Raw genomic sequence first — 72,089 nt, 5'->3', positions numbered from 1 at the left:
CTAAACTTATCATACCAAGCTTTTGGAGCTTGCTTGAGACCATATAAAGCCTTGTTTAGGCGAAGTGTTTTCCCTTTAGGTATATTCATTCCTGGTGGTGGGTCCATGTATACTTCTTCAGCTAAAGTTTCATTTAGAAAAACATTTTTAACATCCATTTGAAAGATATGTCATCCCTTTATTGATGCAAGATCTATTAGGATTCTAACAGTGGTCATTCTAACTACTGGGGCAAAAGTCTCTTCATAGTCTATTCCATATTCTTGAGAATAGCCTTTTGCCACCAACCGGGCCTTGAATCTTTCAAGAGTGCTATCACTCTTGGTTTTCACCTTGTACACCCAGCGACAACCAATAGGTTTCTTGTTGTTTGGAGGATGGTCTTGAATGGTCCAAGTATTTGCTTTTTCTAAGGCTTCTAATTCGACTTTCATAGCCTTGACCCATTCTGGTTGATCCTTGGCTATATCATAACTGGGAGGTTCTTCATAGGAATGAATTAGAGCAATAAAGGCTTGATGTTTTGGTGAAAAAGACTGATATGACACAAACTTTGCAGGAACCCTCGAGATCCTAGTGGATTTTCTAGATGAAGAGGCAGATTCATGTTCCCTTGTGTATTTATCCAGGGCACACTGTCTTTCTAAATTTCCTCGTCTAGAGTATTGAATACAATCTTGACTATTTCTATGAGGATCAGAATCAATCACATCCATCTGATCATCTAGATCAATTTCTCTTTCACTATCCTTTGGAACTAGATTCAACAAGAAGGAATACTCATCTATTTCAGTAGAATTTTTGTTTTCAAAAAAACTTTCATTTTCTAGAAAGGATACATTCCTTGAAACGTATAACTTGTTGTTTTTAGGGTCAAAACATCTGTATCCTTTTTTATTATTTGCATATCCTAAAAAAGTACAGGGTATAGCACGGGGAGAGAATTTATCATTCTTATCTGTAAAAACAAAGCACTTGCACCCAAACACCCTCAGTCTAGAATAATCAGGTTTTTGTTTATAAAGCTTTTCAGTAGGAGAAATATTCTTTATTGAGGATGAGGGCATCCTATTAATAAGATACACAACAGTTAAAATAGCTTCGGCCCAAAAAACTTTAGGAACTTGATGTGTGATAAGTAGTGTTCTAGTTGTTTCTATAATGTGTCTGTGTTTTCTCTCAGCTAACCCATTTTGTTGAGGGGTATAGGGACAAGATTTTTGGTGTGAAATTCCATGTGAGTTCAAATATTCTTTAAATTCAGTTGATAAAAATTCTCTCCCTGAATCAATACGAAATATTGAAATATCATTCTTAAATTGATTTTTGACCATATTATGAAATATTTGAAAAAAAGAGAACAAATTTGTGTTTGAGAACCCAAACATCAGAGTCAATTAATTCAAGTGGTCGAGTGGAGACAAAAGTTCTTTCTTGAAATGCTAGTTGTTTCATTTTTCCAAGAATACATTTTTCACAAGTGAAAGTTTCAAAATTATAAATTTTTCCATGTTTGGAAAGTACTGAAGCTTGGATATACAAGGGTGACCAAATCTTTGGTGTAAAAGATCCAAGCCTACTTTTTGAACATTGCAGCATAATGTTTTCTTGGGTAATTCCAAAAAATCCATGTAATATAAGCCTCCTTCTCTATGGCCTTCCCCAATCAGCTTCCCTGACTGGTGATCCTGTACTTGACAATCATGAGAAGAGAAGGAAACATTACACCCATGATCAGTTAATTGAGAAACAGATAAGAGATTTAGATTAAGTTTGGGGATATATCTAATCTTTGGAACACAAAATCCTTTTGAGTTTTGAGAGTTATTTTCGAAATTTCCTATTCCTTTTATCTCAAGGGATGTTCCATCCGCAGTAAAAACACTCAATCCACTTAAGTCATAACAATGCGACAGTAATTTTAAATTTGGTGTCATGTGAAAAGAAGAACCAGAGTCAAGAAGCCATAGGGGTTTACCTGGATCGGAGGTGCCAACAGAAGAGATCGCAACTCCAGCTGAGGGAGAAGTTCCTTTAAGAAGAGGTTGTAGAGCCTCCACCAGCTGAGACAGGGACATGTTTTCAATGGATGTCTCATTTGATTCTTTTGATTCAACAACAACTACCTTCTTCTCATAAGATTTTTTTCAACTTTGGATAGTAAGTTTTAACATGTCCGGGTTCATGACAGTAATAACAAATAACTTTTCTCCTTTCAAAATCGCCTCCTTGCCTTTCATTGTTTATTCTCCCAATATGTGGAGGTTTGTATGTGCGAATGTGATTACCTGGTTTAGATACAGCTAAAACTGTATCATCATCACTTTTGTCGACTCGTTTCTTGAGTCTATTTTCTTCCATACTTAGCTCTTCAATGGTATCTTCAATAGAGGGAACATTTCCCCGATGTAGAAGAGCGGACTTGGTTGATTTAAATTCGGGTCTCAACCCATTTATAAATTGAAAAAAATGCTCCGCATTTACTTGATTTTGGCGAAGCTCAATGTCTTGTGGACAATGCCACTTTGGTTCAAGAAGAGCCAACTCTTCTCATAGTTCGGATAAGCTATTGTAGTATTCTCTAATACTTCTCTCTCCTTGAACCATATTCCGAACATTTTCTTGTAAGTTACATATATGAGCAATATCTTTAAGAGAATACATTCTCTTAAGATATTCCCACGCATCATTAGCATGTTCAAATTTTGCGAGACTTGAACACTTCTTTATGTCTACACTAGAAATTAGTCAAGACATGATCTTGGCGTGACCCATTCTCCATTCTTTCCATTCCTTTTCATATGTGGAGATGGCCTTAGTTTTTTCCACCTCCAAAAGTGGTACTTCTCTTCCACCTTCTTCTTTAGTGAGCGTTAGTTTAGGTTCCTTATCGGTTCCATCAACTAAGCCCCATAGACCCTTTCCCAAATAAGATGCTTCATGATTGAAGCCCATGTTACATAGTTTGAATCGTTGAGTTTTATGGACTTAATGGTGACATTATCATTGTCATCCATTTTACAAGATTGGGAATGAGAGGAGAAGAAGAAAAGCAAGTGGGAAGAGGAATATTTTAACCACAAAGATCGAAAACAAGTAGCCTTCCACGCCCTTCAAGGCTACACACGAGCACTCCTTCAAAGAGACTTCACTTTCTTGAAGAGTAGTTGCATGGCACGCTTCCCAATACACGTCCACCGACCTTGCTTTGATACCATGTAAGAAAGTAAAAAATATGCTACAACAAATGTCTCTCAACAAGTTCTCACAAATACATCATAAGAACCACAAAGGTTCACAAAGAGAACTTAAGAATACACACAACCCGAAACGGGTATAAAAATGAAAAATAAACAATTTTATTGATTTGAGATAAAAACCCAAAACAAGAGTAAGTATTTACAAGGGGAATAGCCCCATATTTATAGAGAGGTAGAGAGAAGCCTTAAGAGAGCTGTTGGACTCTCCAACGGCTCTAATAGAGCTGTTGGGGAGTCCAACAGCTCTTTTTGGATTTACCTTTTTGACTTGGTCAAAAAGGTACCTTTTTGACTAGTCAAAAAGGTAAAGGCCAAATCAGTCCAATGATGGACTGGTTTGGCTAATTCTAATTGTATTTTAACTAGAATTAATTAAACGAAAAATCCTAACTAGAAAGGAGATAAAACATTACATGTCTATGAGATTACATATGAGATATTATATGAGATTACGTATTTTAACAATATATCCATATATGATCATGTGCCTGGATTTTAACTATGAAAAATGCAAATTATAGGGTTAGATGTGTTTAATTGTTTAATCTTATATGGCCTGACCTTTTGGTCAGTCCCCAAATGTGATTTGACTTGTGCACTTGTTCCCATTTCATGCAGTTCATGTAATAAGGTTGCACTTTTTGTTGTCCATTTCCATTTACTTTGGCATGTTAAATTGGAATTTGGGGATTACTGGTTGAGGATAATCCTAGTGAACTGCATAAGAAAAATCATAAGCATGTCCACATACTTAAAGAGTATTTGACTTTGACCACAGCAACGGGCAAGTCCATAAATATTCACACCATGGTTGCCAGTCGAGGAAGTGGGAGTGGGAAGCGATACAGGAAGCGGAAGTGGGAAGCGAGGCACTTTCAAAATTTTAGGAAGCGGGAAGCGTGGGACGACTTAAAAGCGAATCAGGAATCGTCTCGGAAGCGACCTAGGAAGCGAGAAAAGGAAAAATAAAATAAAAATAAAAATGAAAAATACAAAAAAAATGAACCATAAATGGGGGAAGCGAGCCAAGTGACAAAAACTAGCAAATAAAAGTAAGCACAATATATATGCTACGCACGTCTCTGTTCCAACTCTGACTCATCCCGCCAGTGATTAAATGTTCACTTTCCTAGTATTAGCAGCCTCAGTTACCAGAATAGCAGAGTGGCTCTGTTTTTATAGCACCAATTGACCTAAGATACAAGTTCAAGCATTATAAGAAAATGAAGTGGGGTCATGTTATTTGTGAATGCTCGATATGCAGAATACATCAAACCTTGTGGCAATTCCCTAGTCATTGAAGAGTATGCCTTAAGCTAGGATCCCCAGTCTACAACTAAAGAATACATGAATGGTTCACCTTAACAAGTATGGATCACCACTTACTCCAGTTATAAGGGCTGTTTCAACTAATAGAGAAGGATTTTGATTAGGTTTTTAACTTGAATCAAGTAATCAATGCTTAGAAATGATCATATATCAGCTCAACCTGCTCTTGACTTTATGCATCTACTTCCTAGTAGTCTGCTACCAGCTAAACTCTCATCCATATGAATGCAATACCAATCTTGCTCCTCCTCACTACAAAGAGATATAAGAGTACAGTCAAAGAATAATTTTCACAAATACTAGAAGAAAGAGAGGGAAGTGTGGGGGAAGTGATGGGGAAGCACAGGGAAGTGTGCTTCCCATAAAAGGGAAACACACTTCCCATAGAAGAGAAACACGCTTCCCAAAAAAATGGCGCTTCCCAGCGCGTTTCGGAAGCATGATGTTTCACGCTTCCGAAATGCACTTCAGGAAAGCGCGCTTCCCCACTTGCCTAGGCGTTTCCGGTAACTCTGATTCATGCTTTGAAGATGAATTATTAATGTTGACAGGTTTTAATTATCAATGCATAAGACCATGTCTCCATATGGTGTCTCGAGATGAGGGTACAACAGATTCTTGTTTGGAAGAGTTAAAGAGATCCTCAAGAGGAGAAGTGTATTTCAACCATTATCCCTCCATGATTATTACTAATCCTTCTGTGGATTCAAGTTCACATATGAACCTAGGATTGAGAGTGCCACTGCTTTGCTTATTGGACCTTTCTAACAACCTTGTTCTTGAATTTCCAATTGCTGACAGACATACCAGAGAGAGAGAGAGAGAGAGAGAGAGAGAGAGAGAGAGAGAGATTACACCCAATAATGTTTTTCCATTCTGGTTATTGGTTTGGCATGTTGGGAAAACTTATACCAGATATCGCCCTCTTGTGCCCACCAAGAATAAAAGATTAAGAATACAAGTGTGTTAAATTAAATAATCTTCTGAGTATAAATTTATAAAAGTTGAGAATGAGGCTTTGAAGGCTAATAGTTCATTTTTGTAAATATTTCCAAGTTCTAACCTCTCATCTTTTCTTGAGAAAAGAAACAGAAATTTCATTTGGATTCATTTATTTTCTTGTACATATTGACTACATCATTAGGTCCTCAGGAACGACTTCCGAGACCATGAAAATATGTTTGATTAATTTCTATCTTAACTGTCCTCTGACCATAATCTGGGATCCGGAACATTTATCTCGGACTGTTTATTTAGACATTTTTTCCTACTTCTTGCTTTAGTTAGAAAACGGTTTCCTTGAATGATTTTTATAAACCTAATTTGAATTTATATTATTGATGCCATGATTTTAGGTTATGGAACCTTGACATCTGGATGGAAATATTTTATAGTTGTAGTCTGTCATAGTCAAATTTGATTGAGTCAAACACGTAGTTGCATGTATTAGTGGTTGTCACGAAGAATATTTTAGTAATTTTATGAAAATGTTTAAGCCATATGTGATAGTCATTAGATCGTAATGTCCTACTAATAAATGAACTGTACTTTGCCACAAAACTATTAGGCCCGTTTTACTATATAGTACGGAATGTTGGGCTGTCAAGAGACATCATATTCAAAAAATGAGTGTAGCTGAGATGCGTATGCTGAGATGGATGTGTGGAAATACAATAAAATATAAGATTCGGAACGAGGAGATACGTAAGAAGGTAGGCGTTGCACCCATTGAAAATAAGATGAGAGAGAATCGTTTACGGTGGTTTGGACATATTCGACGAAGGCCTAATGATGCTCCAGTTAGAAGGATGGAGAAATGGAAAAATATATTAGTTAAAAGAGGTCGGGGTAGGCCTAGGAAGACATGGATGGAGGTGATAGGAAAGGATATGAATGCTTTGAACCTCACCGAGGACATGGCATTGGATAGAAATGAATGGAGAAGGATTCATGTGGAAGACCCAGAATGATTTTCTTTGTTGGTTCATATCGCCGACCCCAATTGTTTTGGGATGAAGGCGTAGTTGTTGTTGTTGTTGTTGTGTTGCCACAAAACTACTAAAATTCCATTGCCTATTAGGATTTGAACTTTAAGGAAAAAACATTTGAACTTGTTAATCGCCGAACTTTATTCCCCTAAACAAATGTCACACTGCCATGTTGCTGCAGTTATTAGTTTCATTTTGCGGATGCTAGTAAATTTTTACAAGGTGATTTTTATGAATCTGATTTTTGAAAATACCTTCAGTAGCATTATCCAATGGAAAAAATTATCATGGAATTCTGAAATTTATGAGTTAGATTTAAAGTTGGTGAGCTTGGTGACACTGACGCACACATGCAAGCACAGATCCACATGCTTTAATCAAGTATTAGTGGCTGGTTCAAGTTATTATGTCTTAGGATATGTTTGGAAAACACAAAAATCACGGTATTTTGAATTTGAAGATAAGTTATAATTGAACATAAGTATAGATGCACTTGCTTCAGTCAAGTATTAGTGGCTAATTCAAGTTATTATGTCTTAGGATATGTTTGGAAAACACAAAAATCATGGGTTTTTTGAATTTGAAAAGTTATAATTGAACATAAGTAGGGAGTTTTTTTTAATAGGAATGTGTATAAAACAGGAACATAAAATTTTCAAGCAGGAATTTACTCTCTCTCTCTCTCTCGTGATGCCGTGTTCAGCTGAGATGTTTTTATTGTTTTATCATGCATGTACATTCATTCACTACCTCCTTGGTATGTGTATCTTGTGGCACTATGGTAGTTCAGATCAGGGTTACCGGAAGCGCCTAGCTAAAAGGGGAAGCGCGCTTCGGAAGCGCGGAACGTCGCGCTTCCGAAGCGTGGGGGGAAGCGTCCCCCTTTTTTGGGAAGCGCGTTTCCCTTTAATGGGGGACGCGTTTCCCTTTAATGGGGGACGCGCTTCCCTTTAATGGGAAGCGCGCTTCCCATCACGCTTCCCCCTCGCTTCCCCCACGCTTCCCCCTCGCTTCCCCTGTTTTTTTTTAAATTTTTTGTATTTTTATTTTTTATTTTTATTTTTTTCGCTTCCCCCTCGCTTCCGAGACGCTTCCTAGGTCGCTTCCGAGACGCTTCCTAGGTCGCTTCCGAGACACTTCCCGAATCGCTCCTAAGTGGTCCCACGCTTCCCCGCTTCCTAAAATTTTGAAAGTGCCTCGCTTCCCGCTCCTGCTTCCCGTATCGCTTCCCGCTCCCGCTTCCTCAACTGGCAACCATGGTTCAGATATATTTGATGGATGTATTGCTAGCATTAATTCATAAGAGGCTAAGGAAACTATGTGTTCCTTGCTTTTCACACATTTCAGATACTAAGAAATGTATACCTTTTTGGTTTTCAATGTTCCAGAATGGGAAGACAGCTTTGGACCTGAGTTTGAGTTTTGGAAAAGATTTCAAGTCATACGAGCTTGCCAAGCTTTTGAAGCTAGTACCAGCTGGTATGGATTTTTGACAGTAGCACATCTGTCTATGGTGGAAACATAGATTTGAAACCTATGACAGCAATAGTTTGGAGATAATACTCGACCACTTAAATGTGAAACAACAGTAGATAGAGAGTGCCCAATTTTGTTTTCTGCAGTCTACACCTGTTTGTAGATATGGCTGTTGATGTTGAAAGCCTTTGGGGATATTAGAGCGTCACTTTGGTTTGTCTAAAGAAGAGCACTAGATTATATGAATGTCATTTTTATTGTAAACTATGTTACGAATCATTGGTTCATTCTTAGGCCCTTTTATTTCAGTTGCTGATAACATATTCTTTGTATTCCACCTCCAATATATTTTACTAGGCTATATGTGATTCTTTGATTCTTTGAAGAAATACGGTTATTACTTTCCTTCACGCAGAACACCGCAGAATACCACCACGCACTCATAAGAGTTACAACAGGCTACAAGGGAACAAGTAGGCCATGATTGCTAGACAGTTTCCAGATAGAACATACAATGCAGTCAAGAACCATTAGAATATCATTATGGCTGTTTAGTCGGTTATTATGGTTCGTTTACAAGTGTGAATATGTTTGTGTGCATGTTTCTCGGTGTTCTCTTCTCTTCCATAGGAAAATAGAAAATAATTTTGGCATGATGACTTCTTATCTAAACTTATTGCAAGAGCTCAGGAATCTTATGATTAATAAACAGTATGTGTTCCCTTTTCAATTCTATTTTCCCTTTTCATGTTTGCAGTGCAAAAATAAAATCCTCATCTGCTAAAAGATCCCTGTTTCAGTTTAGGATGGCTCCTTTAAAGCACTTTTGAAGTTGATATTTTGCTTTCATCGTGGCATGCACATTCTTAATGGCTATGTCACAAGGACACAGAAAAAAGGACACTAGACATGCCATTTTTGTGGAATTTTCCATAAAGAATAATCTATAAGAGGACATGACGAGAGTGAATTGGAGTATCCCTGTAGCTTACTAAAGTGCCTTCTTCATTTTCTTTGTGGGTATTTATAACTGCCCAGTTGGTAACTCCCAGTGACCCCTTTGATAAGTATGTGCTTTAACATGTCTCCATTCTTGTTTCATCCATGGGCCACATCCTTTAATGCGAAACAGATGAAGCCATGCAAAACCAACTAAAATTTGAAAAAATAGGACTGCTACAATAGGAGCAAGGACAGCTGCAGGGACAAACTTTACCACCTGTAGAAAGGGACCTTGTTTTTTCTTTCGAGTTATTCATCCCACTGAACAAGCCCTCCTAAAATTTCTATAAGAGAACCATTAGAGCAAGATATCAACATCAGGAAAACCACTTCACTTATCATCTTGAATCAATTAACACACAGTTACAACTCTCCTAACCAACCCCCAAAAATTGAAAACAAGAAAGAAAAATAATAAATCAATGTCATTCATCACCATTAAAACAAGTCCTCCTAAATTCTCTACCCAAAGAGTAAGAGAACCACTAGTACAAAGATACCAACATCAGGAAAACCACTTTCTTTATCATCCTAAATCAATTAACACAGTTACAACTCTCCCAACTAACCCCCAAAAAATTGAAAAGAAGAAGAGCAAAGAATGGATTTGAGAGAATTCATAAAAGATATGGATTTGGAGATAAGAATGAGCAAAGTGAAAGGATTATGGATTTTGCAGTTGCTTTTGATCTTGCAGTAGCAAATACATTTTTTTCAAAAGAAAGACAAGAACTTGATAACTTTTAAGAGAACAACACACTCGACACAAATTGATTATTTTCTTCTAAGATGAAGAGAGCTAAAATGTGTAGAATTGCAAAGTAATTCCTAGAGAATACTACTCAACATAGACTATTAGTTTTGGATTTATATATAAAGAGCAAGATAATTAAAATAGATATAAAGAGAAATCCAAGAATTAGGTGGTAGGATCTCAAAGTTGATGATGTAAAAATGAAAGAATTATTATTTGAACAAGAATGGTGGAATTGGATGGTGAATGTTGACCACCTTTGGCAACAGATGACAGGTAGAATCAAGTTGGTTGCCAAGCAAGTACTTTATAAGACTAATAGCAAATGTTATATGCATAAAGAAACTTGGTGGTGGAATGAAGAGGTTTAAAAATCAATTACGGAATTGAAAAAGACAAAAAGTATGATGAATTGAGAAAAATATAAATTAACAAAGAAAGCAGCAAAGAAAATCATAAGACGAAGTATGTTGCTTATAACATGTATACTAAGATACAAAAGAGGGTGAAAGAGATATATATATAAACTAGTTAAAAGTCGAGAGAGAAAAACAAAAGATTTAAGCCAAGTGAAGTATATTAAGGATGACGATGAAAAAGTTCTAGTTAAGGATGATCAATTAAAGAAAATAGGAAAAATATTCTTGTCATCTGTTAAATAAAGAATGAAATAATAAGGTAGAACAATACAAATAAAATTGATGAAGTGAAAATGACTATAAAGAAGATGAAGAATAATAAAGCACTCGAGCCGAATGATATACCTATTGAATTTTAGATGTCAATGGATAATAACGAAATAACATGGTTAACTAAATTGTTTAATAATATTTTATCTACAGAATAAATGCCAGAAGAGTGGAGACGGAGTATCTTGATTCTTATATATAAGAATAAAAGTGACATTCAAAATTGTTCTAACTAATGGATATTAAACTTATGAACTACACCATGAAACTGTGGGAGGGGATAATAGAACAACGTTTGAGAAGAAAGAAGAAAATCAAGTGTATCACAGAATCAATTTGGCTTTATGCCAGGTAAGTCAATGATAAAAGCTATTCTTTTATTAGGACAACTTATAGAAAGATTTAGAGAGAATGATATAAATTTGTATATGGTTTTCATCGATTTGGAGAAAGCTTACGATAGAGTGCCAAGGAATTTAATTTGGTCGGTACTAAGGAAGAAACAAATCCCTTGTAGATATATTAAAATAATTCAAGATATGTATGCAGTGGCAGTTACAATGGTTAGAACTATATGTGGAGAGACAAGGTTGTTTTCAATTAGGGTTGAGTTACATCAAGGGTCTACTTTAAGCCCATACTTTTTTGCTTTAGTTATGGGTGAAATAACGTTTTGCATCAAGGTAGAAGCACCCTTAATGTATGCTCTTTGTAGATGTATAGTACTGGTTAGTCAAGATAGAGTCAATATACATAATCAACTAAAAGTTTGGAGGAGCATGCTGGATAGAAATAATTTACAAATTAGTAGAATAAAAACTGAATGCATGAAGTGCAAGTTTAATACAAAAGCTAGTGCTAGCAATGTCATTTGAATACAATTATACAAGAGATATCTACTCAACAATGTCACAAGTTTTGATATTTAGAGGCTATATTACAACAAAATAAGGGATTTGAAGAAGATATCACTAATATGATCAATGCTGGTTGGGTTAAGTGGAGACAAGTTAGTGGTGTGCTATGTGATAAAAGAGTACCTTTACGACCGAAAGGATGTTTCTACGTGACTATTATAAGACCGGTACTACTATATGGAGTTGAATGTTGGACAACTAAATAAATGACAAGAATAAAGTACATGTTGCAGAGATGCGTATAACATTGATGTTCGGGGTCATAAGGATAAAATTAAAAAATGAATCTATTAGAATGCACCTAAGAGTCGAATCAATAGAGGATAAAATAAGTGAATGTTGTTTAAGATGGTTTTGACATGGCATATGTGAGAAAAAAAGATTGACATGGTACAAGTAGGAATTGAAAAGAAGATCAATGAAAACTTGGAAGGAGGTAGTTCCAGGTGACATAAAAGATTGTAAAGTGATTGAAGTTTTAGCTTTAGATAAACAGGAATGAAGAAACATGAATCTCACCCCATGTAGTTGGGATAAGGCTTGACGATGATGATGAAAGAGAAGAAACAATAAATCAATGCCCTCCTAAATTTTCTAGGCTAGGAGTAAGAGAACCACTAGAACAAAATACCAACAGCAGGAAAACCACCCTCTTTATCACCCTGAATCAATTAACACACAGTTACAACTCTCCCAACCAACCCCACAAAAAATTGAAAACTAGAAAGAGAAAAAAACAATAAATCAATGCCATTCATCACCATTAGAATAAGCCCTCCTAAATTTTCTACAGAAGGAGTAAGAGAACCACTAGAACAACGATACCAACATCAGGAAAACCGATTCATTTATCATCTTGAATCAATTAACACAGTTACACCTCTCCCCCGCAAAAATTGAAAAGCAGGAGAAAAAAGAAAACAATAAATCAATGTCATTCATCACCGTCATCTTCTGTGACAGCAGCAACACGCCTGAACACAGACTTGAACGTTCTCCCACCGTTCCTGGAGACCTTCTTCCCCTCCTCGGTGGCTTCACTCAGCAACCCAACAACAGGGTCACTCTGAATCTCAACCCCCCCGACCTTCTCGAAAAGTGGGTGCTCCTCCAAACACTTTCTCATCCAATCCCCCAACTCCTCGACGTCGGTGATGGTGTAAATTATGCCGCCCACCTGCATCACGTAGGCGTACTCGTCGAGCAGGAAGGGGCTGATGACCCTTCTGCGGTGGTTCTTCTCCTTGAAATGGGGGTCGGGGAAGAGGAAGAACATCTTGGCGAGCTGCCCCTTGGCAAAGTAGTTGGGGATGTACTTCATGGAGTTGGTTCGGACGACGGAGATGTTGCCGTACTCGCCGGGGTGGGCCGATCGGAGGGCGGAGATGCGCTCCTTGACGTACTCGGTGACCTTGTCGCGAAGCTCCATGCCGAGCATGAGGGTGTCCGGGAAGAGGGGGGAGAGGCGGACGAGGAGGCCTCCGAAGCCGCAGCCAACGTCGGCGAAGCGGATAAGGTGGTGGTGGTGTTGGTGAGGGAGAGGTGGCGGAGAGGGGAAGTGGTGAGGGTAGTCGAGGTGGGAAGGCGTTAGGGGGACGGGGAAGTGGGAGTCGCTCAGGGGGTTGCTGTGGGCTCTCGCCCTGTAGAAACGCTTCCTCGGGTGGCGATGTGGGTTCTGGTTGACGGTGGCGGTGGCGGCAGCGGCGGCGGCAGCGGCGGCGTCATCGGCGGTGGTGGTGGGTAAATTTGGGGTGTCGCTCGGCATAGTTGGAGAGAGAGAGAGCGGCTAGGGTTTTTGCGGAATGGATATCTCTGAAGATTCGAGTCTCACCAGGGTCCGTTCAAGATGCTTCAAGCGTCCAGCTATGAAATTGGACCCTTTAGTACTGTTATCAATGTATTGGCCTATGTTTAGATCCAGATAGTGACATCATGAAACCCAAAAATGTAGTAATCGATGGCAGTGGACGGGGGGAAAGCGGGGCCCCGTCCCACCTCGCGCCGTTTGGACCGGGGATGAAGGGTATGAAACGGGGGTGGAGGTGGGGATGTACGTACACTTTTCCCTGCCCTGCCCCGATCCCCGACCCGACCCGCCCCTGTCACTTTTACCGGCAATAGCCCCGTCCCACCCCGCCTCATCCCCGTTTGAACCGGGGATGGAGGACATGGAGCGGGGATGAAGGCGGGGGTGGAGGTTAAAATCCATCTCCATCCGGGATGGAGGCGGCAATGGAGGTTCTAATCTTGAGGCGGAGCGGGGGTGGAGACCTTGTCCCCCGCCCCACCCCACTGCCATCCCTAATAGATGGGACCTGACTTACAGACACTAATTTTTTTGGGTATGGATATGAGTCTGTATGGATACCACTAGGGTTTTTGTCAGTTGGGCAAAAAAACCCATGTAACAAAGTATTACCAATATTTTGAATATTATTGCAATATTTTTAGACACTAATATAATCTTGAAAATATCATGATATTAACTAGGTATGGCAAGGGACCGGGGTGTGGGCAGGGGGAGGGCAAGATCTCCACCCCGCCTCGTTTCAAAATTTTGCCATCCATCCTCACCTTCATCCCTATGCCGGTTTTGATTTTAACATTTAGCCTTTGTTTCTTGATCTTTTCACAGTTGCCTTCTGCCTTCCACCGTTAGAGGAAGGAGAAACGAAAAATGGGTGCTGGTGCATCTCGTTAGAGGGAGAAGAGATTTGAGAAAGCGTTTTATGTTTGGGTTAAGAATATATATAGGATTTTATAATATGTATAAAGGTATAATAGTAATTTCCTTAATAAGCATGGAGGCAAGAGTAAGTCCATTCTAGGCTCTATCTCCATACGAGTTTTGATTTGAATCTCCATCCCCGTTTCATGTCCTCCATCCTCAGTTCAAAGGATGGACCAGGCGGGGTGGGCCCCCATTTTCCACCAGTCCACTGCCATCCTCAATATTAATACTTGACATTTACCCAGTGAAAGTAGCTTCTTGCATTTTTTACACTTTTTTGTTTTTCTTTCTTGCCCCTACCAGAGACGAAAAGTTTTAATTCACATGAACATATTTTAATTGCATCTCAGTCTAGTTTAAACGCAAACAAAAACCAGATTGGGGGTAGAGGAATTTTTTCTATCAATTTTTTTTTTTATTAGGGCAATCATCTATCCACAAAACATCTCATCTGCCACAAGAAGAGCATCCTCCATCTTCCTTCCACCCACCACCATTTTCAGGTCTCTCTTTATCTCTTGGGTGTGGTCGACCACCTCTCTCTCTATCATTGGGGACTGATCGACCCTCCCCCTATCATTTTTCTCACATTTTTTCATTATGTGTTTTTCATGCTACACAAACAAGCTAAATTTTTTTATTTAGAAAAATTATAATATAAAAAAAAATATCTTTTTCTATGAGATTTTTTTTTTGCTTTCAAACTTGCCCTAAGGGCGCATTCTGCATGTATGCATAAGGGGAAATTTTTTAAAGAATTTTGTTTTCATGTGTAAAGAGAGTTTTTTTATTTTTTATTTTGGGGAAGTCCAACTGGGGTTAGTCCGACCCCTACCATATAACTCTTAAGCCCCATGTGGTTGAGGAATTTGAACCTAGGCCTTCAGCTTGGCACAGGACCCCGCTTACCACATCAGATACCACTTCGGTGGGCAAGGAGGAAGTAATTGTAGAGTTTTACACCAAGAACCCTAAAACAAGGAGGCATGGTTATGTGATCGGTCGGGTCACACAAAGTACAAAAAAAAAAAAAAACGCCTTGCACAATGGAGAAAACCGCTGCACAAAAAATCACTACGCAAACTACGAATTTTTGTGCTTTTGTATGGCCCAAGTACTTTGTAAAGTACTTTGGTGATCACTGAATCTGCTCTATGGAACAAGGCATGGTCAATGTTGCACCTCTTGGCAACCCCAAAAACCGGTGGTTTCTCCCGGAACACCCTCCCCCCCCCCCCCCCCCCCACAAAAAAAAAAAAAAAAAATCTTAAGTGTTGATTCATATCCATCAGTGCCCACCACCTATAGGGTTGTGCACGAGTCGAACCATACTTGAGCCTGGATTGTTCAAGATCAACTTGGTAATTCTTTGAGCTGAGCTCAAGTATTCGAGCTCGAATCAATCTTGGGCCTTTCATTAACTTGGTATTGCAGAGCTCAGTGTTCTATCACCTCTGTCCTACTAAATTAATACAATTACAAGAATACTAAGTTTTATGTTAAAAGATTATAGAGAAACTTTTTTGTTTGTTTGTTTTTAATAGAAAGTTAGGGTTAGGCAGACCCCACCAGGTTACAAAATGATTACAATGTGATAACCTTAAAAAAAAAGTAGGAAACCAAGTCCTTTCAGATCCTATCACTACCAATCACAGTTAGGAGTGTCAACGGGTCGGGTTTACTCAGACCGGACCCGACCGCTACCAAACCCTATAAGGTCAGGATATGGTGATAAATAAAAAGACCCAATTAAGACCCGGGTTTCATACCCAAAGGTCCGATTAATACACGGACCTGGGTGTAGTTTGTGAAATTTTATACCAGACCTGGGCCCAACCCGAGTTCCAAATAAGATCCACAAATTTTCAATGTAAAAATGATGAAAAATATTGTTTTACCGGGTATGGCCCGGGTCTAGTTCATGTAGTTCTTATCGGGTCCAGGTATGATTTTTCTTCTGGAGGGTTTGATTAGACTTGAGTCCAGACCCAATACCATACCCAAAAATTGGGGCCAGTTCTATTTCCACCCAAGTCCGAACCAAATCCGATCCATTGACAGTTTGACACCCCTAATAACAGTTGGCTCAGGTTCCGAGAGTATGACCAATTCATTCACATTTTCATGTTTCAACTGAACGCTTAATTCGACTCCCTAAGGACAAGGGGTAAGCCCACAGAGTTTTATGCTGCCAGGACAGTGATCGTAAGTATGGCAGGCAGACCCAGCGTGGCTAGGTCTCTGATCTTTGGGACAGTTTCTCCGTGTAAATATAAAAAATTGAATGCTTAATTCCTATTTTTTATGAATCCTTGAAGAGGAAGGAAAAATACCAACTTTACGGAACACCGCCTTATTTTTTAAAATTGGCTTACATTTATTTAGACAATAGAAAAATATGATTATATATGGCTTTAAAATTATTTAAGAAGCAGTAATACCTTATAAATACGATGCTTTAAAATGGCTGGTGTCAAATGTATTTGCTTCAATGTATCTGCACTCCATTTATCTAAATCTGCATCTTTGCAGGGATGGATGATACATAAAGACTTAAACAAATTATATGTTGGTATTAAGGAATTGAATATTATACTCATCAAGTATGGAATGGACAAGATCAAACAGTCATTAGTCTTAATGTATTTTGCCATGACAAATTAGCAAGTTGTCCTTGTTGCGCTAAAATCAAACACGTGAATGTGAAAGCAATAAGAGATCTGGGAAATCCTGCCAATTTCTTTCAGAACGGCTCTGCCACCATGCGGGTCCAATGGCCCATTTGGAGCAAGGTCCCGTGGTAGAAAAGCCTTAAGCCGACCCACCGAGCTAGAACTTAGCTAGGTGTGTGGAGCCCTTGTGGACTTGTGATATGAGCTTTTTCTACATATGATTTAAATTTTGATCTGATCGTAGACTACAGTTTTCACACTGCATCGATATGAAATGATCTGCCAAGTTTCTTTCTCTTTCTTCCTTGTCGAATGACATGGTCATGCACTAATGTATGCTGTTAATGCAAGTTGTGCTCACTGCCTGTATTCTGTAGGGATATGCTTAATCTCAAGTTGATTAACCGCAAAAAAAAAAAAAATCTCTAGGGTTACTGGTAGAGATGTGTTAGAATCATCTTCATGGTTTTTTTGGGGGGATAGTTCAAACCTAAAACCACCCCATCGCCGACCGAACATTGGCTGACCTCCTATTGGTAAAAGCCTTGAAGTCCCCCTGCCCACCGGGGGAGTACACCCATCTTCAACCTTGCAGCAAGGGATCCCACTTGTGGGTTTCGAACTTGTGATGTCCAGTCAACTTGTTGGACATTCACAAGTCACCCCTACCAGTTGAGTAGAGCCCTCCTGGGCTAATCATCTTTCTGTTAAAAGTATTCAAATGTATGAAAAACAAAGTATATAGCTCACACTATCTTAGCTGAAGGATCTCGGGTTCAAATCTATTCCTAGATGCCTGTCTAGGAAAAAAGAAAAGAAAAAACTAAACTGTTCAACAAACTGATCAAAATCATACTATAATAAAGCTGAATAAACACATCATTCTTTTTCTTTTTTTTTATAATAAAGGAAACCACCCATGCAGGGTGGTTGGTGAGTCCCATTGCAAATCATTCCTCATGAATGTGAAATCTCTAGGTACCCCCCAGTTTCTCTTAGGAAGGTTCCCCCCCCCCCCCCCCCCTTAGGAAGGTCCCCCATACCACTGCGCCAGCTTTACAGCAAGGACTTCGGTTGCATGTATCATATTTCTATTATATACATACAATTAAACAGTTGCATAAGTTGCAATATACTCAGGTGAAAATTGCAACAAAAGGTATAAAAGCCTAAATTTTATGTAGATACATGATCATTTACTTAATGGCCGATCCCCCTGCGAGGTAAACCCCGGGTGGGTCACCGACACTCAAACCCTTACTGCACCCACCAATTAAAGTCACCCGCACCTGATAAAAATCAAACCTGAGACAAAGGGATCAGCACCTTCTCCCTAGGCACAATGCCTACATAAGAGCAGGCTTGAGAAAGGATAATAAAGGGTTTAAGGTTGGGCCAAGATCGCCAAATATATCTTATTTTTTATTCTTTTAGAAATTATCTCACAATGATTATGAAATGAAGAACAAACACGTTTGGAGAGTACAGTAAAATGTGGTGGGGGTGTTGGTATATAAAATTTTATTTCATGAAAAAGAGTGGATGACATTTAGCCGACTGTTTAGTAGGGCCAATTGCCTTAGTGCCTATGTTAAAGGACACATATATAGGTGCCATTATTCAAGGGTTTTGATGTTGTCTTGACTTGCACAACCATGATGATTTATCTTCAATATCTGCATCATCTCCCATATCCATAAAGTTCAAGTTGGAATGTGGGTGGCTTAAACAAATCATAAGATGTGATGAACCCGATAGTCAAGGGACCTCAAAGGTTCTACCAACCAGCTAGAGGCCAGCCAATGTGTGATCGGTGGTGGGTGGGGAATTCTCTTGAACTATCAAAAAGAAAAAAAGTCATAAATTCAAGGTTGATTGCTTTCAAGCCAATGTCTTGGAGCTAAGCTATGTAAGACCTACCGATTAATTGGGTCCATGGTAGTCACCACAAGGGCTTTGTGCACCTGGCTAGGCGGGTCTGCTAAGAGCCAGAATCAAGTGACATGGCACACTTTGAAGTGTGCCACTGCACCGATTGGACACCGATTTCCTCGTTTAATAAACAAAAAAGAAAATTGTTCATGGTAGTCAATATCTATGGATTCATCCAAGCAGGTCTTGCATTGCATTGATCTGCTTACAGATTTTGACTAGCATGAGAAGAGTGGGGAGCAGGTGCCTACCAAAGTTAGGAGCTTACCACGAGCAAACGGGGGTTTTTGATGTGTTTTTTGCAAAATTTGACCACGTAGATGCATTGGGCATGGTTGATTTGCTAGAAAATGATATTTGGATAATGTTTTTCAATGAAAAACATGACTTTTCAGTTTAAATATTTATAAAAATTGTATACCATCGATTTTTTGAACCTTATAAAAACCTACACATGTTGAAATTGGACGATCCAAGAGTCCAATCCTATAAAATAAAGTATGGTCAGATTTGAGAAAAACATGAAAAAAAAACCCTTCAAAAGCCGGCTAAAACTAGGCAGCTACCCCACTCCCCCCATGCTCAGCATGACAAATATTGGCAACATTGACCAAATATCACGATCTTATCTGTACGTTCAAAGAATGACAAAAATCTCGATAAAAAGTTTGTGGTTTTTCAATTATCATTGTTTTTCAAGGAAATTAAAATTTTATCACAGGATTTACACTTTTTTAAACTTTTTATGCTTTTCACATTGTTTCTTTATATTTTACATATTTATCTAATTATTTAATTGTAAATATGCCTAGATTTTTCCCTTAAAAGTTTTTTTTAATTATCAGCAGATTTCCCTTTGTCAAGGAAACCCCCAAATCAAGATTTTTAATGTTAGTTCCAATTATGATTTTAATAATGTTAATGTAAGGCCCACTTCTTGGACTTTGCCCTAATAACTTTCTTATGTACAATTGTTCACTAGCGTGTGTAGGGCCCTAAGCTGGCACTATATATTAGGACTATTTGATTACTTGATGGTGCATGCTTCCCAGCTTAGATACCATGTGAGTTTGATTAGAGTACATTTGGATCATGGACATCTCCCTTTCCACTCCATGACTTCTTCATTCTTCATGGTCTCTTCCATGTGCAAAAGACCCTTTTCTTGAGAGTCAAATATATGCTTTTTTAGCAGAAAATAATTTCCTCATTTTATTCATACATGAAAAACCAATGTCCTAGATAATGGTATTTCTCCTTATCCAAATAGGATATTAAAAAAATAGACACACACACACACACACACACACACACACACACACACACATATATATATATATATATATATATATATATATATATATATATATATATATATATATATATGGGTGCGTGCTAAATGGGGTTTTTTGCTCTTTCGGTATTTTTTGATCCCATAAACGTGTTGGGCTAATCGATTTACTAGAAATCCATGCATGGATCATGTGTTTTTGATGAAAAAAATGATATTTGGAGCCTCAAAAATTTATAAAGATTTTGGACCCTTGATTTTTCGAACGTTATAAAAACCCACCCATGTGTCGAAATCAAACACTTCAAGAGCTGATCCCTATAAAATCAAGTACATAGATCACATTGATATTGTCAGAATTTAAAAATAAAATGAACAAATATAAAAAACTCATTTAGCATATTTTATTTAGTACCTACCATCAATATATATATATATATATATATATATATATATATATATATATATATATATATATATATATATATATATATATGTGTGTGTGTGTGTGTGTGTGTGTGTGCACTACAAAAAAACAGTTGATTAGCGACGAAATTTAGCGACGGCGTTATATCGTCGCTACTTAGCGACGGATTAACGAGAGAAATGAATCCGTCGCTATAATTGGAGAATTTTACGAAACTAGCGACAAATTATATTCCCTCGCAAAATTCGTCGCTACGTAGCGACGGATTGTGCGAGAGAATATTTTGTCGCAATAAATACGGCAGTTCGCGATGGAATTGCGACGGCTAAAATTCTGTCGCAAAATAGCGACGGCCTAGGCGACAGAATATTTTTTGTCGCCTTTTTCGTTTTTTGAATTACGATGGCGTAGCGACAGTTTTAATCTGTCGCTAAGCCGTCGCGAAATGTCGCATTACCCCTAATCCCAACCCTCTTTTTCCTTTCTTCTTTCGCTGCTCCCGCCCGTCGCCCTCTCCCTCCTGCCGCCCTCTCCCTCCTGTCGCCCTCTTCCTTCGGCCGCCCTATCCATCCCGTCGACCTCTCTGCCGGCCCCCACCGTTCGCCGGAAGTCGATCTCTGTCAACCTTCCGCCGCCGCCGCCCGGAGCAATCACAGCTATTTTCGGGCTCCACCGTTAAATGGATTGGGGGTCGACCCCCTGCGTTTTCCGGCAGGGGGTCGACTCCGCCAGGCAGTCGACCCCCTGCCGTGTCCGACCGGGGGTCAACCCCGGCAGGGGGTCAACCCCTTGTCATGTCCGACAGGGGGTCGACCTCGGTAGGGTTGAAATTATACTCGGGTTGTTGCTAGTTGGTGCTCGTGATTCTAAGTTCGTTATTGAGAAACAAGAATGTCTTTTTAGATGATGATTGTAAAAGGACGTGCTTATCTTGGATTATTTGAGTCTCCTTGGTGATCTTCTTCTATCGTTGGGTTCTCTTACGGCTTTAAACGTGATCATCGTGCTTAGTTTGAGTATATCAGTCTGCTGCTGTTAAATTAGGTTTTACATGTGATTGATCACAAATTATGTTAATACTTTGCACTTTCGTGTTCATCTATTGTATGTTGAGCACATGATTATTACGAGAGTGATGTTGATGCCTCCTGTCGAAGTGCCTGCACATTTCCCTGACAGTACTGGAGTTTACTTTTATGACCTTCAATTCTATTATTACTGTAACGCCCCAAATATTTAACTTGAAAATTTTGGAATAATTTTTTTTTTTTCTAAAACCACAACGGAAATGTTTTATTAATCCATCAGTCAAATAATTTGGGCAAGTTACAGGTGATAATACAGACTCAATAATATTAGGCGAATTAAAACCTTGCCTTGAAATTTTTACAAGTCATAAATGACAAATTTAATGAATTTATTGAAGACAGAGTTCCTCAGGACATCCAAAGAAGATATGGTCTCATGGCCCATCCACAACGACGACTGCAATTGCCCATCTTTATTGGTTTCCTGAAAAATATTAATTCAGAAGGGGTCAGACTCCCCTGTCTGCGTAAGAAGCATTATATTTATATGTGGTGCTCAGTGTCCTGTGTACAAGTATGTGCAACAACTACAGATATAACCAGCATAGAAATTTATATCATTCTAAGAAAATGATTATACTTTCTAATTCATGATATAGTGCAAAAGATGACTGAACTAAAGATACAATTATTCACATTAGCATAATCTGTAGATTCTACAAGTTTTACGAAAGACATATCAACAATTCACGATTCCTCAAGAATGAGTATTTCATTTAACTTAATATATTTAATGTTTATCTTACTCTTACCCTGTGGGTACGCACAGGCATAGACCTCGTAGCGGACCGAGACCATACGGGTGTTTTTTTTTTTTAATAACCCGTATGACTAGCCGTACGGATATCCAAAGGGGACGGTCAGTGACCGAGAGAGAACTCCCCAGTGGCTAGAACAAAAATTAGGATGCACCCTGTACTTCTGCAAAAGACTTGGATCTACCACCTAGGACGCACTGGTAGTCCTGGCCCCCTAACTTCGTGGACTGGGGACCCAGTGAGACGCCTAGCTCTCACGAAAACAAGAATGTCCACGAAGCTTGTACCACCTACCCTCTCCGAGGTAGATCATGGGTCCAGTAACATACACCATCTTTCAGGTGTACCCAGAGCCCGAAGAATCCGGTAACATATACCGTCTTTCAGGTATACCCAGAGTCTCAAAGGTTTTATATTTCATTTTACAATTTTCTTTATAACCAAGTGCGAGCTATCACACTACGAGGGGTCCGGTAACATATACCTTCTTTTAGGTATACCCAGAGCCTCATATTTGATTTCTCAATTATTTTCCCGTGCGAGTCGTTGCACCACAGAGGATTCTAAAAAATCCCGAACCCGCATTGGGGTTCACACACATCATATGTTCTTATATTTTTTTTTTGTCAGGGTGCCATGAACACCATCAAGATAGTATCTCTCGGAATAAGGCTTGACTCGGAGCCCACAGTCATCATCTAAGTTAGGAGCAAGGGTGTATGCACTTGCCTCCCGCGTACCAAGCCACCCACGCGGCTTAATATATATATATTTTTTACAGGCTCCTGCATGATTTGGTAAAACCTTAGACACGCTCCAGCACCATGAACCATTGACTAGAGGTGGTCTTATAGTTACCACCATGATGTAGGAGACCCGAAACATGTAACCTCTTTAACGCCACTGGTTCAGAAGGAGTTGGACCACTTGGTATGGTTATCACCCTCACTGGTACAAGGCTACAACTACCGGTTTGAGAAGAGTTAGACGTTGTAGCTGCACCATACCTAACCATATTCCGGATGCCTACTGCCCACATGGTCCATTCAGTATTGCGGCCATGGTATGAGCCGAACCAGACTGGAGTCAAAACGACCCCAGCCCAAAACCTGGTATGGGCACTACTAACTATGGCACACCCATACCTATTGAAAATTTAGCATCGGTATTCAGCCCAACACGTCACAAAAGATTGGTGTTCCAGTCCTACTTTGGCATGGCCAATTTCATCACCAATGCTGAAATACTACTAATTTAGCCTACTATCCCCACACGATGGTAGGAGCCACCATCCGATTTAACCCCACAGTGGGTTGGGTTCACTCCAACAAGGAACAAGCGAACCAGCCCGATCTCCCTACACCTATGTACAGAACCGATTTTAACAACAATAGTATAGGTAGATAACTATATATATATATATATATATATATATATATATATATATATATATATATATATATATATATATATTTTAATATCATCAGTCACACCCCTTCGAGGTGGATAGTTGTATGGCTGATGCCAATCCAACTTAACTATATATGTTGGTTGTCATACACAGCATAAAAGAAATCTTCACTTCTCATGTTAAATGGTGGTAACGTAATCACCACAATGCATGTTACAACAAGGAGCTAATATACATGCTTTTACAATTACATCTATGCACATAATTTTCTTTGATTGAAAACAAGAACCTTTATGACAGTCCAACGTTCAGCCATAGGTGAAGAAAAAGAAGCATTTAATTAATGCTATGTCATACACATATAAACCTCTTTAATGCTTTCCTAAATTGCAGATTTCATTAAACAAGAACTACCGTAATCGACCTGTGCATTAGCATGATACAACAGGGATGAAACAAGTTGTTTGTGCTATATTTCTAATATATAAATTTCTGAACTTACAAACCTGAAGATCTATATATTTCTATCCTGGTACTCTTGTATATATATATATATATATCTATTATATGTATAGCAGTTTTACACCAGCATCAATAAGGTTACACGATGGCATGTGACGGCTCCCTTCAGCGTGTTATTGTTTTAATTTTTTTTTTATATATGAAATTTTATAATGTTCAGCATGCATAAGGTTGTGCGTAGGTAAGATTCTACCTAACGTTTTTTTTTTTTCCAGAATTGTCTTGGTCTGTATTCATTACAAAATATGCAAACCAGCTTGCATATACTGCTGAATGCTTAACTCCATCATAGTGATTGGCATACAGGTGCACGCCCATACATATAGCGTAACCAAATCAACGCCCACTCACAGTGCTGACTCGGGTATAAGCGTGTAGCAGTAAGACCCAGCTTACTCAATGCCCATCATGGCCAAAACCATTGGCAGGACCACTGCGTTCCATCATATAGACGGATAGGTGGCTCAACCCCAAACACAAGTGGCCTCAATAATCTTATGGTCTGCATAAGTCGATGGTGTTGTCGCAAACAACCTTGGTGGTGCTGCAACAAGGGGGTGCTGCAACAAGGTTGTGCTACAGGACATCGAACACTTGCACAAATAAAATATAATACTCCTTACCTCGTTCGAAGCTTTGACCGACAACGATGGTGGTTTTTTTTTTCCCCACGTTGGAGCACACTTGGTCACGAAGAAGAAAACTTTCACCTTCCAACAATGGTGGTCGTACACAAGAGAGAGAGAGAGAGAGAGAGAGAGAGAGAGAGAGAGAGAGAGAGAGAGAGAGAGAGAGAGAGAGAGAGAGATGGGTAGTCTCGTGTGGCTCCCCATCATAATTAATGTTCTCATTTAATTCCCCCCCTTCTTAGGGGAGTTTCAAATATTCAATTCTCAACCCTCATCCCACGTTTTTGGTGGGTGTATACATTTCCTAAATTGCCCCCACTTACCTTCAACACAAGTTTCTCTAACTACTTTTGTTGTTTGCTTTATTGGTACCCTCCCCCATTTGGTGGGATTTTCCTTATTTCTTGAAAAAAGTGGAGTTAAAACCAACTCCCACACGTTTTTGGTGGGAGGTGGTTATGAGATAGCAGTTTTTTTTTTTTTCCTACATTATCCCCTTTTTGTGCAAAAAGGAAGAATCCATGCACAAGGGGTTTTGAACCGGGGTCATCAACCTACGGGGTAACGAGCCCCACCACTTGTGCTACACTATTTTTCGTTGTAAATTCGTGCAACCAAATTATATTTAACCTCGTTATGGCGGAATCACTTAAGTTAATAAAATGTTTTCTTTAGTAAAAATGTTTTAGCACTCAAGGGATTTGAACTTGAGACCTCTACCCTGTGAGTCCATTGTCCTGACCACTGCGCCAACTCTTCTTTAGTTTCTCCTTCTTGCAACTAAATTCTTTTATATATAAACTGGTTTTCGACGAATCTCAAAATACGAGTTGGATAAAAATTATATTTTAGATCTTCTGAACTTTCTAACTACGTTTCTGGATCTTGATTGTGGTTCGACCCCATTTGGATCCCTTAAGATCCAATTGGATTATAATTGGGTTTCGGATCCATTCAGGATATGAATCCATTCGTCGTATTCGAATCCAGATATTGGATCCAGTTTGGATTCAAGATCCATTTGGATCGAATCTATATCATTTTATCGTATTTATTTCAAAGGATTTTATCCTTTATTTAGTTTGATAATTATTGAAATTTTGCGGGTTTTACAATTACAGATTGTAAAACCTTTTTCTGTTTCTTTGCTGCAATACTGTGACTCTCGTTTTTCTTTGTCAGCAATGATATTTGTCATGAGAACACTGGGCATTTTGAGATGGCATCATCTGCTTATACTACTCTTCATCTGAATTTAGTTCACCAGGTCCATCACTGGGTTGCATGTTACCGTTTCGATCCTCCTTGACAAATATCCTTTAATTATACAGGGGAGGGGAGTGTTGATAGGTCTCATATTTCTTCTTTTGCTTGACATGCATGCTTGCAATTATTTTGTGCTGAAGGGTATTTAAGCCTTTTGTCACAAGTGGATTATATGTTTATATTTATTGATCATTTCTTCATTTAGTTGCATGCAATGAAGTGTATTGCTTTCCTTCTATGGCCACTCGTATGTTTTGCCCGCTTTGCCATTTTACCAGTGTCAAAGGGTGCGGTTGACATGAAACCTTGAAATTAATAAAGTAACAGAGTTGGCTACAACTACCCATTCCCAATAAGCAAGGGGACATGATTGCTTGTTTGTTTATTGAACCTTGCCTTTGTCAGTAGATAGGCAATTTGCAAGATTTGAACGTGCTGTCCTTTGTGTCTTTTTGAATTTGGGATTTTCTATGTATCTTCTATACTTTTTGTCTATTTGTTGCTGCTTTGCTTGCTTTTATCCCCTCCTTTTTATTTATTTATTTTGGTTTTTCATAATTTTGTTGATTTTATTGTTAAAACATCATTTTTTTTTTTGCAGATTTCTCAACGGAACTCGCTTGTGCCCCGCCACCCGTGGTAAGTAAGTGACAAAAACAATGCAAATCGGGTAAATACTCGTGGTGAGTAAGTGATGCAAGCGCATCACATGTTATTTAATTTATTGAATGTAACACTTTATTGTTCACACACTCACTTAGTTGTTGATATCTAGGACTGCTTTGTTGGAGTTCGGAGATCATGCTGAGCATGATTTTAATGTATGAATATGAAGTGTTCTTATTTTTGGAGTACGGATGGTAGTAGTTAGTGAGATATTGAAGTGTGTTTGCTGCAGATACATGTTTGAGATTTGTTTGATATGAATTATTTCTATGTATTGCAATGTTTGATGTGATTGTATCCATGCTTACATGTAGTTACTTTCAATTTGATTATGTCTTCCATGTGAAATTGTATACTGAAAGCATGCTTCAAAAGAATGTATCGTGTCATGAATAGTTTGCACATGAAAATATTAAGTTATCAATGCATGCATCATAATTCTTGTGATTGTATGACATCATATATTGCATGATAAATTTGATATTTTCTTCATCATAGCATTCTGATGGTTCTCTTTTAACTGGTTAGGATATTATTCGTAACATCATACGACAAAATGACTGCAAACCGTGAATGGATGTACCGTAGGATAGTGGACAATGAGTTATCGCATGAATATATGGATGGTGTTGACAGTTTTATTGAATTCGCAATGGCAAGTGTCAGTACAGTAGATCCCACAGGTCGGATTAGGTGTCCCTGCAAGATTTGTAAGAATAATCGATTTGTAGAACCTCATGGCATTAGACATCACCTATACAGGAAGGGTTTTGTGAGTGATTATCAGAACTGGATGTTTCATGGAGAAGAATTTAGAAACGATTTTGATGCACGGGTGAATGTGGTGCACGATAATCTATATACGAATTTGATATTTGATGCCGCAGGAACAAAACTGGGTTCTGCTATGAGTTCTAGTGATGTAAGAACTGCCGTAGATGAAGAATCACCAAACGATGCAGCTAGTAGATTTTATGATTTACTTAGAGATGCTGATGAGCCAGTTTGGAACGGTTGTGAGAGTCACACTATCTTGTCTGCAGTTCTTCAACTAATGAATTTGAAATCCGAGTATAATTTGAGTCAATCATGTTTTGACCATTTGTGCATGATTGTGAAGAGTATGTTGCCCAAAGATGATAAATTGCCACAAAATTTCTATCATGCGAAAGTTATGGTCAACGCTCTAGGTATGGGTTACAAAAAGATTGATGCTTGTCCAAATCACTGCATGTTGTATTTCAATGAGCAGGAAAACAACATATCATGCCCGTCATGTGGGCATCCTCGGTTTAAGCCAAAGACAAGAGGCAATGGTAGCACGAGATCAAAGGAAGTTTCATACAAGCCGCTCTGCTACTTTCCTATCACTCTTAGATTGCAGCGATTGTATATGTCTTCAAGAACAGCTAAACACATGAGATGACATGCAAATAAAGTTCGACACGATAAAAACAAGATCACACATCTTGTTGACGCTGAAGCTTGGAAGCACTTTGATCGTACTCATCAGAACTTCGCAATGGAAGTGTGAAATGTTAGACTCGGTCTATGTACAGATGAATTTAATCCATTTGGGGGTAGATCAACTCCATACTCATGCTGGCCAGTATTTGTAACTCCATACAACCTTCCACCAAGCTTGTGTATGAAACATCCAAATCTTTTCTTGTCTCTATTGATCCCTGGTCTGACCTCACCTGGCCAAAATCTTGATGTATATCTAAGGCCATTGATTGATGAACTAAAAGTACTGTGGGATGACGGTGTTACCACGTATGATGCCCACAAAAAACAAAATTTCAACATGAAGGCCGCTGTTCTATGGACAATCAGTGACTTCCCTGCATATGGTATGTTATCTGGTTGGAGCACACATGGGAGGTTGTCTTGTCCGTACAGCATGGAGAATTTCAAAGCTTTTAGATTGAGGCATGGAAGGAAGCCTTGCTGGTTTGAGTGCCATCGTCGATTTCTACCCAACGATCATCCATTCCGACGTCAAAAAAATGCATTTAAAGCAGGCACAACTGAAACAGAAGGTCCATCCTCAAGATTGTCCGGCATAGAGATTCTAAGAAGATTGCGATACTTTTCAAATGTATTAACAGATGCCCGCAGTCCTACACCCTTCCGTGGATTTGGGAAGGATCACAATTGGACGAAAAAATCTATTTTTTGGGAACTACCGTATTGGCCGACCCTATTGATACGACATAATTTGGATGTGATGCATGTAGAGAAAAATGTGTTCAATACAGTAATAAATATTAAAGGAAAAACGAAGGATAATCCGAAGGCCCGTATGGATTTAAAATTAATATGTAAAAGACCAGAATTGGAACTCAAAGAGTATAATGGCAAAGTACTGAAACCAAAGGCGAAGTACGTGCTCGGACCTGATCAAATAAAACATGTATGTCAATGGTTGAGACAACTGAGATTTCCATATGGATATGTCTCTAACATTGCTCGGGCTGTGAAGATTGACGATGGACAGTTATATGGGTTGAAGAGCCATGATTGTCATATCTTTATGCAACGATTGATACCCCTAGCATTCTATGATATATTAGACAAACCTATATGGGGGGTATTGTCTGAGTTGAACGGATTTTTCAGAACATTGTGCGCATCGGAGGTCATTGTATCAGATGTAAAGAATCTCGAGGACTCTGTCATCACCACTGTTTGTCTGCTAGAAAAGATATTTCCGCCAGCATTTTTCGATGTTATGGAACATTTGATCATACATCTGCCATATGAACTAAGGGTTGGTGGCCCTGTGCAATATCGATGGATGTACCCATTTGAAAGGTATATGTTTTTTTATATTTGTCTCTTTAATGACAAATATTTAAAATTTGAAATGTATATTCTTGTCAGATGCATGTTGGACCTAAAAAAAAAGGTTCGTAATAAAACAAGAGTAGAAGGCTCTATTTGTGAGGCGTACACTTTAGAAGAGATTTCAAATTTCTCATCTATGTACTTCGAACCTCATATTCCAACACGTTACACATGCCCGCCCCGTAACGATGATGGAGAACAAGTAACTGTAGCTGACAAGCTGTCGATATTTCAACCACTTGGGCATGCATTTGGTAGTTGCCCATCAAGGCTATTGACAGATCGAGAGCAAGATGCAGCACACATCTATATTCTTTTTAATTGCTCAGCGATCGACCCATACATCGAGTAAGTATATGTATATGCAACTCAATTATAAATCCTTTTATGTTCTATATGTGGATACATGGCTCGGTAATATAAGTATTTGTGGTTTGCAGACGATTTGATCTGGAGTTGCAAAGTGAAGTTTCACATCTCACTGATGCAAAAGTACAAAAAGAACGTGAAACTAAGTTTGTGGAGTGGTTGAAACAGTTGGTAAAGAAGCTAACATAAATTTTGTACTTATAAACAACACTAAGTTACTTAATTGATCGTGATCACAATCATTGTTTATGTCTGTGCGTAGGTTCGCCATGGTGATGTTAAAGATCAAGGAATATGTGATTTAGAAAATGGTCCGACCAAAGTTGTGCAATGCTACAACGGGTATATCGTAAATGGTTATCAATTCCATACAAAAGACTACGGTATAAACAAATCAACGATAAATAGTGGCGTGTGTGTTAAGGGTAGCAACTACGGTGAAAATGAACATGATTACTACGGTGTTATAGAGGAAATAATGGAGTTGACTTACTTAGGCATGAATAACAGAGTTACGATATTCAAGTGTCATTGGTTTGATCCAACTGCAACAAGACTCAACAAAGCTTCAGGCATTTTGGAGGTGAATCATAAATCCAGGTTTGGAACATATGAACCATTCATATTAGCCTCGCAAGCTCAACAAGTTTATTATACTTCATATCTGAGTATAAAAAAATCAGATAGAAATGAATGGTGGGCAGTTTGCAAGGTGAAATCCAAACTATACCCCGAGTATGATCAGTTACAAGAAGATGAGTTAGCTGAAGACAGCGATTACTATCAATCAGATGATGTCTATGACTTTGCTTATGGTCACGATGTTGCGCATGATATGCATGTCATATCTCCATTGGCCGATGAAACATTCATAGAGGAATGTGATCCAAATGATGTACCAAGTGGATGGGCAAACAATGAAGAAGAAGAAGAAGAAGAAGAAGAAGAAGAAGAAGAAAGTCAAACTAGTGACGAGGAAGAATTCTCAAGCTAGTGAGCAAAATCTTATACTACAAACCTCTATTTAAACGCATTGCAGTACTTGATGTGAGTTGTATTGCAATACTTGGTGTGAATGATTAAAAATTTTATTTGAATGTATTATAATACTTGATACAAATGATTCGAATGCATTGTAATACTTGATGTGAATGATTTCAATTATTTGAATGTATTATAATTTATGCAACGAATGATTTGAATTATTGCAATACTTGATGTGAATGATTTGAATTATTTGAATGCATTGTAATACTTGATGCAAATGATTTGAATGCATTGCAATGCTTGATGTGAATGACTTGAATGCATTATAATACTTGATGTGAATTATTTGAATGTATTGTATGACATATGTTATTTGTTAGAATATGGTTTATGGAGGTTATAGTGGTCGCTCATCCAGTAGTAGTCAGGCTCAGCCTTCATCTTCACGGGCTCCTGTGATAGGTATATCATATAACTAATTGGATGTTTGATTAGTTCAAATACGCATTCTGAGAATTTCTAATGTATTTTTTTACATATGATATTGCGTCTGTACACGACCCACCTACACCAGTTGATCACACAAGTCAACAGCCAACACAGGAAACATGGTCTTCTCAGGCTGGCACAAGAAGACTCATTCGAATAGTGTATATCGATAATCGACCGTAAGTATTTTGTTTTCAATTATTGCATATCTTTTAAATATTTTATATTGATATTTACTGTGTAACAATTCATGTGCAGCACGAGGTTTGAGCCACAAGAAGTAGTACGGGAGATTAGGAATTCACTTCTTCAACATCTACCAGGACCAGTTGCTCAATGAAAAGAGTACCCAAAGGAGGTGTTAGACAGATTGTGGTCTTCATTCATGGTATACAGTTGTTCCTCATAGTTAATGTGTTTCATATTTAATTTATTTAAGCAATGTCTACTAACTTTCTGAAAATATTTGTAGGCTTCGAATCGCTTTGCAACTACGGTGGAAGAAAATAATGCAAGGAAGGTGTGGCAGAAGGTGGCTGCCAATCGATTTGCAGACATGCTGCACACTATGAAGACTGCAGCAAAAAAAACATCTGGCGTAGTAGATGATCCATTGCTGTGGAAGAGCCATGGTCCTATTACTATCAGGAGAGATTACTGGGATGAAATGTGCGATAAGTGGGCGGGAGATGCATTTAGAAATCGCTCTACGAAGGCTGCACAAAATCGATCGAAGATGCCCGAAGCCCATCTACACACAGGTGGATCTAGGACATTTGGGAGCCACCTGAAGAAAATGATAACTCATTAATATATAATATTAATTTTATAAGTAATGTTGCAAACTTGTGTACTAAATCTTTTGTTATTTAACTTCGCAGGAAGCAAAAAAAGGAGGTAATGTACCATATAAGGATGTGTTTGTTGAAACACATAAACGGAAGACCACATGAGTCTTCGTATCAGAGAAGGCGAGAACGACAACATTATGTATTAATTCTATTAATAACCATTGCAATATCTATGCAAGTTATCATAATGTTATCATTAATTATTAATGAATACTTTAAACATTATTTTGTACGAGGCATATGAGCAACAGATGGTAGAGCGATATGACGATGACGCTACTCAGCATCCATCATTTGATCCTACAGCATGGATGACTGCAGCAGGTGAACCCAAAAAAGATCGCGTGTTCGGGTTTGGTAGTAGTATGAACACTTCACCAGTTATTGGTTCTTCCAGTTACGGCTCACCGACTTCTTGCGCCGACATAAGCTCCAAGCAGCCGACTATTCTTTCCGGTGATGATGTACGCCAGATCGTTAATGAATCACTGAATAACTACTTCCAATACACCATCGCCCCCTTTCTCCGAAATGAGATCAAGGTCGCTGTTCTGGAAAGGGGATCTTCGATTCCAGGTCCCTCTCAGGTATAATCACATATTTAGTTTTTTGTCTGCCTTAAAACACATATGAGCATAATCGAATCACATATAAAACTTTTTGCCTGCCTAAGAACACATATGAGCATGTTATAATCACATATTCAGTTTTTTGATTGCCTTAGAGCACATATGAGCATGCTATAATAACATATAGAGTTTTTTTATTGCCTTAGAGCACATATGAGCATGCTAAAATCACATATAAAGTTTTTTTGCCTGCTTAAGAACACATATGAGCATGATAGAATCACATATAAAGTTTTTTTGACTGCCTTAGAACACATATGAGCATAATCGAATCACATATATAACTTGTTGCCTGCCTAAGAACACATATGAGCATGTTATAATCACATAGTCAGATTTTTTATTGCCTTAGAGCACATATGAGCATGCTATAATAACATATAGAGTTTTTTTATTGCCTTAGAGCACATATGAGCATGCTATAATCACATATAAAGTTTTTTTACCTGCCTAAGAACACATATGAGCATGATAGAATCACATATAAAGTTTTTTTGACTGCATTAAAACACATATGAGCATGATAGAATCACATATATATAACTTTTTGCCTGCCTTAGAGCACATATGAGCATGATAGAATCACATGTAGAGTTTTTTGCCTGCCTTAGAGCATATATGAGCATGCTATAATAACATATAGAGTTTTTTTATTGCCTTAGACCACATATGAGCATGCTATAATCACATATAAATTTTTTTGCCTGCCTTAGAGCACACATGAACATATTATAATCACATATTCAGTTTTTTGACTGCCTAAGAACATATATGAGCATGATAGAATCACATATAAAGTTTTTTTGACTGCATTAGAACACATATGAGCATGCTATAATCACATATTCAGTTTTTTGACTGCCTAAGAACACATATGAGCATGTTATAATCACATATTCAGTTTTTTGACTACCTTAACACACATATGAGCATGATAGAATCACATATAGAGTTTTTTTATTGCCTTAGAGCACATATGAGCATGCTATAATAACATATAGAGTTTTTTTATTGCCTTAGACCACATATGAGCATGCTATAATCACATATAAAGTTTTTTTGCCTGCCTTAGAGCACATATGAGCATGCTATAATCACATATTCAGTTTTTTGACTGCCTAAGAACACATATGAGCATGTTATAATCACATATTCAGTTTTTTGACTGCCTTAGCGCACATATGAGCATGATAGAATCACATATAGAGTTTTTTTATTGCCTTAGAGCACATATGAGCATGCTATAATAACATATAGAGTTTTTTTATTACCTTAGAGCACATATGAACATGCTATAATCACATATAAAGTTTTTTTGTCTGCCTTAGAGCACATATGAGCATGCTATAATCACATATTCAGTTTTTTGACTGCCTAAGAACACATATGAGCATGTTATAATCACATATTCAGTTTTTTGACTACCTTAAAACACATATGAGCATGCACAAATCACATATAGAGTTTTTTTACTGCCTTAGAACATATATCATTTATGATAGAATCACATATAAATTTTTTTGCTTTGCCTGCCTTAGAGCACATATGAGCATGCTATAATCACATATTCAATTTTTTGACTGCCTTAGCACACATACGAGCATGATCGAATCACATATATAGTTTTTTGCCTGCCTTAAAGCACATCTGAGCATGGTAGAATCACATATAGTGTTTTTCTAGCTGCCTTAGAACACATATGAACATGCTATAATCACATATTCAATTTTTTGACTGCCTTAGCACACATATGAGCATGATAGAATCACATATATATATATATAACTTTTTGTCTGCCTTAGAGCACATATGAGCATGATAGAATCACATTTAGAGTTTTTTTATTGCGAGCACATGATAGAATCACATATAGTGTGTAATTTATTTCATTATATTTTGTTTATCAATACTGACTGTTCTTTTCTTGTGTAGGCTGCTAGCGATAATCAACGTAGTGGAGCTGAAGGGACAGATAAAGACAATGAACAAGAAGACACACAAAATCTTGGCGATGATTAGAGAACTGTGTTGAAGAAGTTCTATTTTTTTATGTTTCCTAATTGTAATTGTTGAATTATAAATAATTAAACTTGTTAATTTTAAGGTGGAATGATTAATTGTTGTAGATTCTTGTTATAAGAATTTTTTTGTGTGGTTTGTTTTTTATTTACAGGAAATATAAATTGTACAAAAAATATAAATTGTACAGTTCTCGGTATTTAATTTTCAAATAATTTTTTTTATTTTTTTTTCGTGTTTGCGACAGATTAGCGACGGAACCATCCATCGCTATTCATATAAATCTAGCCACGGCATAGCGACGGAAGTAAATCCGTCGCCAAGCCGTGGTCGCTGTTTAGTACCGGCGGATTGGCGACGGAATATAGCGCTCGTTAGCTGGCGACAGAATAATTCTGTCGCCAGTTAGCGTCGAAATATTCGCGACGTAAACATACCGTCGCCTCGTTGTCGCTAATCTGTCGCTAACATGTGTAGCGACGGATTAGCGACGGAATGTGGTTGTCACTAATCTACTGCTTTGTTGTAGTGGTGTGTGTGTGTGGAAGGAAGATCGTCCAACCAAAGAAAGGCCCAAAATTTGAGCATCTCATCGATTGGACCTCATATACTTTTGTTCTTTATAGTTTCTTTAGTAAGAAATATGCTTTACACAAACTTAGGACATATAGGCATATTTTTCGAAATGTGAAAAATCGATGGCTCATAATGCAATTAAATTTTTTAGATACAAAGTATTGTGGGCTGTTGATTTTTAGCACTTTCAAAAAATATCTAAATATTGAAAATTTATAATCTAAAACATGCCACTCATTATGAATGATAAAAATCTAATATGTAAAGTCCAATTGATAAAAAACTTGATCGTTAGAGAAGGAACGCCATCAATTATAATCGGTTGCAAATTTTGGACCTTCATTTGGTTGGTTGGATGGTCCCTGTTTTTCCTATATATATACAGTTAGATCGATAAAAAACACAATCATTAGAGAATTAGAGAAGGAACATCATTAATTATCATTGATTCTAGATTTTAGACCTTTGGTTGAGCAGAGTCCTCCTTCCTTTTATATATATATATATATATATATATATATATATATATATATATATATATATATATATATATATATATATATATATATATATATATATATATATATATATATATATATAAAAGCGTGCACACAAACACAGTTTAGGCCTTGCGGTAAGGGACACCCCCAAAAAAATACAGAAAAGGACAAATATGTACACTTGAAATATATGTGCCAACTAGTATGATAGTCACACGTTATTCTTATGATTTTCTTGGCAAGAGAAAATATCAATGTAATTGATTTTTTTTAGAGAATAATTGCAATAAATTTGATATATTTATACTTGAAATTTCAAGAAAAAATAATGAAAACATGAAAAATCTACAAAAGCTATATAATGTTTATGATAATCACGTGCTAAAATAGCCAATTATCTAAAGTAAACAATATTTTCATTTTCTTGCAATTTCTGATATTTCCTTAACATGCCAAAATGCTTTCATTGTTCTTTCAAATGCAAAGAAACTTTGAATGCCACATTAGTATGCCAGAAAGGAAAAAATAAAAAAGAAAATACAAGTAAAATGCTTAACTTATTAAAGTCTATTGGGGGTGATTGTTTCCTTTTCCTCAGCCACATTTTCGGTCACCCAAAAAAGTAAGATTTCCATTCCATGGAATGTCCTTTCCTTGCCATCAACCAAACACTAGGTTTCTTTAAGAATTTAGTATTTGGTTAAGGTAAATTATTAGGGCCTCACTCGATTGGCTTGGATCTGAGGTCCTCTAATAATTTAAAGCTGGGGTTGAAATCTAGTGTTTGTTTGTTTGTTTGAGAGAGAGAGAGAGAGAGAGAGAGAGAGAGAGAGAGAGAGAGAGAGAGAGAGTTCATTTTTCCAATGTCATTCTCCTGAGGGGGTTTGGCATAGTGGGATGGGGCCTAGATCATCACTAAACAGATGGTCTGAGTTCAAATCTCATGAGCATCAACTCCTTGCACGTTAAGCCTAAGCAAGGTGGATTCCCTGGGGGCGATGGGTGTGCTACGGTTTTAGGCTGCTCTGGGGAAGCGACCATAAGTTTGGCAGGCATAATTAAGTCCAGCGCGGCTACGTCTTTTACTCTGATGGTGGTTTCTCCGTCCTTCACGAAAAGAGAATCATGTCTGTCTTTCTTGAGTAGGAAAAACTTTGCAATGAATTGGAAAAATTGTTCATAATGAAAACATCGTAAGCCTCAGTGAATTTAACTTTAAAAACAAACAAACAAAAACACTAAGAAAAATTCAAAAGCATGTTAACATTACGATAAGCTCTTTAAATTTTAGAAAAATGTGATACTTTAAAAATATCGTGATTTTATGATTAAAAACGGTAAGGTTCCTTTGCAGAATAGGCTGAGTCTAGTTTGACCTAGCTAAGGCTTACCCGAATAGAGGCTGGGTCAAGCAAGAGAGAGAGATTCATCGTTTGAATTCTCCGTTTGACTCGAGGGTAAAATTGGAAAAGCACGTTTCATAAGGTTTTACTTTGTTCGTTCTATCCAAGCAACCCAAAAATCTGACTAAAGATCACGTGGGTCTGAATCTTTGACCATCTGACCCGGTAGCCAGTAATCAGTTGGTCCGACCCAGTGGTACTCTTTAACCTACTAAACTTAACTCAAGGGTTGACTGACCTGTCCACCTCTGCATTCAGTTAATGCAGTAGGGCAAGTCTTAATGGATCTAAGCTGGGACTCAGCAGATCCAAATAATCATGACCTGAATCTTCACCCCACATAATACCGTTAATCAACTCCACTAGTTGGGCCCAAGCCTAACCCATCTTGAATCCTACCCTCATACACAGATGGGCCAAACTAGACTCATATTGAGATCCTAGGAAAACAATATATAGGCCAGATCCAGGTCTGGATACCGATATGGATCCAAGTTAGAAATCTGACCCTACCTACAGACACCCAACCGATCTGACTGGACCTGTGGCCTACTCCTACTCATATCAACGACATGCCCAGACTGATTGGACCATGGGCCAGATCTTGATCCTGAAAACCGAATTAAACATGTACAAGTTGGTTTATTTAGTGATGCAAACAGGACCGATTCGGTTCGGTTCGGATGTTAGACATTATTTGATCTGACCCAATCGGGAATTGCCAAATATTTTAAAAAAAAATCGTGGCTGGACATGGATTCCGGTGAGAAAAGCTTATAACAAATTCGGATCTGCATCAATTTCGCTGTCCCCGTTCACTGACCGCGTATCCCCACGCTGAAAATAAGGGTGCAAATAATGGATTAGGTTCGGTGGACCTCCAATCTGGGTCCATTCATATAATTTTCAGATTAGATCTCAAAATAAAGTCCTATTCAGATGAACTTACCTGTTAGATCTGTGTCTAATTCCAGATTAAATCCTGCCCATTCATGCTTTTCACAAACTTTTTTGGCCGGATCCAATATTACAACATAAACTTAAGAAATGGATTCAACTCTAATTATTGGATCTATTTCAGGCTCATGATTAGATGGAGACTTTTTTTTTTTTAGGCAAAATTGAACCACGACGATTCAACAAAGAACAAAACATAACCAAAAAGGTCTGTGAGTAAGAACCCTTTCCTTCACTTATTCAATGAACAGATATAATAACTAAGAATCCATAGAAATATTTGTATTGGATCGATTATGATTCAATGTGAAGTTTGCCCGCACACATATGACCAGCTGGTTGAGAGCTTAGGACCAAGGATCCCTAATCTGAATCCAAAATAACATAAACCGAACCAACCATATAATGACAGTACGTTTGAATAGTTTGATTTCAACCTCGGGTTTGAGATCTGAGAAATAGAGGTGCACAATCTTTAGTCGTCGGGCTAGAGATAATTAAGTGAATCTAGGGATGCAAAATGGGTCGGATCTAGGATGGAGGTTTTGGAATTATTGGTTGTTTTGGATCCAACTCCTGTGCTGTGTATCCGAATCATTTGCATCCCCTACGTTAATCTCTATTGAGAATTTGAGATATGAATCTTGGATATTTAATATTAGAGGGACCTAAGATCAGCGTTTGTTTACATTGAATTTTGGCACTGTTCTATGATAGATTCAATAATAACCCTAATAATATGAATATATAAAAGGCCTACCTGATGGGCGGGGTCCTGTGTCAAGCGGAAGGCCCGAGATCAAATCCCACTGGCGCATGGGGCTGCCCTTGCTTTATCAAAGTTGGGTCACGTAAGGCTGGGTGATCGTATCCTCAACGTAGAGTTTTACCTCTCAAAGAGGCGGGGGCCCCATTAAGTGACCCAGTTCCCAAGAGTCCTTTTTCATCATTAAAAAAAAAAAATCTGAATAAGCTGCATTAACCCTAATAAATCACACACAAAAAGAAAAAAAAACTTGTGAGAAGCTATGCCACCGTGCCGTACCATATTCAGTGCGTGCCGTGAGTGACACGAGTCAAACACATTATGACACGCTGACATGTCCCTAGACATTAGCTTTCAAAAATGTTTAATGATATTTAAAATATTATACTTTTAGACATTAAATCTATTTTTTTCCTAATTTTAAAAAATTAGGAATTGCTTTGCCATTCTTATTTTTCAAAAGTTGAACTCTTTAGTCGAGCTGTGAGTCACGCGTTGAGTCGTACCCGTATCGTATCTTTGTGAAGTAGGTAGGAAAAGGGCTTCATAGGCCGGATCCAAGTCATACCGGGTCTGGATCAACCCCGACAGCAACGGGGTCCAAGTGAGGATCCTCTCGAAGACTCGCAGTAAATAAAATTGGCACCGGAGAACAGGGACACGATTGTCCCTCGTTGGACACAGCTGTAAACACAGAAGGGGCGAGGCCATATGTGGCTCGCTGAGCCCTTAAGATCTCGCCGCGTGTCCTTCAAGGGCAGGTCCCCAGAATCTTTCCGAGTCAAAGTACGAGAATAGGCCCCCTAAGATTCGGTTTGAATCAGACCTCACCAAAATGATAAATCTACCCTCAATATTACGTTTTATTCCTACAAACTTATTCTTATTTTCTGGACATATCAAATGATATCTAGGGATACTTCTGTTATTTTGGTATGAGGCAATCCAGGCATCGTACTGTGCATCGACGGTCTTGGGGTTTGACTCGAGAGTTGACGAAAAAGAAGAACCAGAGAAGGATATTTTGGGAAATGAGATTATTTATTTATTTATTTATTATTATTATTATACCGCGGGAAGTCCGAGAGGATCTCGATGGCAGCCAACAAATTTAGCGGGAAATAAGATTTGGCCTCATTCGCAAGTAAATAACGGAAATGCCCCCTTTCATTAGAAGCCATGCCCCGAGGGTGTCATGAAATGACTATGATGTCCTTTATTTGTTTGCCCCCTTTTCGAACGAAAGGGTTAAGGGTCATTGCATGAATGACTTTAGTGTCCTTGTAGTTGCACATTGTTTTGATTGCTCTCCAACGGTAAGACAAAAAACACTAACATGTATTACATTTTTTTTTCTAGTTCATTCTTTTATATATATACATATAGTTAGATTGAGTTAATATAGTTTGGGCTCATAAATTTTTAATTAGATATTACGTATATTGATGGACGTTAACATTAAAGCTATACCACCCATTGGTACTACTAAATGAAATGATCTTATCAATGCTCATGAATGAGAAATCTTAGTTCAAAGAAAATGCAATTTGGTGCTATCAACTACTTTGCTTTGGAGACGAGTTGGATTATATAAAATATGTGTCCTCAATATATCTATATCATAATTGGATCTTATAGTTGATGTTGCGATAACTTTGATCACAAATAGTTACCAAAATAGTGATACATTTTTTATCAAATATGTAGCACATCATTCTTGTGATTTATGTGACATAGACATGCCCAAAAAGATATTGAACACCATTTTGGTATAGTTACCAATTAGGAACAGTACATAAGCCTTTAGTGACATATAAATATTTTTTGAGAATAAGGTGTCTCATTAGTCTTCAGTCGCTCGCAGTTTTTGAAGATTGAAGTGAGAGATCGTCTCAACTTATGCAGTAAGTTCAAGATACATCTGAATCAGTGGTTAGTGACTTTTGAAAAAAAATTGATTACAAACCATTCTTTTTGAAATCCGTACACTAGTAATTTGAGGTAATTAAAATATACATGACATAATAAACCCTCAAATGATCTCAGTTGTACGACAACTAGTGGCCTATAAGTACTTTTAGAATTAATAAATATTGAAACAAAAGCTCTTATATTTGAATAACTACTTGAAAAAAAGTTGACAATATTATTGTTATTAAATGCATGAGTTATTTCAGTCTCATTACCATCAAAGCTCTATCATGTCGATGTAGTTTTTACTCGTCATTACGGTTCTTAAATATCAAATTTCTTGCTTTTATATTTTTTTGACAAAATTGCTGAATCAATTAAGGCATATAGAGTGGATCATATTCAACAAACTATTTTATAAACTTCAAAAATTTAACAATGAACATTTATCATAGTCGCTCTGGATACACAAAAAATTCTATAAACCAAGTTCATAGAACATACTATTATCATCAAACTTAAATTCCATGTCACTATCATGAGATAAACCTTAAAACTCCCCAAACTTTTGCATCTCGATCACTTGTGATCAATGGAGCCATTACCATGTGTTTATGCCAATTATTATTATTTGATTAAACTCAAAATTAAAGGTAAAAATCTGAATTTGCCACTCTAATTAACTCTACCAATTACAACATAAGTATTTCACCAAGAAATGCAAAAAGGATAATGCAGTCATATGATGAGAGTTGAAGGCAATTTTGTTATTTTAGCCTCTACGTTTTGGCTATTTTGCAAACAGTCAGGGGTATTTGGGTTATTTTAAGGCAGCCATACCAACATAAGAAGGGTAGGGACTAGGGAGTGTAGGAGTGTAGTATCAGACTGGCTTTGCCGGCTGTGATAACGACGACGAGACGCCTATTTCCCGGCGACCGGAAAAAGAGATCCGATTGTTTCAGGCCAAACCATTCCGCCAACGACGTATAAATCGCTGGATAACTGATTTTCCGGTCGGCATGGCGGTGCTGGGCTCGCCGGAAAACCGAAGAGCATGAGGAGAGGTGGAGGTGATAGGATAGTCTCGGAGCCATGTCTCTCCAGAATCTCTTGTGCAGAGAGGATGCGAGCTTCGTCGACTCGGACGAATGCGCCTTCCTCCCTCCGGAGGCCGATTTTCTGGCTGCCGGAGATGACGACGAGGACGAATCGATCGCCGTGTTTCTCGGATTCGAGGGCGAGTTCTTGCCGGAGATCGGTTTTCCGGCGAGCCTGAGGAGCCGCCCGCTTGACGTCTCCGCCCGGCGGGAGGCCGTCGATTGGATCCTCGAGGTAAAAACGATAACCGCTTCTCCTCCCTCCGTTTGTTTCCGTCCGGCGTTAGGTGACCGGAATCCTGTGTATTGCAGGTTCGCTCGTACTACGGTTTCAGGCCGCTAACGGTGCATCTGGCCGTTAACTACATGAACCGCTTCTTGTCCGTTCACTGCTTGCCGGTAATCATCTCGGTCGCTCGCTCTCTGATCTCGAATCGGCGATTAACGTAAAAAAATCGGCTTCTCAACTATCTTCTTCATCTTCTTCCTTTTTTTAGTGTATATTTTCCCGTAGTTGGCGATTAATAGAAAAAAGTCGTCTCGCTCTCCTTTTTCCTTCGTTATTTTACTGTTTTCATCGTCGGTTTTTGCAATTGACGATCTGTAATTAATTGAAAAGATCGGCTTTTTCTCATTTCTCTTCATTTTTTAAAAATTTTAGTCGTGATCGTTGTTGTTGGTATTTCATTGGGCGATTTGATTAGAAAAAAATGGTCATTCTTTTCCCTTCGGTCTTGGATCGTAGTCTTCGGCGAGTGTGTCAAAAAATGGGGCACCGTACTCTGTTTCTTTTTGTCCGTTTTTAATCGTTGGTGCCGAATCTATGTTAAAATCGTCGTCAATGTTACTACTTTCCAGTTTTCTGTCGTCGTTATTAATCTCAAAGAGATTCCTAATCGGCGATTGTAAACCAAAAAAATCGGCCAATCTTTCCTATCGTTTTGGGTAACGGAAAATATCGTCGCCGTTTTAAAAGGTCTCTTTTAAGAACATTATATTTTGCTTTTAAAATCGTGACTATTTCCACTTTTAGTTTCTATGTTCGTGCGCCAGCACCTGCTTACTGCTTACCACAATTGTTTAGGAATTTTCTTTCAGAATTTTGCAGAGAGAAGAAAATTGTTATTTTTATAATAACCACTTTATCCTTCTGGTTTGATGAAAATGCCAATACCGGAGAGTATTTTCCATAATCCAAATATGGTGAACGGATTTCACACTTCGAGGGTTTTTTAATCTCGAAGATGACGGTAATGTCCCTAGAATGAACGATTGTAAATGAATACGTAAGTTGTAATGCTGTATTTAGTAAAAAAAGATGAAAGACTTGGTCGTCATTGTGAGAAATAATTGGGGATATCTGGACCACATGTGGGAAATTTTTTGTGTTTTTTCCTTCCAACTTGTTTGGTAAAAAGAGTTGGATCGAATTTTTTCGGGAGTCGGTTGGCGTTGAAACTGTGGACTCGGAGCATAAGAGACTCGGCCGAATTTTCTTTATTGATGGGTATGCAACCAAGGAAATGTTTGAGTTGGAATGTCTCGTGTCCTAATCCGAGTCGGAGTTTTTCCTGACTCGTTAGGCTGCGTGGGAAAATTTGTGTGTTTTCCTTCCAACTTGTTTGGCAAAAAGTCTTGGATTGAATTTTTTTCGGCATCAGGGTTGGTGTTGAAACTGTGAAGGACTCGGAGCATAAGAGACTCGGTCGAGTCTACTTTTTTGATGGGTATGCAACCAAGGAAATGTTTGAGTTGAAATGACTCGTGTCCTAATCCGAGTCCGAATTATTCCCTACTCATTACATTAGGCTGAACGTTGCAACAGTTGGGTTATCTTTGTCTGTGAACAGTTTTTAGTTATTTCAGATTGTCACGTCCTGGAAAGGTTTATCTCTCTGTACTTACTGAAAGTGATTAAGGGTATATGCGTAACTCTCCATAAAAAAATGTGTTAAAGAGATGAATGGGGGTTTGTGCATTCTCTGCAATTCTGCCGCACGTCTGCAAAGCCAACCATGCGCTGTTGATTAGGTTGACTTTTTCTCTCTCTAGACTTTTTTTGTGACTCCTTTGTCTAATGCTGCATTTTCTGCAACGTGGAGATCTACCACGTTTGGGTTCCTCTTTTGGATGGAAGGTTGCCTTTTGAGGAGTCTTGGATGGTGACAAGAAAACTATGGCCTTCTTGGTCATAAAACCGTATTTGGTGATGGGTGGTGCTCTTGTTAAATAGTGGAAAAACAGTGACAGATATAAAAAGGAAATGTGGTTTCCTGTAGTTTTTGCTTTCTGCATGAGTGCAATAAAATAAATAAGCATTTGCATTCATGCAGTACAGATGGGTATCTTCAGTCTTGGTATATGTGATGGTCATTTGTTTTGCTTTATCTTGTTTCTCTTCAATGTTAAAAAAAGTATCTTTCTGCAGTTTTGGTAATTCTTAAATGTCATCTCCATTTTTCATGCTTGCTTTATGTAGAAGTACTGTCATTTTTGTTGGTTTGTGTTGCTGTTCGCTTATATTTTAGGTAAGCTAGCCATTTTGGTTAAATCAGGACGGTATTATGTCTGATTATTCTTGCATTTTTAAAACCAACACATGGTGCCCGATTGGCGCATTCTTCTTGATTAGTTTATTGTTATGGTTTAGTGGGCAGTAGCCTACTAGATGAAATGGTTGGTTGGACCCACCATTCATGATCTGTTTTTGGCATTGATTGAGCACTCCTAGGCCCCTGGGCTGTATAGCCCTTCTTTTTCAACTTTTTGAGTGTGGGAGTTAAAGTTTTAAACCTAAAAGCCCCTGGATGGAATCTTTACCTTTTACCTCTTAAAAAAAATGGAGAAAAGTTTCTTTGCTGTGAATCTAAGATCCGTGGTTAAGAAAGGCTTTTTTTTTCTTTTCCAATTGGCAAAGTTGGGATTTGAATCATTTTTCTAGGATGTGCAACACTTGGCTCAGTTTGGCTTAAGTGGATATTACTATTCTTTGTGTGATGATCTTCTTGTCTTGCTTTTTTACCATGCAAATTTACTGCTTTTGTTTTTCAGCAAGCAAATGGGTGGCCAATTCAACTGTTATCAGTAGCTTGCTTGTCATTGGCTGCTAAAATGGAGGAAACAGTAGTCCCTTCTCTAATAGACTTACAGGTAATTCCCGCACAATTTTACTGAATCCCTTTTGCTTCAGTGTTCTTTGAATCACTCTTCAATCCTCCCGTTTCTTACAGGTTGGGCATGCAAGATTCATCTTTGAACCCCGCACCATTTGCAGAATGGAGCTCATGATCCTGACTAAACTGAACTGGAAACTGCGCTCCGTGACGCCCTTCACTTTCATCGACTCGTTTGCTCGCAAGATCGATCCGAGCCGGTTGTTCACCAGATTCCTTGTATCTCGAGCGAACAAGCTAATTCTTGATACAATTCGAGGTAGTTCTCGCATAACATCTGGTACTTGTGTCTTTGTGAATTCTTTTATTTGTGTTCCGTACCAGGATAATCATCCTTTGGCCCCATGAAAAAGAAAGTGTTTGTAACCTCTGTTTGAGGCCAAGAAAATAGTACCAACAAGGCACAACCAACCATCTTACCCAGTGGAAGAATACATTACATATGGTTGGTTGTTTTTTTTAATTCAAGTGATTGTCTTTCATTAAGTCTTTAGCCCTGGAAATTAATTATATATTTAACCACAGGCACTAGGTTTATAAGAAAATCATCTTGGTTATTTGATCACTGAATCCTTCTTATTAATGCACTCAATCAATTCTGCTGATCTTAATTATTGTGTTGTCATAAAGTCATTGATTTTGCGGATTTCCTGCCATCGTCGATTGCCGCCGCCGCCGTACTTTGTTCAGCCGACGATATCCCAGATCTTGCTAAGGTTGATCATGGAAGTGCTGCAGCTTGGTACACCGGGATGGACAGGGTAAGGCTACAAGTTGTAAAGTACCATTCTTGTATGGTGTTATTGTTATGGGGGGCTAAGGAAAGGAAAAAAAGAATTGCACCAATCCAACCCATTTTCCAAAATAAAGAAAACAAGAGAACTAAAGAACTGCGCTAACAGAGATAAAATTGTTGCACCATCATTGCTACAGGAAAGTATAAGCGATTGCTGTCGATTGATACAGCACAATCTGGCTGAAGATGACCTCAGAAAAGCATCCATAACCCCACCAAAACTCAGGGTAACAGTTCCTCACAGTCCTGTTACAGTGCTGGAGCGTAACGAAGGATCCTCTGCAGTTTCTTCTTCACCTTCTCATACTTCATCCAACAAACGGAGAAGATTGAAGTAAAGAGCAAAAGATAAGTGATGTTGGTAGTAAGAAGGCAAAAAACAAAAAAAAAAATGAAAGTAAAGATGGGATGACAGTGTAGATGTTGAGTGGTGCAGAACCCTAAGTATTTTTTTGTAGGGTTCTGAGGTTTGATAAAAAGGAATGTCTAGTTACTGATATCCTTCCGGGTGTTTTTTCCCCCTTGTTTATTTATAGCGGGTTGGTTCCTTTGGGCTTGGATTTTTATTATTTATATGTTTTCATCTTAAGGGGTTGAATTGGGGCAGCGAGGGTTGATGAATTCAAGGGTGGCATTAAATTGTCTGAGGAAGAAAGGGAAAGATGGGGTCCCCCATGTTGGAGTTGCAAAGACAGAAGGGAGAAGGGTTTGGTTGGGAAAGCTTGGTTTATTGAGTCATGATGGGCAGACAGCCTCCCCCACTCACCTACCATCAATGCATTATGGCTGTTTGCTGATTGAAGAGTGAAGAGTGTGATTGATTTTTTATTCATTTTAATGCAATTTCGTTTTTTTGTCATAATATCAATTAATGAGTTATATTGTTTTCTTATGATACCCTGAATGATGATGTCAATGATGATCATGGGTGACAATATCTTTTCTTTGCTTTCAAAAAGGTTAGATTGGCTATTCTCGCAAAGTTTCATAGTGACCAATCTGTAAGGGAAGTTAATCATGCTTCTATTAGTGGAATCATTGGGGCTTTACCCTCTTAGGGGGGATCTACAGTGATAGGTGAATCCATTTTGTTTTCTCATATATATACATATTTATATTTATATATATATATATATATAGAGAGAGAGATCCTTTAAAGAAATAAAATAATGAGATTTTTGTGAATATTAAAAAAAAATTATTTTAGTTAGTGCTTTAGTTTTCATACGCCAAACTTGATTTATTGAGTTAATTTTTGTTTTTGTAAGGTTTATTTTACTGTAAAAGAATAAAGAAAAGAAAAAATCTAACTTTTTCTTCTAAACAAGGTCGGATGATCTAGACAAAAATGTAAATGCGATGACACTACAACCAAAAAGGTTGTCTCTTTCACTATTACAACACACATCAAAGGTGCACCAGACCATCCTTTAGATTAGACTGGATTTTCAATAGAAAGTATACATTGCAGACAGCAGTGAAACAATTAAGTAATGATAGCACCTTAAAAGCAAAGAAAAAAGAAAAGAAAAATAACCAGAAGGCTATTGTTTACAATTCTCATTTTTTTTTCTTTGGTGATTCTACTTAGAGTTATAGCACCAAGACTAACTGCAATGAAGCATCCTACTTTTAGCATCATTGAAAGCACATTTTATTTTTCATTGTTAAAACTAATTGATTTTTTAGAGGTAACTTTCCTATTGCAAGGATACAATCTCGGGTGTCCAAATTCATGACTTTGAGCTTTCCAAACAGGCACATATATAAAAATTGAGAGAGAGAGAGAGAGCATCAAATTCGTATCGTAAGATAGATAATTGCAATAGACAAATCTCTCTCTCTCTCTCTCTCTGCTGACTGAGTCTAACATCAAATTCATAATGAATGATCTAACCTCATCTGCATGGGCATCCCCATAAAAAAAACATTAAGCTCTATTTTTATTCTCCTAAAAGCATTTTTATGTCAAAAAGCAGCTGCGAGGTGTCATTTTCTGTAAACATCACCAGTTTGGCTTTCCTGTTTTTAGTATTATTTCCTCAGTCTCTCAAAGCAAAGCAATGTTCTGTGGGGACTGTGTACCTATTATCTTTATTCATGTGAAGACAAATTTAAAACTTTATCTAACTCGTCGTTTCCTTTGATGCAAGTGTTAACTAAGTTCCTCCCATTCCTCAAAGATCGGTTCCCCTCTACTGCCAGCCACCTCATTATAAGGAAACATGTTGGGGGTAGCTAGAAATTCAACATTTAATATGGGAACTTGTTTTCATTAAAATGAACTATTTTTTTTCTACATTTCTTTATGAATTATAGTCCAAAGAGAAATATGACGCATCTACATTCTTGATCCATGAAATCATCACTAGGGACCTACAAATCTACACCATACATCTCTTGCATGGATGATGATGAGGCACACGTGTAGGGGATAAGAACAAATGAAAAAGAAATAACAATAGACAAAAAATCTAGGATATTGGATGTTAGGCAGACTTGACATGACAGACATTGAAGCCAACAAGAAGCAGAACAGCTTGAGATTATGGTCTCATTGTTGTATGCAGTAGTAACTGGTTTTCCAAAATTAACACTTAGTTGTTGAAATCCTTTTTTTATCCCCTGGTTCTTTAAAAGCAAGTGCATGTCGGTGGGTGATGGCACCTTTTAATGGCTCTTTAGATGTAGACATCTCATTTTTGCAAATCTTACCCAAGAACAACCATGAGGCTTACACCTGTTTAAGATTATGCAAGTATATATATATATATATATATATATATATATATATATATATATATATATATATATATATATATATATATATATATATATAAGTAAAATTTTTAGCTTGAATATTTATGAAAATGGTAAACCATCGATTTTCAAACTTTATAAGAACATACCACGTGTCAGGGATCGGATGATCCAAGATTTCATTCCTATAAAATCAAACATGTAGAACACATCAGTACAGTCTGATGTTAGAAAAACAGAAGAAAAAACCTCAGAAACCCGATAGGTATGGAACTAAGTAGGCATTTACACATGCAGCTGTGTTTTTTTTGGACATTTAGAAGCTGAAACAATATATACATAGAAAATATTGGCAACATTCGTGAGTTCTAAACCTCCTAGTTAAAACTCATAGGGGTAGATCATTTTGCCCAAAGTTGATATCATGGATGTGTTAGCGTGGTCTTGTCATACTTTTGATGTAAAAATAATGTTTTTTGAGGATTGAAAATTTGGTGCATTATACACCACTGATTTTTTAACCCTTGAAAAATCTAAATGTCAATAAAACATGATCCAAGGGGTTTCTGGTAAATCAAACATTAGATCATATTTAGAGGGTCATCTGAAAAAAAAGAGTTTGGACAAAATATATATATCTATATCTCTCTCTCTATATATATAATATAAGGTAAATAATAGCTACTAATGAAGGTACGGAACTAAGAAATCATAGGTGCAAGTTGTATCGACCCAATCCAATTACATAGATGTGTTCAGCATCGTTTGTTTGCTAAGGATCAAGCCTTTCTGTTCTGATGTAAAAATGTGATATTTTGAGTTATTAGATTTTAAAATATTGTGGGCCGTTGATTTTTTGACACCTTTAAAAACTGAATTACTTGCCATAATCACATGATTCAAAACAAGTTTCCTACTAAATAAACCATGTAGATCACATCCCTAACATTTGATATACAAAAAATTAGATATTTTTTGAAGAAAAGAGTGATTTCTAATAATTAGTTCTTTACATTAGTTGCCAATATTAACTCATATATATATAGTGATAGCCGTAGGTGCGCAGCCATCACAGGCGCAAAAGACACTGAAAAAATGATAAAACACGCTTTTTATATGTTGTAGAGTTTTTAGCGGTTTTTGACCGCCGCTAAAGGTCCCTTTTTCCGCTGGGACCTTTAGCACCGGTCGAGAGCTGTAAAGTTTTTTTTTTTCTTCGATTTCATGCTGAAACAATATGTTTTTCGTGGACGCTCAGCAGCATTGCACTCGAGGTTTCTCTCTTATTGATTGCGCATCTCTCTCTCTCTCTCTCTCTCTCTCTCTCTCTATATATATATATATATATATATAGGTCCAGTAAAGTACCATATTAACACAATAACAACAAAAAGTCTAAAACTTAAACTCATTTTTCTTTTTTTGGGCTACACATATGCACTACCGTTAACAATTGTGTTTGAATGTGGGATATTACGTCCTATGGCTAAGCCATGAAAGTTTTGGCATGTGGGTCCTATTAAGACACTGGGTGGTTATTTCTTTTTTCTTCTTTCACAAGAAAATCAAGATACTTGGTGGTGGATGATTCATGAGGTTGATTGTCAGCTAATGCCTTACTTTTTTTTACAACAGTGAGAAGCTTCCAACAAAATATTTTATCTCGCTATATATTTGAAAAGAAAGGCCAAAAGGCGAGACATGGTCCCCTCCAAACGATGTGGCCAAATCTCAGCTTGATTACCAAAAAGAGAATGTATTATTATGTCAACAATCCTTTGTTTGAATCTCAAATTGCATCATTGTTGCCTTTGGGCTTAATCATTTTATATTATTAACATAAAGATAAATTTTCGAAAAACACACCTAAGTTTTTGATAATGATATACACACATTCAAATTTATGCTCTGTTATTCAAAAAAAGATTTCCATCAATGTAACTTAGGTAATCATTAACTCAAGTTGAGTTGATAGGATAAAGGGATTGCCTTAAAGTTTTGGCAATAATAAAAGGAACACCTAATTTTTGGTAATTTCAGTATACATTTAGTGGCAACATTGACACAAACCAACCACGGGTTTTTTAATTGACCATAAAAAGTTTAGGTGCTTATTTAACAATACCAAAACCCTACCGGAGCTTTTGATTATGACCCACAGTTTAGGTGCATTTTGAACATTTTTACTAACATAAATAATGGGAAAATTTCAAAGTAATGTTATTGCCGGACCATAAGTAAAACCTTTGTTTCTCACAAAGTGGGTGTAAAAGCAACCTCAAGATCTGTCCCAGAAAATAAAAGGGAAAACAACATTGCCAATAACCACCAACTTACAGTTTCATGAGAACCAGTTTAACCATTCCTTCTTTTCCATGGGCCAGCAGTTTAGTGTCAACAATCATTGCTTTCTGCATAATTTGCTAAGTAGGCAACACTTGGATTGCATGTTAGAGAAAAGTGACAATCTTGTCATCTTCATGCTAAGGCTAAAGTAGGTGATTGAAAATTGTATTTGCATCATTTGGAAAGAATTATGGCACAGCTGCCTGCCTCATAAAGTGACCACACTTAAAATATGAGGGATTGACATGGGCAAAAAACTGTGCATCCCAATCCAACTCAATAGATATTAGGGTAACAGATCATGCTTTTTTATCATTATTGAAAGAGAAGTTTGAACTCTCACGTGTTTACCAATTTCCTCTGTATGCTATACTCTGTTTGGTAAGTGGTAGCTGGGATGAGAATTGAGGGTTTGGGTTTAAATCTTACCAAACTACTATGGTGGTGGTTGTTTTAGACAATGACGTCGAGAAGGCAGGTTTTAGAAGTGGAAAAGGAAGTGGGACTGTTTCCCTTTTCTATTTTGTGTTCAAAAGTGGATTTGGTAACTACTATCTCTTAGGCTCTCTTTGGAAGATTGCAGTCTGAGAGAGTTTATGCATTTGGAAACGTGGTAGCTGCCAAATCCTAGATTTTCTAGCTACCAAATCCACTCTTTACTGCGATTATAAAAGGGAGACAGTCTCACTTCCTCTCCTAAATGCATAAACTCCCATCTTGGCAACCAGTTTACAAACATCCATTACCAAGGTAGGTTGATTATGTATCTGCCAAATGCATAAACTCGCATCCCAACTGCCAGTTTCCAAACAGAGCTTTAGAGGTGGTAGCTGCCAAAACCAGGAATAAGTAGCTCCCAGTTTTTCAAATGCATAAATTCCACCGGAGTGGCTGTTCCCAAACAAAATCTTAATACATACTAAGGTTTCATATAATCATAGAACCAATTTTCACTTGTTTGAGCAATAATTAGTTCAGTGAGCTTATACGCCTGCCCCAGATTAGATTTGGCATTATGCTTAAGGAGAATCAAGATTAGCCTTAGGTTTTGCTACCTTGAAAATATGATCCTATAAGACTTTGTTTGGGAGCTCATAGTTGGAGGATGTGGGAAGGTATTAGAAGAATCCACAACACCTGCTACTGTTTGGGAGCCCAGATATTACAAATCCCAGGAGATAAATGGGATGGCATTTGAAAGCATCAGTTCCCTTCCGTTTTCCAAATCTAACTGCAACTGCTCTTGGGTGTAATTGGTAACTCCAACATGGGAGACCCTTGTCGTCTTCCTTCTTATCTCTCCCCTTAACTCCCTTTTAGTTCACATTGGCTGTTTGGGAGCTGGTAGTTGATAAGGGGAAGACAATTCCATCTGGTTACCAAATACCAGCTCGCAAAGAGTGGCAGGTCTTGGCAAATCCCAAGGCCTCCAAATCCTGCAATTGAGATATCTAAGTTTTGATAATTAAGTGCCAAATACGGGCTCCTAAACATACCCATGGATATGCATAAAGTTATAGTCAAGCTCAAACTATCTAGGGAAGCTCGTTCTTGAACAGATTCAGCTCACCGATGGGATGAACCAGCGCATCGACTCGATACGAGAACCCGAGTCTATCCGAGCTCAGTTTCAGTAAAGCTGTCTTGGGAATGAGCCAAATCTTGGTGAGAACAAAAATCCATGGGCTATTTTCAGATTTAGCCCCACCAAGCAACACATGCATTGTGCAGGTTCCCACTTTGCCTTTCTCTTTTTCTCTCTTGGCACTGGCAGGATGAACTTTGCACCATGAGGAACTTCACAGGGGGCAGCTCATGCCACTAATATTCTTATCAGAGGATGCTCAACTTTGGTATTTGTGGGACTTCCCAAACAGCATAAGTGCCCTACCAAGTCTCTCTACTTTAAATGCTTTGCTTTAGGAAAGGTGGCCTTGGCAGCAAAGTCATCTATAGTTTGTTTAATCTTATCTTTGCTAAAACGTGCATTTCTACCGTTTATAGAAGTCAGTGTATCATCTTACTCGTGCACACATACGCATATACACACACATCAGCACGTGTGCACACACAAGGAGAGAGAGAGAGAGAGAGAGAGAGAGAGAGAGAGAGAGAGAGAGAGAGACGAAAAAGATCAACATTACCACTCATGAAGATCAACAAAATGTTGAAACCCATGAACCAACAATAGAGAAAATAAAACAAAAACATAGAAAATAAAAAGCTAAAGAATAAGAAAGTACAGACAGACAAACAACAAAGCCAAGCTCAACCAGGATCTGCTGGATTAGAAGAAACCACCGATGAGTGAACGTTGTTCAGAGGGAATGAGAGGTCTCTAAGATGCATACGTAGGATCACATAAACATCAACCAAGATTTTATGGACAAGATTATTAAGGACGACCAAAATTTGATGAAAAGTAGCATCATTTCGTGCCATCCAAACAAACCACCAAGTAGTAAGCAACCACGTCTTCCAAATCAGTTTCCACCGCTTGCATCGTCTAATTCCAATAGGGCTCAAGAGCAGATCAAGCGCAAAAGACTCCTCTTTGACAATTACGTCCGGAGATCTCTACGTCCTATTAAATAGGGCCACAAAGATTGGTCAGGACCAGAATAAATGAGAAGTAGTTTCTTCAGCAGCTTGACAAAGCACACACCAGCTAGGAAACTGAAAGCCCAACTTTTTTAAATAACTGTGAGTCTGAATTCTATCATGCAAAATTAATCAAGCCAAGACCCGAGATCTTGGGGAAGGGACCTTAGCCCATAACACACACTCAGGGAACCAATCTGCCCCCAGGGGGAGCAATGATCTATACACTTTGTGGGTGAGGAACGCACCATTTGGTGCAATCGCCCATTGCAACCACTGATCGTAATTTCTCGCATCTCCAATTTTATCTTTGAAGAACGATAAGACTCTCAACCACATGCTTCACAAGTGCGAGATCGCCAACCCTCGGGTTCCATGACGAAAAAGAGATAAATCAGGAGCACGATATTTAGCATGAAGCAAACGAGCGCATGGAGAACCTGGTTGATGGGCCATCCAACATTGCTTGGCCACAAGAGCAATACTTCTCTGTCTTGGAGCAAAAACACCTAAGCCACCCATAGGCCTAGGTAACGCCACCGTTCGCCAACCAACCAAATGACGCTCACTCTGAAGTTGACACCCAGACCAAAGAAAATTCATCATTAAACAATAAATCTGCTTCTCCACACCCACAGGCATCACAAACATTGACATAAAGAATTCAAGAATAGAAGAAAGAACATGTATGATTAAAGTCAGACGGCCAGCGATGGAGAGATAAGACGTCTGCAACGGAAAAAGTTTATTTTTTACTTTTTGAATAGTTGGAGCCCAAGTAGCGAAAGAGAGACACTTCACTTGTAACAACATGCCCAAATACGTCATCGACAACTCAAAAATTGTGCAATTAAAAATCCATTGACCCGTTGCAAGCATAAAAGACTCAACATTGAACATAGTAAGAGAGCATTTGCTATCATTTAGGGAAAGCCCAGAAAGAGAGAGAAAGAACTGGAGAATAAGTTTGAATCTAAGCATCTGCTGCATGTTTTCTCACCCAAAAATAATCATATCATCAACATAAATAAGAATGTGGTTCGAGAAATTTGAAACATCTAAAGGATTTATCAGGCGGTTCTTTGCAGCACGCTTGAGCAACACCACTAGACTCTCAGCAATGGCATTGAACAACAAAGGCGAGAGAGGGCAGCCTTGTCGTAATGCATGCCCCAACTTGATCTGGCCACCTCTAATGCTGTTAATCTTAATCATTGCCTGAGCATTAGAGATCAATTTCCTCACCCACCCAGAAAAACGACGACCAATGCCAAAATTGGATAACATTTGAAATAAGAAGGGCCAATGCACAAAATCAAAGGCTTTATGAAAATCTAATTTAAGAGAAAAGTAGGGTTGGCCACTAAGATGTAAGGAGTGAATGACTTCAGAAGCCAAGATGAATGAATGGTGAATCCTCTTATTGCGGATAAAAGCGAACTGAGAGTTCAAAAATATTTGGTAAGCCATGACCTTCAACCTATTAGCCAACACCTTGACAATCTTTCGATAAAGGGCACTCATAACAGAAATCAGACAAAACCTAGAGATATCAGTGACATCATCATGTTTTGAAATTAAAGAAATAATTGCCAAGTGGGTTTGAATAGGCAATCTGGAGTTGCGATAGAACTCATTAAACATGTTAATAACATCAAGCTTCACACAAGACCAAAAAAATTCTAAAGAAATCCACATGAAACCCATCAGAACCTGGAGCTTTCCACCCTAACAAACCTTTGATGGCCCTAAAAATCTCATCTTCAGAGAACTTCATTTGCATAATTCTGGCTTGATCTTGCTGAATCAAACCAACAGAAACAAGACCAATGACACCCTCCGCAGTAAGTGAAACAAAATATAAATCTTTAAAATACTGAGTGACAACTGAAATAACGTGTTGATTAAAGTATGAGACACTCTCAATGGTGATTGATGGGATGACATTCCTCCTATGACGATGAGAAGCATATGAGTAAAAACATTTAGTGTTACAGTCTCCAGCCACAAGCCATTTCACTCTTACTCGCTACTTTCATCTAATTTTTTCCTTGACCCTCTAGTTCTTCAAAAACATTGATAACTCAATAGATCTGGCATGCAAACTCTACAAGTGCAAATCAGATAAAGACTCCGATGAAGATATAGTTTGATACAATGTTGAAATCTCTTGCTCCCAAGTAGTCATTTGCTGAAATTTAACATCTCGATGATGGAGCCAAGTTTTGATATTCTTAGCGAGATGAGACAACTTCTTATGACACTGGATAGCTGCCCACTGTTCATTGAAAGGCTTCTTCTAGTAGTCTGAAATAATCGTGTGAAAGTCTAGCTCCTAGAGCCACCATTGTTCAAACACAAAACTCTTGGCTGATTTAAAATCATCCCCCCAAAGAGTGATTAACTGACCATGATCCGAGATAGAAGGAGCTAGCAAGACACACTTGATATCAGAAATGATATCCAACAGATTTGGAGTGACAAAAACCCTGTCAAGAACTCTGCAGCATGGGCGAATCTGCCTATTCGACCAAGAAAAATACTCTCCGATAAAAGGAATAGGGTAAAGATGATGTTGATTAACAGAATCTTGAAAACCTCGCATAGATGGATTGGGAAGAATGAGGTTATTGGAGTCATAAATAGACAAAAGGCAATTAAAGTTCCCCATAAGAAAATGGTACTCTCTGTTTGAGATGACAGTCTTATTTAAGTTGTTCCAGAAAGCAGACCTTATGACGACGTGATTAGGGCCATACACAACAGTGACCATGACTCTTCTGCCACTGTCTTGCAAAGTGAAGGTAACAGACAATGAGAAAAGACCCATGTCCAACTGGGAAATATTTAAAGACTGCTTCTCCATAATAAAGATACCACCTGCATGGCTGACTACATGCTTAAAAAAATAGTCAGCACCCCTCCATATACCAGAGGCAACAGAATAAGAAACGTCATCATCTTAGTTTCACAAATAGCAATCAGGTCGAGCTTCTCCTGTCTAACCCAATTAGTCAGAAACATACGCTTAGCGGGGCAATTCAAGCCCCTGATATTCCAACAAAGAGACTTCATGACACACAATCCGAAAAAATTCAGGGAGTGTGTGGCCTCGCCTACCTTCGTGGAGACCTGCCATCGAAAGTCGCAATATTGAGTGGGTTGCTCTTCCTACTTCTACTACCACTGCTAATGTGTCGGTGTCGAACAACCCCCGCACGCTCAGTAGCTCTCGAAGAACCAGAAGAATCACCCCTCATATTGGAGACAACACCAAGTGAAGGACCTAGGGAGCCACATAGGATAGTAGAGACTGCCAAAATGGAAGATATCATATCGACAGTTATATGAAGCATCTGCGATGAGGAGAGAGAGATATCAAACATCCAGGCTACCTCTTCAACCTCAACACCTAAAGGCGACAAAGGGGGGCACTGCTGAGAAAGGGATGGAGCGGAAGAGAGAGCCACACCCTCCCAAGAACTACACATAGAATCAATGACGGCAGAGGCATTATTAGTGGCCTTAGTGACGACCATTGAGAAAGAAAAAAGAACTGATAGGCCAATAATCATGCATCTGTGAGCCTCAGTAGAACGAGCATTAAACGTCATAATGTGAACCACCATATAATCAAAATGCCTGATTGGAAAAATAATGAAGCACGAGGGCAAACTCGACCTTTTCTCACCTTTTGCATGACTGTCCAACTGAGCTGCCAATCCACCTCGAGAAGGTGCGCAAGTCGTGTAAAACATAGAGTCACTGGCAAAGAAACCATGGTGGGCATGAGCACGAGCATGAGCATGAGCATGAGCATGAGCATGGAGAATAATGATGGACTGATCACTAGTAGGATAATAATCAAAATTAGTTGTGACAGATTTCTTGGGCCCCCCGAGTAGCACGTTCGACGACTGTTGAAAGTGAGATGCGAGAAGTTGAACATACGTGCTGGATTTGCCAATGTACATCATAGATGGTGACGATATAGCCGAAACTGGAGTCAAAAATGATTTTTCAGTGAACTGTTTGGGCCGAGCATGTAATAGTCGGGTCAGGACCCAGATAGTCCCAATCTTGATGGCATGTAAATAAATCTTTGGCTTCTGAAGATCTCCAATCTGCACCCATGGCGAAAAAGAAGTACGCCGCGGAGGTCACTTAGAACTCTGACGGGCGAAGTGGCTCCCCAACACAGAAGAATCATGAGAGTCAAGAGGCTTCTCGGTTGAATGGTGTTGAGGAACATTTGTTCGCCTTCGCTTCCAAAAAGAATGACGACGAGCAAGAAAAGATGAACCACACCTATGGCAATCAAAGCGTTTTTGAAAATTCGGAGAGAAACATGTTGCGCACCACCAATCTCTCGGTCTAGCATGACGCAATTGAGATCTTGTGTGAAGGGCGCAGAAAGAGCGTTGCCATGGAGACATAACTTGCTGCCAGCCCCGAACAGTGACCCAACACGGAAGCTCCCGAAAAAAGAAAGGCGGGTCAAGCAGCGCCATGACTGAACAGGCTTTTAGAGGCTCTCTTCTAACGACACTGATAAATTTTCTGCATCCGAGATATGAAGAGAGCATGCATCCAGGCATGAACGGAAGACCTCCGAGAGATTGAAAAATAATCTATGTTTGAGTCTGAATGGCAGGTCAACATCGAAACCCCACCGTCGGAAGGCGAATGCTGCGCCCCAGTCATTAAGAGCATTCTGAATGATATGGAGGGCCCGCTGATTTGCTCTCAAAGAGTGATCAAAAGCAAGACCCCAGAAAACATGCGATGAGCTACTCATGAGGAAGAAAGGAGAGAGAAAGAGCACCTGGCTGCCAGAGGTGCAGTGGATGGTTGGAGAGAGAGAGAGAGACCTGACATATGTGGGCAGTACAACTTAGTTTATAGCATATTGCAAGTTGATAACTCTGCCTTTTAGGTACATGCATGAGTATTTTGAGTATTAAAAAGTTTATACGCGAAGTGTAAGAGAATGAAGACCGGTGAGTGGAGTCCATCAATCCAAGATTGGATGCATTTATTTACTGTCCGCCCAAGTCTACTTGGAGGGACCATCTCAATATATAGATTCAATTGGTGACCTGAACCCACTGGGACACTAATCAACCAAAATGTGTCAACAACTGCATAGCACTTAGTATAAACCAAGGGGGGCTCTGCTTGTCTGGCAGGCGCAGCTAGTGCACGTCGCCTTGTGTTGGGGCATTGCAGGTTCAAAACCCAATGGTATAGTTGTGTAATTGGTAGGTGTCTACCTAACCCCAGCTTGCCTTTCAAAAAAAAAAAGTATAAATCAGTGCAGTAGCCCCACAACAGCTTCACACACTTGGCTAGGTGGCTAAGTTTAAGGTGTTCAAGATGAAGGATGTCGTGAGTTCGATACCAGGTGTGCATCCTTCCTATAAGGCCGAAGCAATGAAAAGACTTTCATGGTGAGCAGACAAGGGATACCTCGGAAGCTTTACGCTGCAGGTATATATCTAAACATAACCACAGTCATCATATGGCACCTCTTAGCCTATATCCAAGATGTCCGAACGTTTCTCTGGCCTCTAATAATTAAGAAAAAACCAGCACACTAATATACTAACGATGCACAGCTAGATAAGATGGATAAGATATGTTGTATGATGTCCATTCATCTCGAGATGAAAGGTTAACTACAAAGTTGCTTCCAAATGTACCATAGCAGACATGCATAAAGATAATTGGCTTATAATAATAATGAATAAAGTTTAAACACAGTGCACGTGATATACTAAACCAGACAATGAGTGGCAACCACGTGTAGTTGAGATCACCATCATACCTAAAGGCTCTTCTTTTTGTGTCTGCCCTTTACTACTCGTATGGTGGTGTAAATTGTAGGGGATATATGGGTTATCTAGTCTAAATTGTAAAGGGAAAAGAAGAAAGAAAAAGGCAACTTTTTTTTCCATCCCCATTACATTATCACTAATGAATGAGAGGAATCCTATGAAAGAATGCCAAAAAGCCAAAGCCTCCTTTTTCCCTTGAGAAAAAGACTACATGAGGAATTTTCCTTTTTATTTCCCTTTTCCATCATTTTCACTAGATAATTTTAGGCTTTTGGGTATTGAGATAGGTCAAGTAATTTCCCAAGAGGGGCAGTAGGGCCTCTTTATTTCAATGTTGGGTGTCGCCTTTTCTTTTCCTTCTGCTGTGAGTAAAATAATAGTGAAAATTTCGAATACACACTTAACCTTTGAGCAATAATAAAAAACACACCTATTCAATATTGTTAGAAACGAACCTAAAATTTTTCATGATCAATTAAAAAAGCTAGGGTTTACTTCTGTCATAGTTGCTGTTAAATGTGTACTACAACTACTAAAGCTTAAGTATGGTTTAATTATTGCCAAAACATTAGGTGTGTTTCTGAAAAAAATTCTAGAAAAAAATATTGTTTTAGTAACTTGTCCTATTAACTCAACTTGGTTAATGATAACTCAAGTTAAATTGAAGGAGATGCTAGATGCATTTATTTAATATACAAAATTTAGGTGTACGTTTTCAAATATCATCAAAGCTTTACCTGTCTTTTTGAAAAATTCCCAAGAAATAATGAGGGCGAGTAAAAGACATGCGCCTGATGTTGAGGTGGGACATGAATAATGGAGTCAAAAGTTGGCATGATTCCAAACTCTTGGAGGTGGATGTGCAGCCCTCTATTTGAATGCAAGACAGAATTCTCCTCACTGCCTTTCCAACTCATAGTCCCCTCCCCTCCCTTTTGAGGCCTCTGTGTAGTAGCCAGTGGTACTCACCAGTAGGGTGCAATATAGAGTGGTCTTCTTTTCCAGTCTGACAGGGGCACAGCTTCATTGAAGGACTGAAATGAAGGTTAGTCTTTTTTCTTGTAATTATTAATAGACAGAAAGTGGTTTCATGGGGAATGAGTGAATGAAAAAGGCATTAGGAATAAAGGCTATAGTCATAAAATCTTAAGGTGAGATCCTGTGAGTTCCTTGCAGTAACATCACATATGCCTAGAATAAACCATGTTTAGGACGAGGATCCAAATTTAAATGATTCATGTATTTTTTAAAGGATTTTATGACTCCTGGATGAGAATTTTGGATCATATTTGTTCAAATCCATGAAAAGTTGACGTAGAGTGGGTTATGGGTGGACTAGTCCTGACACATATTAGGCTGGTTTGAAGCACAGCTCTAAACAGGATCTCCAATTTTCAGGAAAATTTCGAGTCATAAAATCCTACTGTCAACTTTATCCCTCATAAAACTGAGGTTAGAGGTTTTTGAGAACTTGTTTTCTGGAAAATGGTTGTTAATTATACACACGGGATTTGTTTTTTTCTAGCTAAACGTGACCGTGGTTTGGGTGCCCCTTTCTGCAAGGTATACTTGTAGGAAGAGGAGAGGAGGGAATTCAAATAAAGAAAACCTTGGGGACCACTTTTTTATGAAGTGTGTTTGGACTTTGATGATGTGGAATAGTCCTATATTGAAGGATTTCAAAATAATTGTGGGCTTTATTACTTACAAGAAGATTCTTACACTTGTTCCAAAGAACAAGGGAGTTGGATGACTACCACACACACGCGCGCCCCCGCCCATCGTGCAGGGCGGGGCTTGGGCTCGGATAATTGGCCCTTTAGAGCCATATCCATCGTAAGTACAATGATCTTTTTGTCCCAGATTACTGTTTTTTATTTGGATTAAATAATGGGTTAAGAGAAATGGATAACTGATTGATCCGTTATTGGGTCACGACCCCTCGTATTCTGTAACGGGATTCTTCCACGTTTTGTAACCGTTCGTGGGTTATAAAACGTGATTAGGGATGGGGTTACATATACACAAAGTCGCCTGACTCTTGTGAACTTCATTTTTTCTCTCCCTGCTGCTATCTCTCTCTTTCGCTCTATTGTGTTTCTGAGAAAGGGGTTTTCTGCAACAGCGGTTTCGAGAGGTTGTCTTCGAAGGGAAATCTACCGTCGAAGTGCACCGATCCAGATTATCGAGGCTATTGTATCCTGGGAGAAGGACGTCAGACCCTATTTGCATCGTTTGTGGGGGTGAATCTTCTCTAAGGGGAGTACTTTCATATGCCTTAGCCTATTACATAATACTAACATGTTACTGTTGTTTTTATTATGTTTTATGCATCTGTTTGGTCATTTGCATTTGTCTGAATTTTGGTATAATGTGGAAATCAACATGTTTGCTCCCTGTTTATGTTTCGATAGACTGTTAATCATGATTATCACGTTGATACCCATTCTGAATTCTATCATGATGTTAATTGTGAAATGATTTGATCTGAAATTTGATCCAACAAACTTAGAGAAGATTCTAAGCATGTCGACTTCATCTAGTTTTATACCAAAAGTGGACATGTTTGGTATGCCTGGAAAAATTTGCTGGCCAGAATTTCAAGCGTTGAAAACAATGCATGAAAATTTGGTTCATGACTATAGGTCTGTTATCTGTTCTAGAACTTGAATACCCTTCTGTTTCTGAGACTGACCCTGATTCTATTGCGGTTAATGCAGCTGTAGAGTGAAAAGAGAAAGACAGTATATGTCGTGATTGTATTCTGTTGGCTCTGTCCAACACCTTGTTTGATGTATACTATTCATCGTCTACCACTGCTAAAGCCTTATGGAATCAACTTGATAAAAAATACAATACCAAAGACCAAGGTCTTGAGAAGTACTCGGTTGCTAAGTTTTTGAAATATCAGATGGTAGAGGGCAAGTCAGTCACTGAACAGGCACATAAGTTTCTATTGTTGCTTCACAATTTGGTTGAGGCTGATATGAAACTTCTGGAGAAGTTTCAAGTTATGATCATCGTGAAAAAATTTCTTAAGTCTTAGGTAGACTTTGGTATGTCTCTCAAGCACCGTAGAGGAAAGATTTCCCTAGATGATCTTATGGTAGCCATAGCCATCGAGGAAGAGCATAAGAGTCAGAAACAAGTTGTGATGCCAACTGAACAACCTAAAGTGAATATGATGACCGGATCTTTTAAAGGCAAAGGACAAAAACCGAAACCTGCAATAAAAACCCAATTTAAACCTAAGGCCAAAATTGAGAAGAAGGCAAAAAACAAACCGTGCTGGAACTGTAGACATGTTGACCACTGGGCTAAGGAATGTCCTTCCAAGAAGGCCAAGGCTCATGAGACCACAGATGGAATGCCTAAAGTCAATATGGTAACTGAGGTCATTGGGACCAGTACTGGGTATGTTTCTGTTAACCCGCAAATCTATCATGTTTATGAGCCGACTGAGTGACTGGTTGACACTTGAGCTAATGTGCATGTTTGTGCTGATAAGTCTATCTTTGTCTCATATCAGGCTATTGCAGGCAGATCCGTGATTATGGGCAACTCAACAGTTGTAAAGGTGTTAGGGATTAGACATGTGGATCTTAAGTTTCTTTCAGGACAAGTTCTATCTCTAGAGAGAGTGCACCATGTGCCTGTAGTTAGAAGAAACATTTTAAGTGGTTCATGTCCAGTTAGAGAGGGTTATGAATTTAATTTTAAATGTAATAAAGTTGTTATTTTACATTCTGGAACCTTTATGGACAAGAGGTATTTAGATGATGGTTTGTTTAAACTTCGAGTTGAACATGTTTGCAGTAATAAATTAGAGAATGATGTTTCTTTTGATTCATTGTCTAATATTGCTTATAATATAGAATCATTTGATTTGTGGCATAATAGATTGGGTCATGTGAATTTTAATTCTTTAAAACGCATGATGAACTTGAAGATGATTCCTGAGCATTCCATAGATAAAACTAAAAAATATGAAATTTGTGTGCAAGCAAAACAATGTAGGAAACCATTCCATACGATTGTTAGAGATTCTGAAATATTGGATCTGGTACTCACAAATATCTGTGAGTTTAATGAAATGTTAACCAGAAATCATAAAAAGTACTTTATCACTTTTATAGATGATGGCACTAAATACTGTTATGTGTATCTGCTAAAATCAAAAGATGAAGCTTTTGATAAGTTTCTTATTTTTAAGAATGAAGCAGAAACACAAACTTGTAGAAAACTTAAAAGATTGAGGTCTGATAGAGGGGGAGAATATACCTCTAACAAACTTGATGAATATTGTAAATCTTTTGGCATAGTTTATGAGTTTACCGCTCTATATTCTTCTCAATCTAATGAGATTGTAGAAAGAAAGAATAGAACCCTAACTGACATGATAAATGCTCTACTTAGGAATTCTAGATTATCTACCTATATGTGAGGGGATGCTCTGAATACAGCTTGTCATATTCTAAATAAAGTTCCTCAGAAGCATAAGGATAGTAACCCTTTTGAACTCTGGAGAAATAGAAAATCTACCTTGAAATACCTTAAAGTGTGGGGGTGCCTTGCAAAGGTACTTGTCCCAGAGCATAACAGAAAGAAGCTGAGTCCTAAAACCGTAGATGCTATCTTTTTGGGTTATGTAGAGAACAATTATGCCTACAAGTTCTTAGTAATTAAGTCTGAGATATCTGGCATAAATGTAAACTCTATTGTTGAGCTTTGAGAAGCTACATTATTTGAGAATGTATTTCCCATAAAAGTTGGTGTACCTCAGGATCTTTTTTCTTTAGATATACCTTCAACTTCTGGTTTCATTCTCCAACATGTGAAAAGGATGACAAATGTGGGGGTTGAGCCATTTTGTTCCCACCCTAGACCAATTGAGTCTGAGGAAGTGGTTGAACCAAGAAGGAGCAAAAGACCTCGAATTACCAAGGATTGGGGAAGTGATTATATCACTTACCTTATCGAGGATGATCCCCCCACTTTCTGAGATGCTATGGCTTCATCTAAAGCAAGACATTGAAAAAAAACCATAAAGAGTGAAATGGACTTCATTGTCTCTAATGACACTTGAGAACTGGTTGACCTCCCTCGTGGTAGTTCTACTATTGGGTGCAAATGGATCTTTAAGAAGAAGTTAAAACCAGATGGATCTATTGATAAATACAAGGCGAGACTGGTTGCCAAGGAGTTCAAACAAAAGGATAGAATAAATTATTTTGACACCTATTATCCGGTTACTCGGATGACCACAATTAGGATGCTTATTGCACTGACTTTCATTTATGATCTCTCGGTCCATCAAATGGACTTAAAGACTGCCTTTTTACATGGCGATCTTGAAGAAGATATCTATATGGATCAATCTGAGGGTTATGTGGCTCCTAGTAATGGAAATAAAGTTTGTAGACTTGTTAAGTCATTATATGGACTAAAACAAGCCCCTAAACAATGACATGAAAAGTTTGATAATGTTATTTTATCATTTGATTTTGTTGTCAATGAATCTGATAAATGTGTTTATTGCAAAGTTAAAAGTGATGCATGTATTATTTTATGCCTGTATGTAGATGATATTTTATTGGTTGGTTTCAATATGGAAATTGTGAATGAGACGAAGTAGTTTCTTAGTAGTAAATTTGATATGAAGGATATGAGTGTTGCAAATGTGATCTTAGGCTTAAAGCTGACTTGTTCAGCTGATGGTATAACTATTTCTCAATCTCATTATGTTGAGAAAGTACTTGAGAAATTTGGCTATAAGCAAGAGAGATCTGTAGCAACTCTATATGACCTTTCTACTCCGCTCTATAAGAATACGACTGGTGTCCTTGTATCTCAATTAAGATATCCCTAGATTATTGGAAGTTTGATGTATCTTGCAAATTGCACGAGACCGGATATTTCGTTCTCTGTGACAAAATTAAGTAGATACACAAGTTGTCTAAATCGCATTCATTGGAAAGCATTGGATAGGGTACTTAGATACCTGAAAAGAACCATTTTCTTAAGTTTGCATTACAAGAGATTCCCTGCCATTATTGAGGGCTATAGTGATGCGAGCTGGATAACTATGAACTTTGAGAGTTATGGCATAACAGAGTATGTATTTACCTTGGGTGGCGGCGCAGTCGCCTGAAGATCAGTAAAGTAGATCATCTTGTCACTGTCTACTTTTGAGGCTGAGCTTTGTGCTTTAGATATCACAGAAATAGCAGCTGAGTGGTTAAAGGGACTTCTTGAGAAACTTTCTTTAATGAGCAAACCAATTCCTGCAATATCTGTGCATTATGACAATATGACCACAATTGCAAAAATAAAAAACATAAAATATAATAAAAAATAGAAGAGACACATCCAAGTCAAAATAAAATTTGTAAGGAAACTGATATCTTAGTTAGTGGTTGTTGTGGACTATGTTGGATCCAAAGAAAACACAGTTGATCCATTAATGAAAGGACTAGATAAGTCATTAATCCTGAAATTCAAAGAGGGGATAAGACTGAAACCCATCAGTAGTTCATCTACAGTGGCAACCCAACCTATCTGAGTGGATATCCCACAAAGTAGGTTCAATATGGTAATAACAAATTATAGGGTGAACTGGATAGCACCTTCTTAATGTGATAGTATGTATCTGTGTTTGTTCCCCTGATTACTCTGCAAAGGTGTTGTGTAGCTACAAATTAAGGAAGAGTTAAAACTCTGAATGGGTTTAAAGCCTTCTTGGCGAGATGTTAGCAGTGCATCTCTGGAGAATCCCACCTATGTGAGTGTGATTATGTGGCTGCAATTTAAGGAATTAGGTTATTCCTAAAGTCACTCATGAAACAAGATTCAGGTGCATGACCATTAACGCGTCGCCCCTAAAGATTACAACCAGAACGTTTATCGTATTGTTGCTAATAGACACTCCTACACCAAAGGTTCAAGTTCAAGACTTTAGTTCACTTCGTTCCTGTGAGGGTAAAGTTAGTCAACTAAGGTAGTGGTTTAAACCAAAATGTACCATTACTGAAAGCATGATATGTTCTACTGCAGATTACTTCATCTTGCATCTTTGGTTCCTCCTGTTTTCATTCTTTGAATTTGTGGGGGAATGTTGGATGTAGGAAAAGGAGAGAAGGGAATTCAAATAAAGAAAACCTTGGGGACCACTCCTTTATGAAGTGTGTTTGGACTTTAATGATGTGGAATAGTCCCATATTGAAGGATTTTAAAATAGTTGTGGGCTTTATTACCTACAAGGAGATTCTTACACTTGTTTCAAAGAACAAGGGAGTGAGATGACTACCACACACACGCACGCATGCGCGCCCGCCCACCGCGTCGTGCTGTGTCGAGCCGGGCTCGGGCTCAGGTAATTGGCCCTTCAGGGCCATATCCATTGTAAGTCCAATGATCTTTTTCTCCCAGATTAATATTTTTTATTTGGATTAAATAATGGGTTAAGAGAAATGGATAACAGATCGATCCGTTATTGGGTCACAACCCCTCGCATTCTGTAACGGGGATCTTCCACGTTTTGTAACTATTCGTGGGTTATAAAACGTGGTTAGGGTTGGGGTTACAGACACATGAAGTCGCCTGGCACTTGTGAACTTTGTTTTCTCTCTCTCTGTTGCTATCTCTCTTTCTCTCACTCTTCTGCGTTTCCCAGAAAGGGGTTTTCTGCAACAGCGGTTCCAAGAGGTTGTCTTTGAAGGGCGATCTACCATCGGAGTGCACCGATCTGGATTGCCGAGGCTATTGTATCTTGGGAGAAGGATGCCGGACCCTATTTGCACTGTATGTGGGGGCAAATCTTCTATAAGAGGAGTACTTTCATATGTCTTAGCCTGTTACATAATACTAACATGTTACTATTATTTTTATTATGTTCTATGCATCTGTTTGGTCATTTGCATTTGTCTGGATTTTGGTATAATGTAAAAATCAACATGTTTGCTCCCTGTTTATGTTTCAATCGACTGTTAATCATGATTATCGTGTTGATACTCATTTTGAATTCTATCATGATATTGATTGTGAAAGGATTTGATCTGAAATTTGATCCAACAATACTACCTGGTTGGCAAGAATGGTTGTCATCATGCACATTGCACACTTTGAGTGTGTCGTTGCACCTGACTGCCCTCCATCTCGGGGGTACAACCTGTCAACTGCAGGGCCTAACAAAAGATGAAGGTTAGATCATGTGCAATGGCACACTCAAAGTGTGCAATGTGATTGCACTTGATCCACCCTCGTTGGCAAGTGGGATTCTAAGGGTTTCACCAGGGGCCCGCCAATGTGCTAATGGTAGACAGAGGGGTTTCCCCTTAATCAAGCCCAAACGTTAAAGGATTGACAATCATGAATAAGTTCAAGAACTCCAATGCTTCACTTTGGCCTGTTGTGGTTGAGTACCACCTTGCTTCACTTTGGCCTTCTTCACAAGCGATGCTTTATTCATCTTGACAACAGGTCTAATGTCTTTGTTTTCATTGTCCTTTGACTTGTCAAACCACTTTTGTTGAGTCTTTCTAGAAGACTTCCAGTCATCCTGCAACACAAAAATCGTTGTTATTATATACTTGGGATTGTCTTTGGGTATTAAAAGGGACACGTTTTTATTTTTTTACCTAAATTACAGTGGCCATCTCGATGACCTGGTTGAGGTTCTGAGAACGGCTAGTAAGTACATGAGTTCTTAATCAATCTCACAATCTATGGACACATTTTTTTGCCTGTGCTTCATGAGTAATTTATGTGTGTAGGCAATACTTCTCCAGGTGATGAAATCGTGTGGTGTACTCTGCCACTTTCATGAAACCTTTCTGAAAATATCAAAACTCTTGCATCTTGCAATCTCGAGCGTACTAAAGAAAATAGGTGTCCAGAAACACCTCAAAGAACACCTTCCAGGTCAGTATGCAACGCTCCTTCGGTGTATAGCGCACCTCTCGTATAGTCTGCCACCAACTCTTGACATCGTCCTAGAGTCGATAGGTAACAAAGGAGATCTGCCTCTCAACAAAAACTTTGAAGATCTCACTGATGACACCAAGCATCATCAGGCAACTTGTGTGCTTAGAAAAGTCCAAAATTTATGCTATTGTAGTACACTAACTTGGTGGTCACTCCACATGCTATTGTGAATGAAAGTGCTCATCACCATGATATTGTCTATCTTGCATCCAAAAAACACTATGGGGCCTTTGTTGTTCCGCAGAATTGGGATCTATTTCTCAAAAATTTCATAAATCCTCAGTTTGGATCAGTGAAATTGGAATGAAAATTGATGCAAATATATGTATTTTTACTCGAATCAATAACTTCAATATATATCATGACACCCTAGTTTCCCGAAGAAATTGAGAGTCAGAATTAGACTCAGGTGAGAAGGTTTGTTAGCAAAGCTGAACACAAATAGCATAATTGCAGCCCTTAGAAGAACATGGTTCACATCCAAAAGATCCCATAGGGTCCATAGCTGCCCTGCCAAGGTGAATTGACCAGATAGAGATATGTTGATACTCGTATGTACTTGGACATGAACCTATTTAGAACCAAAATGCACATAAAACATGTATATTTCGTCAAGTTTAAAATATCTAGGACCAGACATTCTAAGGGTGGTTTAAAAATGACATAAAACATAATATTTCGTCAACTTTAAAATATAATAATAAATAAAGCATGCTAAACATGATCCAATGGTTATATTTTGCTTTTGAATCTTAAATCTATGTAAATCATGTATGTCTATGGCAATACAATACCACCATAGAAGTGCCCTATATATATAGTAATGTTTGGCAGTACAATACCACCAACTATCCCATACCCCTTTAAAAACAATAATTATATATGTTTTTTACTTAATCTAGCTAAATAAATAGATATGATCTCTATCCTTTATTTAGTAGATAATATGTATTGGTTTGAACATTTTTCATGTTTAGATATGTGTTTAGCTGAACAAAAAAAATTAGTAATTCATATTACACCAAAATTTTGATTAAATAAAAAATTCTTATTAAATTTATTCGATCCAAAGCATGGTTTTTTTATAGGCAAGCCGGGGTGAGTTAAACGCGCACCAGTTATACAAGTGTACCGCTAGGTTTTGAACATCCCCAACACACGTGCACTAACTGCTGCTACCAGACAAGTGGAGCCCCCCTTTGGTCCAAAGCATTGTTCTTGGTGAATAAGCAATGATAAACATATTTACTGTTTCAAGTACATTTTTAAAGGGGCCTGAGATGATTTTGATTTAGATGGTATTTTTTTAAGTCTTTAAAATCAATGGCTCATAATCTTCATAAATATACAAGCATTCAAAATCACATTTTTTCATAAAAAATACACGATTCAATAGTTGATTCCTAGCAAATTCACCATGCCAAGCACATCCATATGTTTGGATTTGCAAAAAAAAGTGTTGGAAATACCCATGTTTCTAGTTCTCATATTCAAGTGACATATATATATATATATATATATATATATATATATATATATATATATATATATATATATATATATATATATATATATATATATATATGTGTGTGTGTGTGTGTGAGAGAGAGAGAGAGAGAGAGATTCCTCTTACCTGGGTAGGATAAAATTGAGCGTTTTAATTTCTCATTTTTCTAATGACTTTATGGGTTTGACTACAGGAAAAAAGGGCCAGTGAAAGCATTTACTGACACAATCGCTGCGCCTGGAGTCACGACAGTGAAAGCCTCTCCTGTAAAGGCTTTCACTGTAAAAAATTGCGTGCCAGTGAAAATCGTTTTCACTGGCACAGACTCAGCGCCAGTGACAATTAATTTTTATACCTGTAGCATCTACTTAGTTTTTAAACCTAAAAGCAAACAATGAATGTATTCAGATGTATTTCCAGATTTCACAAGCTACATTTGCCTAGCATGCATTTGTGCAACTGAAGCAGAATTACCTAAACGAGAGAACATACATAAACTGATAAACTATATCAACATGGGAACATAGTGGCTTGATGGAACTGGATTGCCATCATCATATATTTTCTCCCTAAGGCTTGAGAAACTTCATACAGACACCTCTGCCGAAGAAAGAGGACGCCATACTTGGGCAGCCATCCTGAAGCTGCAACAATATATCATTCAGTTCCATGCCCTTATGCATTTAAACTCAAATACTAACTACAAAAGACATACAAACGTGTACTAGTGAATCTAATGACGGCATGCTACAAACTGCAAACTGACATAATCAACCCTTGTGCTACCAATCTGTCAATCATCAAATCTGACTTCCAAATTACCATCAACACACTCCTCCTTCGGAAACGACCCAAAATCATCAAATAGGACTCATCAAAGCTATATAAGCTTGAGATATTCAAATTTTCTGCAAACTTGAATATATCACAATATTATGATGATACTTATGCAACATTTTTCAAAGGAATTGCATTTTTATTGCCTTGTTTTGGTTTTCATTCTGATTTCCATGCTCATCCTTATTTCTGTTGTTTTCACCACCATTTTCCTTTTGCACATAATTACGTCCTTTTACCACTGAGGTGGTATCCCATGTGGTAAGCAGGGTCCCATGTCGAGCTGAAGGCCCATGATCGATTCCCTCTGCCACATGGGCCGATTGTTCTTCTTGTTGGGGTCTGCCTAACCCTAGCTTGCTGATCATGCATATATTTTCTATTTTATTCATCTTATTATGCATGATTAAGTGAAAAATCACTTTAAAAACCCATTTTTATTACTAGTGTTGAGAAACCACATTAAAAATAAAATTATCAGAAAACCATGTATTTCAAAGCTTGCCCTGCATTTTTAGTATTTTTTTTATTAATTTAGAGTTTTCTTAATTATAGTTTAGTTAGATTAGGTTGTAATTAATTAATTTTAATTAGTTAAGGAATTATCATTTCTAGAAAAAACACGTTTTTCATAAAGACTTTTTTTGGAAATTATCAAAAATCTTTGGACTCTTTTTGAAAAGTTTTTTTAACCTAATTCACTAATTATATATAGGATTTTTCCAGCATGAGGCAACATTTTCTCCTCTTGAGAAAATGCCCCCTTGCTCCTCTCTCTCTCTCTCCCTTATTCTCGCTCCTTGCCGATTTCTCCCCCTCTCTTCTTCTTCTTTCTCTTCTTCTCTCATCCAATCCATCGTCGGCAACCTTTCTTTTCGTCGGGGAAGCCTGCGTTCAGCTAAGATTAGCCATCTTCTCTTCTCATCTAATCTGTCGAAAGTGGATCATCCAGTTTGCTTCTTTCTCTCCCGTTTCACTGTAGCTTTAGTTTTGCATTGCATAAAGCATAACATTGCATGTAGTTTTATTAGAGCA

General features: G+C 38.1%; 3 protein-coding genes across 3 annotated transcripts in view; 2 read left to right on the top strand and 1 right to left on the bottom strand.

The window, feature by feature from the left end:
• Positions 1-8,442, top strand: part of EMB506 (Ankyrin repeat family protein) — a 14,814-nt gene extending 6,372 nt beyond the window's left edge. The window contains exon 7 of the mRNA XM_089984430.1: positions 7,966-8,442. Coding sequence (XP_089840556.1) covers positions 7,966-8,070 — 105 coding nt within the window. The 3' untranslated portion in view covers positions 8,071-8,442. The remainder of the gene's footprint in view (positions 1-7,965) is intronic.
• Positions 8,443-12,237: 3,795 nt separating this feature from the next.
• On the bottom strand, positions 12,238-13,245 carry LOC149818582 (tRNA (guanine-N-7) methyltransferase). The gene has a single exon (XM_089985174.1). The coding sequence runs from the start codon at positions 13,178-13,180 to the stop codon at positions 12,350-12,352; it is 831 nt and encodes a 276-aa protein (XP_089841300.1). The 5' UTR covers positions 13,181-13,245; the 3' UTR covers positions 12,238-12,349.
• A 28,965-nt stretch (positions 13,246-42,210) lies between these two features.
• On the top strand, positions 42,211-45,736 carry LOC149818581 (cyclin-D2-1-like). Its single transcript, XM_089986251.1, has 4 exons — positions 42,211-42,450; positions 42,528-42,614; positions 45,267-45,365; positions 45,446-45,736. Exons 1-4 carry the CDS (start codon positions 42,211-42,213, stop codon positions 45,734-45,736), a joined length of 717 nt encoding a protein of 238 aa, XP_089842377.1.
• The last annotated feature ends 26,353 nt before the right edge of the window (positions 45,737-72,089 follow it).

The sequence above is a fragment of the Nuphar pumila genome, chromosome 13 (genome assembly GCF_984573655.1).
Source record: "Nuphar pumila chromosome 13, dmNupPumi1.hap1.1, whole genome shotgun sequence".
Lineage (NCBI taxonomy): Eukaryota > Viridiplantae > Streptophyta > Magnoliopsida > Nymphaeales > Nymphaeaceae > Nuphar > Nuphar pumila.
The sequence above is the reverse complement of the archived record's forward strand: the minus strand, read 5'-3'. Positions and strand labels throughout refer to the sequence as shown.

What these genes read in the sequence shown, in the direction of transcription:
- LOC149818581 (XM_089986251.1), top strand. Translation starts at nt 42,211, where the DNA reads ATGTCTCTCCAGAATCTCTTGTGCAGAGAGGATGCGAGCTTCGTCGAC. An exon ending in TGTCCGTTCACTGCTTGCCG is followed by an intron (nt 42,615 to 45,266) that starts GTAATCATCTCG and finishes TTTGTTTTTCAG; the next exon opens with CAAGCAAATGGGTGGCCAAT. An exon ending in CTTCTCTAATAGACTTACAG is followed by an intron (nt 45,366 to 45,445) that starts GTAATTCCCGCA and finishes CGTTTCTTACAG; the next exon opens with GTTGGGCATGCAAGATTCAT.
- LOC149818582 (XM_089985174.1), bottom strand. Translation starts at nt 13,180, where the DNA reads ATGCCGAGCGACACCCCAAATTTACCCACCACCACCGCCGATGACGCC.